The sequence below is a fragment of the Eschscholzia californica genome, unplaced genomic scaffold (assembly GCF_041429995.1).
Source record: "Eschscholzia californica isolate CP2 unplaced genomic scaffold, dmEscCali1.0.p SCAF_6, whole genome shotgun sequence".
Classification (NCBI taxonomy): Eukaryota; Viridiplantae; Streptophyta; class Magnoliopsida; order Ranunculales; family Papaveraceae; genus Eschscholzia; species Eschscholzia californica.
In genome coordinates, this window is record NW_028238483.1 from 29,027,004 (window position 1) to 29,098,912 (window position 71,909).

Genomic DNA, 71,909 nt, shown 5'->3' on the forward strand with positions numbered 1-71,909 from the left:
CCGACATCATTTTGAGTCCCTACAATAACCAATATATCCCTATAGCCAAAAAAAAATGCACCCCTTTGAACTCACATATTCAAAACCTATAAATGAGACCAAATGACCTTCAAATCTCATTTTGTTTTCTCCAGTGCATTCAACACTTAGGATTTTATATTCTTGTGTGTCTAGAATACCAGCTCTATTGAGAAGTTAGAAACATTCTCGTGTGTCTAGAACAACATCTCAATGGAAATGTCGGAAAGATTCCATCGAGACTCTCATTCTCTTCTGGACAAATTTAGCATTCCATGTGTGTGGAATATAAACCTTAATTAAGGGGGGATTGGGTGAAGGGTCCAAAAGGAGGCCCTTAATAGGATTCCCATCCTAGGTAGGCAAAAAATAAAAAGCAGGTCCAAAGCGTCAGGTTGGGAAAAAAAATGACGAAATGACCCTCGGAAAACAAAGTATTTACGGTTCATGCCATCGAAAATTACAAAATTGTCATCGAAAAATTACAAAATTGCCGTCGAAATTTCTCGGGAAACGATTTTTTTTTCTGAAAAAGAATCTGACAACCCGTCCATCAGAATCTGTACTGTTCAGAAATTTACGGAACTGCCACCGAAAAATTCCCGGGAAACGAAATTTTTTTCGGGAAATTATTTTATTTACTGGAAATTTTTTTCTGTACTAGACACTTTTGCTGGGCGGGAATTTGAAATTTCGTAAAAAAATTTGAAAATTTGAGCGGGAATTTGAAATTTCGTTTGAAAATTTCAAAATTTCGAAAAAAAAATTTTGTGACCGGGAAATTATTTTATTTACTGGAAATTTGGGTGGGAATTTGAAATTTCGTCCAAAAAATTTGAAATTTTAGACGGAAAATTGAAATTTCAAAAAAATTTGAAAATTGAAATTTTTTGTGTACGGGAAATTATTTTATTTACCGGGAAGAGATGGTTTGCTGGGCGGGAATATGAAATTTCGTTTGAAAATTTGAATTTTTCGTGTACTGGTAAATTATTTTATTTACCAGTCAGTTTTTTTTCAGGAAAACGTCAGCATGTCCCGTTCAAGGGCAAGAGGGGGATAAAAATAAAAAAACTGACATTTGGACCTGCAACTAATTTTTGGGCAAGAGTGGATTTTTTTTTTGTTTACCCCCCAGATTTTGGACCTTTGACTCAAAAATCCTTAATTAAGTAGATATAATAAAGAGCAAGGAATCGAAAGTATTGTAATATGTTTAAAATACAGAATCAAGAACATTATAATATATCTAAAATAAAGAATCTAGAACTTTCTAGTGTATCTAGAATCTGGAATCAATAGCATTCTATGGATTCTAGAACTGAGCATGAAATCAAAGTATTGTAGTTTTTGTTCAAAATACAGAATCAAGAACATTCTATTATATCTACAATAAAGAATCAAGAACTTTCTAGTGTATCCAGAATTTAGAATCAAGTCAATTCTATTGAATCTAGAACTTGGAGTCTGTAGCATCCTAGTGTATCCCGTTAACTTTGTTGTTTTGTCTCTCTAATTCTCTCTTACTCAATATTTCGATATTTCTATCCACTCAATTTCTTTCTACTCGCTCGTTCTTCCCTCCTCTCAATCAGCACTCTCTCACTGTCCATGCCTTCTGGGCCAAACTAAAGAGGAATTGGGTGTATGGTATGTAAAGCCCGCAGTGCCTATAAAACTTTTCTTATCCAAATTCAAATCTCATACTTTGGGTGTGATCGGCTTTTCAGTGACTACATCTAAAAGAAATTTTGTAGAGAGGCGTTCTATAGACCCCCCCCCCCCCCCCCCCCCCCCTCTTCTTGCTATATGCACTTCCTGCAACCAAAATTTGTGGGAGATTTTGGGCTGGAAATCCAGCCCGATACCTAGCCAGGAACGTCCGGGTCTGATGGTCAAACTTAGCAGCACTAAGCCCACTAAGGCCAAGTCATGTTGTGCCCACGTAGCCCATCTAGAGATAGTGAACGAGCATGGGCTTCACTGAACAAAAAACCACCCGAACCTCTGACCCGGTCTATGGGCCCGTGTATGCTACCTTTTCTATGGGTATGCACACTAGTAGAGCGCCTGTGCAGTAGGCCCGTAGGAAAGCCCAGAGAAAGCGCGCGTGTGAAACACGGGGGTCCAAGGATCAGTCTTCTCGGTGTGGCGCCTTTACTGCTAATGCTAGCCGTTTCATTTTTTTTTCCCCGCCTTAGAATTAAGGGCTAGATAACCAATGCTCTTTTGATTCTGGAATCTGGACATTAGATCTATGGTGGGATGTTAAATGGTTGCATTAAGTCTGTTTCATGCCAGCCTGAACTTCCTATTCGCGGCCTTCTCAGTCCTGCGCTTTCCACCATTGTCTTCCTCATTTTTCAACCTTTCTTTTACCCTAACTCTTTAGGGCCTACTCCCTTCTAGACCAACCCCCTAAATTCTTCAACCCATTTCTCAGATTTCAACAAAATGTGAGTACACTGGAGTCTCAACTGAATATTATAATTTGCTACTTTGCTTCATCTTTATTTTTAAGATACTTACATTAATAATTTAATATCTCTGTTATTTGTTATGTAATTTTTGATATAATTCGCAGGCCAAATAATTTCTATTATGTAATTTTTGTAGTTGATTTGTATCCTCAGATTTCATCTATGAGGACAACTTTCTTTAATTGTACTTTGTGCATGGATTTAGTGAAACTTGCTTAGCCCGACTTCGGCCGCAAGATGCCATGTTTTCTGTAAAGTCCTGACCGGGATGCCCGACTCAGAGCCCAATAAACCTATCATGTACCACCACCCGCGACGGTACTTCGTGCATGGATTTAGTGAAACTTGTTTTGCCCCACTCCGACCACAAGATTCGATTTTTCTACAAAGTCGTGACAGGAATGCCCGACCAAGAAACCAGAAAACCTGTCATGTTCCACCACCCACGAACGTACTTTGTGCATGGATTAGTGAAACTTGCTTGGCCCGAGTCCAATCACAAGATTTGATGTTTTCCATAGAGTCTTAACTGGAATGCCCGACCCGATTTATTGAAACTTGCTTGGCCCAAGCCCGACTACAAGATTCGGTGTGTCCTATAAAGTCCTGACTGGAATGCTCGACCCAGATCCCTTCACTAGGGAGGTTTATGTGTAAGTAGGTTGCCTTTACAATGACTGGGCGCCCATAGAATTCCCCTTCACTCAATTGGCAGGATTTAAACTTGTCTATAGACTACAGGTAACTCCGGAATTTGCCCAAGGAATAAGACAAGGAATGAACAGAAGGAAAATTCATCTATAATAGTTAGAAATCGTTTTCATCTAGTTTGAAATGGATTTTCTTGGTATAACGTTTATATGATATAGAAAACGACTTTTCGGAATAGAAAGGAAAGTGTGAAACTTCAAATATAAAGGAAAGAAAAAGAAAAGCTACCCCTTAAGATAGTTATTTTATGAGTAAAATACGTCACTATGGATAAGAATATAAGATAGAGACAATGAAACATAAAATAGTATTATTTAGACATGTTCATCCATTCTAAAGACGTGCTTGCTCCTTATTCTATGGCACAACGAATATGTCAACATTATCAACTCTTTCTAGTAATTAAACTACTGCGTGAAATGCGTGGGATATCCTCACCCTCCGATCATGGTGATCTCATATCGTTCTTGCTATGTTCTTCTATTTTTTTGAATAATAATTAGTGTATATTATATTAATTCTTTTTAAATAATTATAAGATTCCAATTTTAGTCACCTGTGAAAAGATACACATGTTACCACTTGTTCATTTCTTATATTATGAATTTCAAGTCAGCCACCCAACTTACTGCCAACATTCCTTTCAACAAAAAAAAAAAAAAAAAAAAAAAAAAAAAAACTTACTGCCAACATTGAAAACCATGCTGAAATTATTTAACTCCTTACATTGATTTGGGATTTTTGAGTCAACAGTCCAAAATATGGGGGGTAAACCCAAAAAAAATCCACTCTAGCCCAAAAATTAGTTGCAGGTCCAAATGTCAGTTTTTTTTTATTCCCCTCTTGCCCTTGGACGGAACATGCTGATGTTTTCCTGAAAAAAAAAATGTCTGGTAAATAAAATAATTTACCAGTACACGAAAAATTCAAAGTTTCAAAATTTTTTGAAAATTTGAAATTTTCAAACGAAATTTCAAATTCCCGCCCAGCAATCCATCTCTTCCCGGTAAATAAAATAATTTCCCTTTTTTTAAAAATTTCAAACGAAATCTTTTTTTTCGAAATTTTCAAGTTTTCAAATTTTCGAAATTTTCAAACGAAATTTCAAATTCCCGGCCAAATTTTCAAATTTTTTGAAAATTTTAAATTTTTTTTGAAAATTTTAAATTCCCGCCTAGCAAAAGTGTCTAGTACAGAAAAAAATTTCCAGTAAATAAAATAATTTCCCGGTCACAAATTTTTTTTTTCGAAGTTTTGAAATTTCAAATTCCCGCCCAAATTTTCAAATTTTTTTACGAAATTTCAAATTCCCGCCCAGCAAAAATGTCTAGTACAGAAAAAAATTTCCAGTAAATAAAATAATTTCCCGAAAAAAATTTCGTTTCCCGGAAATTTTTCGGTGGATGTTCCGTAATTTTGTGAACAGTACATATTCTGATGGACGGGTTGTCAAATTATTTTTCAGAAAAAAAAAATCGTTTCCCGAGAATTTTCGATGGCAATTTTGTAATTTTCGATGGCATGAACGGTAAATACTTTATTTTCTAAGGGCCCTTTACGTAATTTTGACCCCCAATCTGACACATTGGACCTCCCTTTCATTTTTAGGCAACTTTGGATGAAATTTTCATTTTGGCCCCCTTTTTGGACCAATGGCCCAACCCCTCATTGATTTGATGTAAATGAAATTTGAATACTTTCCAATAGTAAGTGTTTTTAAGTCTGAATGCAAAGAAACAACTTCCGTACGTTAAATATAACAATCAAACTAGTTTTGCACCTCACAAGGGGATATAATTAGGGTCGATCACCTGTTATTATTAATAAATGAAACAAAAAAATGTCACAAATTTCAATTGAGCAGATAAAAGAGAACCACCTAAATCTGAATGAAGAAATTACACTTGTATCTTTACAGTTATAATATAGAAAAGGTTGAGAAATTTTAGACACATTCATTTTGAAGTTAGGTTAGCAACTTTGGGGGGTGCCAGAGAGATATTTAACAAAAGTTAGACTTAGCTACTACCTTTACAAGAAATTGAGCCGAATACCCGATTTCAATGGTTTTAGTATATGTTCTATTTTGTATGATAAAAAAACACAAATTTGTATTTTGTTCGTTTAAAAATTTAATATTTATATTTTGTTTGGTTAAAAACCAAAATTCAATGCAAACCAATAGAGATATTTTTGCAACCCTTTTTGCAACCAGTCACAACTCTTTCGCAAACAAGTCGTATCCTTTTGCTACTAGTCACAAATCTTTTGCAACCAGTTACAAACCTTTTGCAACCAGTTGCAAATTACAGAAACACTTAAGACTAAAAAAAAACTAACTAATTCTTTTCCATTAACACAAAAAATATATAAGGAATTTTGACCAAATTTCTCATAAAAAGATAAATTTTCAAACAATCTCCAAAGTTTTAATAACCTTTCAATTTGGAACTCAATTTTATCAAATAAATCTTTTGGTCCAAACACATAAGATTGAGACCAAGTGAAAGAAGAAAGTGTTGATATTGAAAGAAAAAGGTAACAAAATTTTATTTTTTCTTTATCTAGAGAAAGAGAGATAAAATACAATAAGAGACAAAAGAAAGAAAAAGATTGCTAAGAGCTTTTCATGACTTGTAAAAAAGGGTTTTTTGAGCTTAACCCCTCAAAACTAATTGGTAATTGAGTTTATCCCCTTCAGTAATCGGTAATTGAGCTTACCCCTTCGTATTTAGAGTTTTTGTCAAAACTACTAAGGACATATTTGGCATGTGATGATAATAAATTAAATAATATATAAACAAAATCAATCTTTGCTAATCATATTTGCGACCAAATCAAACAATAAAGTAAGGTAGAATCTCTACTAGGAATCATATTGAAGAATAATTGATCTTGGTAGTCACAATTATTTCACGTAGATCACACAACCTTTTTATTTTTGTCGATAATAGTAAGTCTAAGAGGGTAAGCTCAATTTCTCATCATTGAGGGGGGTAAACTAAATTACCAATTAGGACGAGTGGGTAAGCTCAAAAAAAATCATGACAAAGATACGACAAGATATGCATCGACGACAGAGAGATGAATCATCTTTCTCGTTATTTTCACATAATAGTGAGGGAGACATTAGAGAAAATAATGACAAAATTAAAAACAGAAAATAAAGTTTAACACTTATGTACTCTCGGCCTATGTATACATGTAATAATGTAATTGCGAGTCATTGATGATAAATAAATAATATTGCCAATACATGGAAAAATGATTTCTTACCTGGTTAAAGAGAATTGAGTGCAAATAGCAACATTAAATTGAAATACCTAAAACTAAATATCTAATTTTTCTTTTGTTCTTCTTCTTCGTGTAATCATCTTCATTATTAGAATACAAGGATCCAGATGAGAAGATATAAACCGCCCTATCTATATGAAGATTTAGAATATTATTTTGTTTACTTGTTTAGTTATTTTGTATTTAACCTAGATAGAGTCCTAGGAAACTAAGATACTTATATTTTAAATCTACATATACCATGAGCGGTTGATATTTGATATTTTCGAATATCGATCCATTTCGATCCTTATATTCTGATATCCATCTTCACCAAAACAATACACTTTCAACCATATTATTTGTTTACTTGTTTAGTTATTTTGTATTTAGTCTAGATAGAGTCCTAGGAAACTAAGATACTTATATTTTAAATCTTCATATACATTGAGCGGTTGATATTTGATGTTTTCGAATATCGATCTATTTCGATCTTTATATTCTGATATCCATCTTCACCAAAACAACACACTTTCAACCATATTATTTGTTTACTTGTTTAGTTATTTTGTATTTAGTCTAGATAGAGTTCTAGAAAACTAAGATACTTATATTTTAAATCTTCATATATCTTGAGTGGTTGATATTTGATATTTTTGAATATCGATCCATTTCGATCCTTATATTGTGATATCCATTTCACCAAAACAACACGCTTTCAACCAAAACAGAACATATAGAGATGGTGTTGATAGATTGTTAAATGCTATATTGCTGTTGATTGGAAGGGTCAGCCCATTACAAGTGGAAAAGGTCTTAACAAAAAAAAATTACAAGTGGAAAAGGTCTTAACAAAAAAAAATTACAACTGGAAAAGGAACTAGATAGAGATAACTTCCTATCGAGGATACGATATCAAACGTATGCACGCAGCTTCCTTGATATGGAAGAAAAGACTAAAGAGTTAAACGGCACATGCGAAGAGAAGATCCTGGACAATGGGGTCCACTCATCTCGAAAACTACCAACCCCACGCAACACAAACAAAACGTGGCAATTATTGATTGGCAAAAAAAGTTGACTATTCAGTTTAACCTTCTCTTACTGAAACAGAACATGTTCAGTTTAGATTTCACCATGGTTAACTTGGTTGGTTACCATTAACCTTAGGATAATTGCTAAAAGGAGCTGCACTCTTACTTAGTCATACCTTTTACCGAACAAGTAGCCTTTGGTCGAAAAAGTACCTCCTTAATAAAAAGAAAAAGTTCTACATAAAATTGAAATTAGTCTAAAAAAGCAGTTGTGGGCCTAAAATATCAAGTTCGAGATGGTTAAAATTAAGTTAGAATGTAATAATGTCACATTTCAATAGGTAAAAACGTATTTACATGTACTACATATGCAGTTGTATCAGGTGCACTGAGCTATGTCGGGTGTACAATGGATTAAGTGAGTCGCACATGGGTAATTTCAGGAGAACAACATCATATTACATCAGATTATGTACACGACACTTCAAAATGCACGGTTGAAGGTTCTGCTAACGAAAACGTTCATCAATCATGATGTAAGTCTCTGAGGTCTCGGATCCGGCCAAGGGCGAAACCAGGGGGAGCTATCCTTGGTTTGCAGTCAGGGTTATAAAGGTAAGTAGTAGAAATACCTAAACAAAACATTATAGCCAGGTAGCTTAGTGGTCTTTTGCTCTATCTAACGCACAACCCATCATGAGTTCAAAACTCATCACCCTCATTTCCTTCTTTTAATCTCTAATTGTACCTTCTTTTAATTTCTAATTGTTAAAGTACTTATGTATTGCCCCGTATGCTATATTTATTATCAGTTTTAGTCCCCACTTATGTCCCCTATTTAGATCTAATTCCTTTTTTTACTTTTTTTTTTTCTTGTGCTAAGTCAAGTTTTACCCATTTCGTTAGTTCATTCAAGTTTGTTTTAGTTATTTCGTTATCCCCAAATTGCCAATGATCTCATACATTATAAACTGTGAAAGTTGTTTTTTCTTAAATTCTTTATGTTTGAACTATTAACGAAAATTTTCATATTTGACAAAAATTGTTCTTAAATTCTTTATGTTTGAACTATTAACGAAAATTTTCATATTTGACAAAAATTGTTTTTCAATACTTGTTAGTGCACATACGTTAGAAATCAATTTTTTTTCTCAACAATTTTAGGCTAGTCCGGGGTAACTTTAAATCCTGGCTCCGCCCTTGGATCCGGCGTTATATAGGTCAACAACCTTGTTTCTTCACTTGTACATGACTCTTATACTCGTGAAATGGAGCAAGATTTAGGGGAAGGTTTTGTACTATTGAAGGTCCAGTTAACGAAGATCTTCATCATAATGTTTCGGTCAAGCCAGATAACAACTTCATCCAAATCTCCAATTCTGCTTTTTTCTTGTGTGAAGAAGTTTTTATTGTAATTTTCTTTTCTCCTCGAAGTCGTGTAATTTCTTATGTAGTAAATATCTGCCTTTTCGTTAGTTGTTATTCTTCTGCTTGTAATTTCTTTTGTAATCGAACTCTAATTATTAATAAAATCTTCATTTATTGCATTCATTGTACTTTATTTTGTTCTGAGATCGGGATCCCTGACTCTAATATACTTTTGAGCTCTGATCTGACTTTTGAGCTCTGATATGACTCATGAGCACTGATAAGTCTCTTAACTTTAAAATTTAAGCTACACTTAAAACCTTTTTCTTTGTTCGTCATTATATTGCACAATCTAACGTCTGACTTTGCTGTTAAACTCTGGTCTAGACTTCTGGTTATGGATTCTACTATTGAGAAAATGCTCTATTTTTTTAGAAGATACTCTACTCTTCCACGGAAGGTCTGCATAACTCAAACACTAAGAAATGAATTATTAGACATTAGTGTAAAAGCAAATGTTAGCTTCTTCTTTCACGAAGCTTTCCGAGGTGTCCCTCAAAAAATTAAAACAAGTATAGTTTGACTGTGCTTGACTGAGCATAACTTTTTTTTTATTGCTTGTCGTTTATATCAGTTTGGGATTGAGGCTTGTTCTCAAAGGCTTTTTGGTGTCTAGCAGAACAGGATTTATTCGTATGTGGGATGACATGATTTTATTCGTGTTTGGTTATGGCCTGAAAGTTCCATTGCCAAACTAGGAGGACCTTTATTGTGGTATGGTCTTGGCATGACAACTGCATAGTCATACTAGCATGGCTTTATATTTCTGGTGCCTCGTTATGGCCCAACAGTTTCATCGCTAAACTATCAAGCATTTTTTTATTACTGGTAGCCTAATTATGACATGGTCGTTCCTCATCAGACTAACAGGGATTTGCTTTCCTGGCGGCCTTGTTACGATCTTGCAGTTCCATCGTCAAACTAACAGAGCTTCTCATTTGTCGGCTTCGTTTATTAATCCAACGACTGGAAATGGGTTCAACCCCTATAAATAGGGGTTGAAGTGTTGAACCCATTCTTTCATCTCCCACTCTCTTCATCTCTCTTGTTTCTCTCCATTTCATTTCTAGCTCTCTTTTAATTTCTTCCTCTCTTTCTTTCAAATTTTTTCTGTCTTTTCATTTGTTCTCCTATGGATCCATTAGGCATCAACAAATTCGACAACCAAAGTTATACGAAAATGTTGTCCCATAATTCTACTTACCCGTCGGCTCAATTAGGAGTTGATGATTATGAAGTATGTGAGGATTCTTCCGTGCAAGAAGGGACGACTTCAACAAAGATAACTAGACGAGAACCGTATAAGCCGAATGAAGATATTTTACTTGCTAATTGTTATTTGAAAATCACATTTGATGCGGTTGTTGAAAACAGTCAAAAATATAAAGTATTTTGGCAAAAAAATATCGGATGAATATAATGCGAGTGTAAAGTTTCAACGCACACTTAGAAGTTGTAAATCTCTTTTCAGTGAGATAAGCTCGGAATGTCAAAGTTTTATATCTACTTTGAGGATAATAAATAAAGTTCTAAAAAGCGGGGAAAACGATTATGACCGGGTAATTGTTTCAAACTTTTTAATTCATTTTTTCTATCTTTTCACTTCATAATATATACTTAATATATATTTTGTTTATTTCAGTTACAAAGAGCACTTGAAATGTATACAAAAATCACCAAGGAAAAGGCTTTAGGTTAAAACATATTTATAAATTTTTGATGACACACGACAAGTGGATGGCAGACATGCCAGGAGAGTCAACATCCGGCAAAAGAGATTCTAATACCAATCAATCACCAATTGACCGTAAACAAGCCAAAGCAAATGCAAGAGTTGGAGAACTATCCACACATTCTACAACTTCAAAAACTCAGAATGAAGGATATTGGGAAAAAAAAGATGAAGAATCGCAACAGAGAGCAACAACTTTGACGGAAGTTGTACGGGTTTAACAAGAGACCCTACGGGTTCAACAAAAGTATCTAGAAGCAGATAAGGAACACAAGAACCGACAATATGGGATAGACTTATTGAGGATTGATGTTAGGTCTCTCGACGAACATGGTGCACAAATGCTTATTGCAGCGCGAGAAGCTTGGTTCAACGGTCAACCACGAGACCCAAGAAACCCCTTTTAGTTATCTTTAATTTTTCTATCGTTGTTTAGTCGTATTTAAGTAGTTTTAAATTTTTAATCAATTATTAGTTGTAATCGATGTTTTTTTAATTGAATTTTATTAAGTAAATTGGGAAATTTCATTTTTAAATTTTCGGCCTCAAGAGAGGCTGAGGCTGGAGCTAAATTTTTGAGGCAGAGCTGAGGCAAAAAAATTTGAGTGAAAAAGTGATTTTTTCGGTCTAAGACATGCTGCCGTTGGACTTGCTCTAAGATCTGCCTTGTAATGATGTAATCTAGTAAAAATGTAACGCTATATAGTAACCTCCTATTTTAGTCACCAGTGTCGCACCAACAAATTGACCACTAAAATATCACAACTCCTAATTTTAGGGTCAGTTCTAAACCGACTAGTTTTCTCTCTCTCAAATCTCCATAACCAGCTTCTTCCTCGAACCTCAAACCGATTTAACCCATATGCGAAGAGTTTCAAAATTATTGGGTTGTCAACAGTTCAATTTCTTTTTCGTTTGATTCTCTATCTCTATCTAGTCCTTTTATTTTACCAAATTCAATTAGTATATATTTTTTATATTTAATATTATTTATACCCTTTCCAACTTTCTCTCTCTCTCTCTCTCTCTCTCTCTACTATTTTCTATATAAACAACCCCATACCCATCTCTTCTTCTTCAATTATCACTCTTCATGGCTTCCCTCAGATATTCTTCTTCTTCTTCTTCTGCCGGTCCAATGTCGGTAATGATTGTTACCCTTTTCTTATCTTCTTTAGTTTTATCATCTGCTTTAGATATGTCGATCATTAGTTACAATGAAAAACATGGTGACAAAACAAACCCTAATTTGAGAACTGAAAAGGAAGTTTCAGATCTTTATGAATCATGGCTTGTGAAACATGGGAAAGTTTATAATGCTTTAGGTGAGAAAGATAGAAGATTTGAGATATTTAAAGATAATCTCAAGTTTATTGATGAACATAACTCAGAAAATCATTCATATAAAGTTGGATTAAATAGTTTTGCTGATTTGACTAATGAAGAATATAGAAATTTGTATTTGGGTACTAAACCTAATTTGGAAGAAAGGGTTTCTTCTAGTAAGAGCAATCGTTATGCTTTTAATCTTGGTGATGAGCTCCCGGAATCTGTTGATTGGAGAGAGAAAGGTGCAGTTGTTGATGTCAAAAATCAAGGAAGCTGTGGTTAGTCTTCTCTTCCCCCTTCTCTTTTTTTTTCAATTTAATTTTAATTTTCTCTCAATTTTATTTAAAAACTGAAAATTAAAATAATTATGTAGTTTATTTGGTAATCCTGGTTAAGGGTAATTTTTAGTGACTAGGGTATAAAGGGTATGTTTATAATTTAGTTTTGGTGCTCTGACTGGTTCATCCATGATTCAAGGATATCATGAACTCATTTATTTTACTTCACAGATGACAGATCTAAATCTGTTTTTGCAGATCTAATTTTAAAAGATGATAATGGTGATGGAAAAAGAAATTTAGAATAGATATGTATAAGACACTAGGAGAAAGAAATAAGATTTTACTGGAGAAACAAATTTAGGGAAAAGGAATTTTGAAAAAATAAGCAAGCTTTACAAATTCTAGGCCCGATCGACCCGAGTCCGTTCCCGTTCGAGTTCGAGCAAACTACCGGGCTTGGATGGGTGTTGGATTTTCTCGCCTAGCCGTCCGGAGCTCTAAATAACTGTAGGCGACGGACTTCGCCTCTTTCCCACCTTAATGATATTCACTTCTATTTATTGATTTTATTTCAACTTGAAGAATTCTTTTTGGTTTACTTTTTTATCTATGATATGGTTAAAATGTTTAAGAAGTAAACGTATATGCTTAATTTTAAATTTTTTTATCAAGGACGAAAATTATATGTAATTTGGTTAACCTTTGAGTTAAAGATGGATCATGAATGGGCCAATTTCACCTTTTCTTTCATCTTACTAGAACTGTAAAAATGTTGCTAAATTGAGTGTTTGTTAAAATATTGAAGGGAGTTGCTGGGCATTCTCAACTGTTGCTGCTGTAGAAGGCATAAACAAACTCGTAACGGGCGAGTTGATCTCATTGTCTGAACAAGAATTGGTGGATTGTGATAAATCTTTTAACCAGGGTTGCAATGGAGGCCTTATGGACTACGCCTTCCAATTCATAATGAAGAATGGTGGCATTGACACTGAAACAGATTACCCTTACAAGGCTGCTGATCTCACATGTGATCAAAACAGGGTCAGTTTTCAATACTTAAAATCGATACTACTTTAGGTGGTTTCTTTTAGATCCTTACCGAAACTAATTTGTGATTGTTTGTTTCGTTTTGCAGAAAAACGCCAAGGTCGTGACAATTGATGGGTATGAGGATGTGCCTTTGAATGATGAGAAGGCTTTGCAAAAAGCTGTTGCTAACCAACCTATTAGTGTTGCCATTGAAGCTGGTGGCCGAGCTTTCCAACTTTACCAATCGGTATATATCTCCCTTTTATTTTCTACATTCCATTAGTTATTGCGTGAATAGATCACAAATTTTCTTTAAGAACGCGACGAATAGTAAATAGATCACAAATTTTAAACTTAGTCAATTTAGTAAATGTGTTAGTTTTGAGATCGGTTTTTTTTTGTTTGTGAGTCTGAATATAAGAGGCAAATGCTCTTCTAACCCAACAAGTTGCCCAATTAGATCACTAGATTGAAGTATTGCATATATTAGATAATTCTGATTTGAATGATTGAATTGTTTTCGTTATAGTTGAATGTGAAGTATCAAACGGAAGCCCACTCCCTTTACTTACCAAATGCCCATTATTTCTTTCTCTAGGGTGTATTCACAGGTACCTGTGGAACAGCATTGGACCACGGTGTAACTGCAGTTGGATATGGCACTGACGGCGGTAAAGATTACTGGATCGTACGAAACTCTTGGGGACCTAAATGGGGAGAAGAGGGTTACATCCGAATGGAACGAAATCTGGCCAAAACCAAGACAGGAAAGTGTGGAATTGCGATGAAAGCTTCCTATCCCACAAAGAAAGGCATGAACCCACCCAACCCCGGGCCATCCCCTCCTACCCCCGTGAAGCCTCCAAGTGTATGTGATAAACACTACTCCTGCCCTGCTAGCACTACTTGCTGTTGTATATACAAATACGGTCGATATTGCTTTGCTTGGGGATGCTGTGGCCTTGAGTCTGCCACATGCTGTGACGATCACAAGAGCTGCTGCCCTCATGAATACCCAGTTTGCAACATCAACGCTGGAACATGTCAAATGAGCAAGGACAACCCAATCGGAATTAAAGCTCTCAAGAGAACTCCTGCTAAGCCTCATGGAGGGATGAAACATATCAATGTTTGAGGTGTTTTGCTTGTCTTGATCCAGGGAGGAAGATTCATGGAGAATGGATTGGAAGATTTACTTGGTTTTTCTGAACCCTTGACAAATTTAAAACTTGGTTGATTGATCGTTTATTACCGTTTGACAATTTCGAAAGTGATTATTGTACAGAGAATTTAATATTTCCCCGTTTCAAAACGAGAGGTTATTCTCATTGTCTAATTTACTTTCCTTTGCTTTCAGTTGCCTCTGTAAATATGTTCTTTCTTTACTAGTTAGTTCAATGAAACTGATGCTCTGATCTAATTTACTCTATTTTACGACCACTTTCAGTAAGTTTTCTAGTTCATCCCGTTATTTGTTAGGTATTTTCTTCAAGCACTTTAAAATCAAGATCTTCGTTCCCTGTGATCTTTTGAAGCAGATAACAAAAGGAAATGGTCATAGTTTCTTTTTTCTTTCTTAAGTGAATTGTTTTCCGTTAAACAAACGAGTTAGGAAAACAACGAACAGTTCCATCTCCAATCTCGGCATAACAGAATGCCATTCTTTAGAGCATTTCAAACACCTGGTTTGCTTTCCAAGCTCATCGGCTTTGCAATTGGGTGATCTATGTACAAATTTACAAAATAAGATATCAAAAGATGACCGGAGAGTTTTAAATGTTGCCTCAATAATATCGTTAGAATCTCCTTCGAGGATTAGGCTCACAAAATTCAGGTCTCTGGCCATTGATAATGTGTGAAGAACAGCCGGAGCTCCCCCCTCATCTACAGTCCTGCATCGAATAATGGTGAATTTTCCTGCAATACATTTAGATAGTGAATCATGAAATACTATTCCGATTGTTGCATCTTCAGTAATTTTTGTGAAGGAAACATCAAATTTTGCATTTTATTATGTTTGGTGGAGGAGGAGTCCATTCTTTGTTGAAGATACGAGGATTTTCATTTTCCAAAATTATCCACAAAGATGTTGTAATGTAGATTAAGGAGTGTTGATATTCATCATCAAGTGACATTAGCTCTTTCTTGCCGTCTATAAAGTTGTCTTTCTTAATGCCTCAATTCTAAGAGTGATGGGGAAAGCAAAACACATAAACCATGAAAAAGGGCAATCAAAGAAGATATGTTTCCAACTATCCACCTGACCTTTTACATAACCCACAGTTACTAGAATCTTAAGTGAGAAACTTCTGATAATAATTCATAGGTTGGCAATGTAATTTTAGACAAATTCCATAGGAAAGTTGAATTCTAGGGACGCAATTGAGTTTCCATAACTATACCGAAATTCAGCCTCATTAAGTTCGAAGGTGATTCCTAACGAGAATATGTACATGGATTTGACATAGTAAATCCCTGACTTGGAGTGGCTCCATAGAGATTTGTTTGCAGAATTCATGTTAATGAGGATATAATGATTTTAGGGAGAATTACTGAAACCCCGCCTTTTGATAATGTCGTTTACTGAAACCCCCACCTTTTATTAGTAATTACTAAAACCCCCACTTTTCGTTAGATTTAACGGAATTCAGCCGTTAGTGGGAGAGAAATTACCTAAATCCCCATTTACTAAATCCGGAATCCATCTTTCCAACCATACATTGAAAGTGCGATATCGAGAGGTTCAGTTTCGGGAATCCATCTATCCAACCATACATTGATCCCCTGCTTTAGTGGGTATACTGTTTGTATAACATTATTAGAAATTGCGATATCGAGAGGCTCAGTTTCGGGAATCCATCTATCCAACCATACATTGATCCCCTGCTTTAGTGGGTAGGGATGGAATACTTGATCTTTTATGCCTGCTCTATGGGACCATGTTGTACCTAATTATCACTCAATATATGGATAAACAAGAATGACAGGAATGGTAGCTAAAGAGGTGAAGACCTCCCAAAGGGAAAATATCACCACCTTATGATAATAATAATGTGAGAGACATTATAATTGATGAGATATATAGGCTTTGGTCCACCATCATAATCACAATGAAAATGAAAAAATTCAACTTTTTTCAACATTTCTTATAGAAAGGAAAAGGACTCATGAAAATCCTACTTTCCTTACCATTCTCATTTTTTAGCTCGTGTTTGGTCGTATAATGATGAAAAGAAATATTAAATTACTTGTAAACATAAAAAGTAGTTCATAGACAATTAGATATTGCTTAAAGAAGTTGCAACTTCGAAATCAGTTTTTATCATACAAGGCTACAAGCACGTGCTTCTGAAGTTTAGAATAATAATAAGATTTATGTCAAGATAATCGGCATCTTTTAATTCATGTTCTTGATTTATCTAAGAAGATAATTGGCAAAGAATCATAGTTAGAATAGTTATGTCAAATCTGTATTTTTTTAGTTTTGTGAACTTATGCAATATTTGTTACAAGTCCACTAAGGAAAACCAAATAGTGGTTATTTTGATTACTTCAATTGTGATGTTAGGCAACAACTCCTTTTCTTATTTATCTAAAGAAAAAAAAAGAAATTCTTGTATTTTTCTTTAATAGGTAACAACCCCAATATAATGATTGTTGTATTTTAAAAAATTTAAACTAGTGAAATATAATTAAAAAAAAAACAAGTTACAATAAATAAATATCAAATGTGAACATGAGGGTTGTTTGAAGCATGACCCATATCTTTATGACTTGAACAAACTTGAATCTTACTAAACCAAGTTTGATTTGCTCTGGATAAACCCTAATAATATTGACAAAATAAGCTATTAACTCAATATTTAATTTCTCTAAAAATTATATAGAAAGTGAAGGCAATGAATAGACTCAACCAATAAAAGCCCATATGGGCTGCCAAAAGAATGTAACATCATTTTCCTCCTTCAATTACACTAGTCAACAACTTTCTACTAGAATTTTGTAGTAACAACAAACACCTTTTTGATCTTCTTTTGCTCAAGTTTTGAGAGAGATAAAGAGATTGGAATTGGATATCATTCTTTGAGAGTTTTGAGAGACATAGAAGGGAAAGTTGTTAATCAAAATGGTTGCTGTGTTTAACAAAGAACTATTGAGTTGGTACCTAATCACTTTGAAACTCAAAGAAACAGTAGAGGCAGGAAAGATACAACAATCTCCTACTGGTATTTCACAACTCAAACTACACCAAAAAATCCCAACAGATTCACTCAACATTTCAATCAAAGATGGTAATTCTACTCTTGAACAAGAATCAAGTTCACCTGATAATGAATGGGTTATCTCCATTAAAGATAAACTAGAACAAGCTCGACAAGACGAAGATGCTGGAGCTTGGGCTAAACTCTGTATTTATAGAATACCCAAGTGTCTAAGAAATGACGACGATAACAAAGCTTATGTACCTCAAATTGTTTCATTAGGTCCTTATCACCATGACAGAAAGAAACTTAAAGATATGAATAGACATAAATGGAGATCTCTTCATCAAGTTCTTAAACGTACCGGTCATGATATAAAGCTTTATTTGAATTCAATTAGAGATCTTGAAGAAAGAGCAAGATCTTGTTATGAAGGTTCATTCACTCTTATTAGTTCTAATGAATTTGTAGAAATGATGGTTCTTGATGGTATTTTCATTCTTGAGCTCTTCAGAGGAGTTGCAGAAGGATTCAGGCAACTCGGGTACTCGAGAAATGATCCTATTTTCGCTATGAGAAGTACTATGCACTCGATCCAACGTGACATGATAATGCTCGAAAATCAACTTCCTCTTTTCATCTTAGATAAACTTTTGGGTATTCAAATTGGTGATCCAAATCAAAAAGGGTTTGTAGCAAAGCTTATTATTCGGTTTTTCGATCCATTAACACCCACAGATGAACCCTTAAGGAAAAGTGATAGGTCTAAATTAGAGTCATCTCTTGGGCATCCTAATTCAAACATATTTGATCCATTAACAGAACATGGTGGTTTTCATTGTATCGATGTTTTTCGTCGAAGTTTATTAAGATCAAGTCCTCAACCCATACCAAGAATCTGGATAAAACGTCGGTCAAACCATCAAGTACCCGATAAACGTCGAATGGAGTTAATCCACTGTGTCACAGAGTTAAAAGAAGCTGGGGTGAAGTTTAAGAAGAGAAAAACGGATCGATTTTGGGACATTCAATACAAAGACGGAGTCCTTTGGATGCCTAGACTCTTAATCCATGACGGAACGAAATCATTGTTTCTTAACTTGATAGCTTTCGAACAATGTCAAATCGATTGCACTAATGATATAACAGCTTATATGGTTTTCATGGATAATTTGATCAATTCTGAAGAAGATGTGAGTTATCTTCATTATTGTGGGATTATTGAACACTGGCTTGGTAGTGATTCTGAAGTTTCCGATCTTTTTAATCGAATTTGCCAAGAGGTAGTTTTCGATATTAATAGTAGTTATCTAGCTCAACTATCAGATCAAGTAAACCGATATTACGATCATAAATGGAATGCTTGGGTTGCAAATTTAAGGCATAATTACTTCAATAATCCTTGGGCTATTATCTCAGTTTTTGCTGCTGTGATCTTGTTGTTTCTCACTTTGGCACAAACCTTCTATAGTGTTTATGGATATTATAGACCACCCAATTAACAAATGGGGGCAGTTTGAGGTACAGGATTTGTTCAGTATAAGACCCAAATCAATTGTGTCTGTATTTCTTTTTCAAGTCTGAGATCTGACTCAAGCTCTGCACTCTGAACTGACCTGAGTCAGATTTCAGACTGTTTGTTTTTCGTTTTTTGGAGTTGGACTACTCAAGTATTGGATTGAATTGATTAGAGTACTGTGATTTTTTTTTTTTTTTGGTTTTCAACAAGAAGTGGAAGTTTTAAACCATGATAATGAATAGATAATGTGTTTATGTTCTTGTTTTTCTTTATTACTATGAAATGTATTGCTAAATCTAACATTTTTTTCACCTCCCACTTGACACGGTTTTGTTCTAATGTCAATCAAATAATGCCAATCATTAGAGTCCTTCTCTTCTTCATAAGTTTATAATAACATGAAAGAATGTATTAAACATGTTATCTATTCGAACGAATCTTTCGAAAGGTTCAAGTTCGTAGATGGATCATCTATCTTGCTGGAAACCCGGTCAACTGGTCTTAAAAAAAGCAACCCTCGGTAGTCCGTTCCTCAACTGAAGCTGAGTATATAGATCTTAGCCATTCGGCTACCGAAATCATTTGGATATGCTATCTCTTGAAGGACTTACATTGTTTTCTTCCTCAACAACCTCTTCTACACTGTGACAATGTTTATGCCCTAGCATTTGCATCTAATATTCTTATCCTATACTTCGTACCAAAGTAAAGCATCTTGCTCTCGATTTCACTTCATTCGAGACTCGAGAGCTAGTAAGTTCCAACGGACTAAAACTTCAGTACATTGCCACTTAACAACAACCGGCTGATATTGCCACCAAGAGTTTTCCTGGTCCTCTTCTCCTATCTCAGATCGAAGTTGCAACTCTATCCCAAGGCAAATGATTCAACATCTTCTTCCAAGTCAAAGAGACCAAAATCAATTTTAGGTCCTTTGACTTGAAGGGGAGTAATAGAGTAAAAAATAAGTCCAATGCTTTATATAGGTTAGAAAGTTAGTTACACTTAAACAACTACCTAACAAACCCCTTTCAACAAAAAATAAACTATCTAACAAACCCTAAACAACCTTACAAGAGAATAATACAAGGTTACTCTCTGTTGATACAAAAGATTGGAGCTTTTACAATCTCCGGCTCTATTACATATAATAAAATAACTTTCCCAATACCGATTGAATTGTTTATACTTTCCTCAGTAATAGTAAGAGAAGGTTTGTAGCATAAATATCGTTTGCGTGGCCTCGTCTGAATCTCAAATTGCACACTATCTTGAAGAATAACGTGTGACTCTTATAAGTATACTCGCATATTGAAATCTTGTTAAAGAACCACATATATATTTGCTCTCAAATAAGGAGGTGTTTGTTTTTTTTCTAAATTCAAACATTACTAATCTGAATGGCCTTACTCGCGTAGGTTTCAAAATGTTTGCATTTTGTTTGCTCATGTGGTCTATTTTGAGTTCATTTGAGTCAGATATGAAGTAAAATTGAATTAAAGTTCAGAAAGATTTTTAAAATGAGTAAGACCCAATCAGCTATAGACGAGTCAGATACAAGGAAATCAGTTTTTATTTTTGCACACAAGTTGCAAATGTTGACCCAAAAGAATAGAAACTGTTTGTAAATGGCGCCACCACTGTTTATGGGGGCAAATCAAGCAAAGCAATCTCCCTTGAATACCGCCAAGCCATGATTGAACACCTTCTCATTCTCATCTATCTCAAACCCTAAAAGAAACTCCTGACTCTCCCGGGCTTTTCAGTCACTGTAAGTAAACACAATTTTTTTTTGCAGATCTGATCTCGTTGTGTGGATCCCTTTTCTCTTTAAATTTTGATGCATGCGTCATTTACTTTTATTTTTATCTCTCGTTTTGATATTTTTATCTCTCGTTTTGAATTTTTTTATCAGAAGATCAAAGATAATAGATAGAAGGAAAAAGAAAATTGAATAAGAGAAAGAACAAAACAATTATAAAAGAAATTAATCCTTTACAATAATTGGTAAAGGGGATTTGGATTAAATAGTAATAGGTTTTGTTTAACTGATATAGAATGGTTGATAAGAGCTGAGATTGTAGTGATGTTTTTGGCTTCTATTTTGTTTAACTTGAAGACATTATTTTTCATGGAGATGGTGATTTGTTTTCATTCTGGTAGCCTTTATTGTCTGTAAGTAGGTAGGTACTTTTTTGTTGCAAATACAAAAGATATTAATAAATAAGAGTATGATTACAAATATATTTGCAATAGAGACTGAGGAAAATTTTGCCAAATCTTATTACTGCTATGATTTCTGGCCCTTTAGCTAGATTATCTGCTTGAGAATTTCCTTATCTTGGAATGTGGTAGAATTTAACACTATGAAACTGAGGAATTAACTTCCTGATTTTCCGGATGTGTATCACTGACTGCCACTTAATAGTCTTCCTTGCATCTCGAAGATGGTTTACGTGAGATTGTCACTTCTATGTGGATGAACTTTTAATTACTACCTGCTGCACATTTGATGCTACTAAGAATAGCTTTAGCTTCACTTTCTTCGCATTTCTGGCTCTGAGTGTGGCGTTTTCGCTGTAATGAAATGTGCAAGATGATCACGAATAATACAACTAATACCGATATTCTCATTAATATTGTTAAAAGAAGCATTCGTATTTAGCTTGACATAAGGTGGATTTGGAGAAGACCATTTAAATCTATTGGTTAGGTTTATCTTGTGTATCTTTAAAAGTAGGAACAACCTTAATCTGAGGCTCTGAGCAAAGACTTGTTTTGGTGAGATGATAGTTTGCTGAAAGCATCTATCACATCTGGCTTTTCAAATGAACTACAGGATAGTAGCGTGTAGATTGATTTGTTGATTATTGTCTGCATCATATAATTTTTTCCATGATGAAATTCGATTCTGGATAGATTTAGTGTTAGTAGATAAGATATTGAAATAAATCCAAATGTTTTGGGCAAAGGAGCAATGAAGTAAAGCATGCTTCATTGTCTCAGGATAATGGCATGATGGGTAGTCCAAGATATTCCCTGTGTATTTTCCAATACGTTGTCTCAATGGGAGACTGCCAGAATTACATTTCTGAAGGAACAATGCTAATCGTGGTATAGTTTTAATCTTCCAGATGAAATTCCACTAGGTCTCAATTTGTTGATTGGGGCAGTGCTCTATAGCCAACTAATGGTCCATAGAACCAACAGAGAAATTGCCGGTTTTAGTGAGTGACTAATGCACAACATTCTGACTCTCAGCCTGGATATCTATTGCGCGAATAGAATTGCAAATGTCTGAATCAAAAGTTCTGTAAGGATATGCTCGTTCCAATGATTATTTAAGATAAGTTGCGAGACAGGTGTTAGATTGGAGTTGTTCGTGTTGTTCAAAGGAGGATGTGATTTGGAATCCAATAGTCATTCGAGATATTTATGTGAATCCCATTTTGTACTTCCTAATTGGGAAAGGCATTAATTTTAGCCATTTGTTTGCAAATGGATTTCCGTGTTCCGAATGGGTTTGTTATACAGGACCTAGGTTGTGAGTTTTGTGAAAATATTTTAGCTATTGTGTACTTATAATCATTTGCAAAAATTTTGGATGCCCTCCAAGACTTCACGACATCTTATTCTTTCACGCTGGCAAGGGTAGTTGACGACCGTTTAAAATTCAGATCTTCTTCCTCTCTTACCACCACCACCACCACTACCTCCAACCACCACCGTTATTTCTCTCTTGCTCTCTCTCTCCCTCTCTATCTCTCCCCTCCCTCTCATTGTTTTGGCGAAGGGAAGGGTTCCCTTCACCAGAATAATGGAAGGGAAGGACAAAGAGAGAAAAGAGAAAAGAAAAAGAGAGAGAGAGTGAAATTGTGGTCGGAGGCGGTTGTAGTCGGAGGTGGTGGTGGGAGGAGAGAAAGAAGATAAAAAAAACAATTAAAGGTCGCCGACTATGGCAGTCTTCCAGCGACCCTTGTCGGCGTGAAAGAAGAAGGGTGGTTGGAGGCATCCAAGATATCCCACCCAATTTTGGATGCCCTAGTGACTTTTTAGGATGCCCAAAGCCCCACCTTTTTGCATTCTTATTTTGGAAAAAAACACAAGGGAGAACAGGAAAACTATTCCAGTTGGCATAGCTGACTCTGAAAGTCTCGGGGCCAAGTGTTAGATAAATTATTAATTATTTATTACCTGGTAAGTTATGAGAAAATTTTAGTGGAGTTAATGTTAGTGGTTAATTAGTTGGTGGTGTTAATGTGTAAGTGCTAAGACTTAGTGGGTTTATGAATAAATCCAAATGTTTTTGGCAAAGGATCAATGAAGTAAAGCGTGCTCCATTTTCTCGGGATAATGGCATGATGGGCAGTCCAAGATATTCCTAATGTATTTTCCAATACGTTGTCTCAATGGAAGACTGCCAGAACAATTTTTGCGAAGGAACGACGCTAATTGCGGTATAGTTTTAATCTTCCAGATGAAGTTCCACTGGGTCTCAATTTGTTGATTGGGGTGGTGCTCTATAGCCAACTAATGGTACATAGAACCAACAGAGAATTTGCCGGTTTTAGTGAGTGACTAATGCACAACATCCTGATTCTCAGCCTGGATATCTATCGCGCGAATAGAATTGCAAATATCTGGATCAAAAGTTCTCGTAAGGATATGCTCATTCCGATGGTTATTTAAGATAAGTTGCGAGACTAGTGTTAGATTGGAGTTTTTATTGTTGTTCAAAGGAGGATGATGATTTGGAATCCAATAGTCATTCGAGATATTTATGTACTTCCCAAATGGTGAAGACATTAATTTTAGCCATTTGTTTGCAAATGGATTTCCGTGTTCACGAATAGGTTTGTTATACAGGACCTGGGTTGTGAGTTTTGTGAAAGTAATTTAGCTGAAGTGCACTTATAATCATTTGATAGAAGAAATTTTGGTTGGTCGCACATCCTTGAAAATCTCCGGGGCATCTAGAATTTTTTGCACCCAAAAAGTTTGAATGCCCTCCAAGACTTCACCACCTCTTATTCTTTCATGCTGGCAAGGGTCGTAGACGCCCCTTTAAAGTTCAGATCTTCTTCCTCTCTTACCACCACCACCTTTGACCACCACTATCCCCGACCACCACCGTTATTTCTCTCTTGCTCTCTCTCTCTCTCTCTCCCCTCTCTCTCATTGTTCCAGCAAAGGGTTCCCTTCACCAGAATAGTGGAAGGGAAAGACAGAGAGAGAAAGAGAAACGAAAAGACAAGGAGAGAGAGTGGAATTGTGGTCGAAGGGGGTGGTAGTCGGAGGTGGTGGTGGGAGGAGAAGAAGTAGATAAAAAAAAATTTAAAGGGTCGCCGACTATGGCAGTCTGCCAGCGACCCTTATCTGCGTGAAAGAAGAAGGGTGGTTGGGGGGATCCAAGATTTTCCCACCCAATTTTGGATGCCCTAGAGACTTTTTAGGATGCCCAAAACCCCCACCTTTTGCATTCTTATTTTGGACAAAAACACAAGGGAGAACGGGAAAACTATTCAGTTGGCATAGTTTACTCTGAAAGTGTCGGGGCCAAATGTCAGATAAATTATTATTTATTTATTACCTGTTAAGTTATGAAAAAATATTAGTGGTTAAAGAGTTGGTGGTTTTAGTGTGTGAGTGGTAAGACTTAGTCGGTTTATGGAAGATGTGGTTGGGTTAGTGGGTGTTAGTGGAGTTAATGGGTTCACTTTCTGTAAGTATGAAGGCCGTTTTAGTATCAATTTTGGATAAGCAAAACAAAAAACTTCTGCTACTTCCATCTATTGTTATCTAAATTTCTCTCTAGTATACTAATATATTTCTTATCAGTGGTATTCGAGCTAGATTATATATAAAAACAAAAAGGAGAAAAAGAAAGTGAGGTAGAATTTATCCAAAAAAAGTTGTACCTTTAAAAAAAAGTTTGTTCTCTTTCATGGCTTCCGAAAGCAATTTTGTGCAAGCAGCAATTCTAGGTTTTGATGGTCATTACGACCATTGGAGCATGTTAATGGAAAATTTCTACGGTAAAAGGAGTATTGGACGATTATTAAATATGAAGTTGGAATGTCAGTAGAAGGCAAGATTTTGACAGAAGCCCAAAAGGTGAGTTGGAAGCGAGAAAACTAAAAGTTTGAAAGGCGAAAATTATCTCTTTGGGATTCCGTGATGAAAGAATATCATCTGGCAGAGTTAAGCGTGCACATCTTCAAGCTTTGAGGAGAGATTTTGAGAGCCTTCAGATGAATGATGGAGAATTTGTCACTAGTTATTGTGCCAGAACTATGGAGATAAGAAACAAGATGCTATTTCATGGAGAGAAGATGGGAGATGTCATTATTGTAGAGAAAATATTGCGCTATCTCTCGGTTTGATTGTGTTTCTGTTCAATTGAAGAATCTAGTGATATAGTATTCTCTTTCTTGGTAAATTATAGAGTTCTTTGATGGTCCATGAACAATAAATGAAAAGAAGTTCAGTAGTAGAGGAGCAAGCTTTGAAGCCTTCTATGCCTCCAATTCTAGAGGGTAAGGAGCAGGGGTAGAGAGGAAGAGGAGATAGAGGCAACAAAGAAGATAATAAAAATTTCAAAACCAATGATGATCTGCTTCCAGATAGAGACAAGAGACGGGATTTCCATAAATCCAAGGTAAAGTCCTTCAGATGTCATAAATTTGGTCATGACATATCAGACTGTTATACTAGGTTGCCTAATGACTAGGGGGGTGAATTTTTGCTGAAAGCAATGAAGGTGAAATCCTATTGATGATGATTAATGCTGAAAAGGAACCATAGACGGATGTCTGGTATGTGGATACAGGTTGCAGTAACCACATGAGTGGAAGTTAGTCTTCTTTCTCTAATTTTAATGAAGCATTTTGTTCTATCAGTTTTGGGGATTATTCGACAGTAAATGTTGTGGGAAAAGCAAATGTTAAAACACGAACCAAAAATGGTTTAAGTGAAACAATTTCTGATGTGATATATGTTCCTGCCTTTGAAAGCAATTTGTTAAGCATTGGCCAATTGCAGGAAAAGGGTCTTGTTATCACTATACAGAAGGGTTCTTGTGAAATTTATGATCCTATTAGAGGAGCTATTGCTAATATGCAGATGACTCCAAACAGGTTGTTTTCATTGAAGGTTGAGAATATGCAGTCTTGTTTGATTGCTGAAGTGAAAACTCCTTCATAATTGTGGCGTTATCGATACGACCACTTGAATTTTGGTGGATTAAAGGTCCTCCAACAGAAGATATGGTAATTGGTCTCTCTCAAAATTCAGTTCCCTCTCAAGTTTGTGAAGAATGTGATGTTGGCAAACAACCTCGTTCTCAATTTCCAAAAGGAAAGTCATAGAGGCAAACGAAGTACTGGAGTTGGCTCATACAGATATTTGTGGGCCAATAGCACCAAGTTCTAATGGAGGTAAAAATTGTGTAATTACCTTCATTGACAATTTTTGGAGGAGAACTTGAATTTACTTTTTACAGGAAAAATCAGAGGCTTTTAGTGCATAAAAGCTTCAAGGCTCATGTTGAAAAGAGTCCGCAAATTTTTTTGAAGACGAATTGATCACGGTGGGGAATATTGCTCCATAATATTTAAAGAGTCTTCTGGGACTCATGTAATTCGTAGAGAGCTCACAACTGCTTATACACCACAAAGAAATGGTGTATTGGAGAGGAAAAATAAAACCATCCTCAATAAGGTGCGGAGCTTGCTGGCAAAAGGGAAGGTACCAATAACGTTATGGCCTGAAGCAATCAATTGGATCATTCATATCCTGAGCACTTCAAGATTTTTGGTTGCATCACATATGCACATATCCCGAATGAAAAGAGAAGAAGAACTTGATGATAGAGGCGAAAAGTGTGTCTTTCTGGTGTTAGTGAAATATCGGAGGCATACAAATTGTTCAATCCAATAACAGAGAGGATAATAACCAGCAGAGACGTAGTTTTTTATGAAGAAAATACTTGGAATTGGGATAAGCAGTATCCTGATCATGTTTCATGTGATAATGAGGTTGAAGAACTAGCCCCAATGATCGAACATTCAACAGATGCTGACATTTTGCCAATAACAGAATAAGCTAGTGAAACAAGAGCTGAATCTCTTCCTCGTGTTCGAAAAAGGCCCATATGGAGGCACGATTACGAGATAACTGGAATTGATACTGAAGACGCAATCACTCACTTTGCATTGTTTGCATATTGTGACCCTACAAGATTTGACAATGCTGGCAAAGAAACAAAACGGCAGAAGGCAATGGATGCCAAGATTGAAACTATTGAGAGGAATGATACCTGGGAGTTTTGTGATCTTCCGAGAGGGCACAAAAGTACTAAACCATTAGTGTAAAATGCGCCATCAAAACAAAGCTGAAGGAAAATGGTGAAGTACTGAAGTTGAAAAGTATGAGGGTCGGTTAGTGGCAAAGGGGTTTAAGCAAGAATATGGTGTTGATTGTAAGCATTCTTTTGCTCTAGTTGCAAGGCATGACCCAATCGGATTGGTGATTGCATTGGCAACACATAATTCATGGCCTATATTGCAATTGGAAGTCAAATCGGCATTTTGGCATGGAAACCTGGAGGAAGAGGTATTTATTGAACAACCCTCTGGTTATAGTAAAAATGGGAATGAGCATAAAGTTTATAAATTGAAGAAGCCCTTTATGGACTAAAACAAGCTCCACGAGCTTGGTATAGTCGCATAGAGGCTTATTTTTTGAAATCAGGTTTTCAGAAGTGCCCTTATGAGCATACTTTATTTTTTAAAATTGAAGATAAAGGGAAAATGCTCATTGTTGGTTTCTATGTGGCTGATCTCATATTTTTGGAAATTGAGATGACATGTTTAAAGAAGTCAAGAAATCTATGATGAATGAGTTTGATATGTCTGAACTTGGTAAAGTGCATTATTCTTGGCATAGAAATAGCACAATCTGATGATGAGGTTGTCAGTTCTCAAAGGAAGTATGTACGAGAGAGATATTGGACAGGTTTTGAATGAAGGATTGCGACCCCGTGAACACTTTGACTGAATTAGGCTTAAAGCTAAATAAAGATCATGAAGGGAAAAAGGTGGACAGAAGAGTGTACAAGCAAATTATAGGCAGTTTGATGTATCTAACTGATACAAGACCAGATATTATGTAAGTCTCATAAGTAGATACATGGAGAGTCCAACTTAGATGCATATGTTAGCTGCCCAAAGACTCCTTTTTTACTTGCACGAAGGATTTTAGGTTATCTTGTAGAAAGGGTGAAAAATCAGATTTGCTTGCTTTTACCGGCAGTGATTATGCAGGTGATCAAGATGATAGAAAAAGACTTCTGGTTATGTTTTTTATGTTAGCCACAGGGGCTGTTTTTCATGGTCTTCTAAGAAGCAGCCTATTGTCACTTTGTCAAGTAGAAGCTGAAAATGTTGCTGCTACAGCTTGAGCTTGTCAAGCTATTTGGATGAGAAAAACTTCTGGAGGAGCTCCAGTTCAAACAAAAAGGAGCTACTACAATTTTTGGCGATAACAACTCAGTTATCAAGCTATTAAAAGAATCTGGTGTTACATGGATGGAGTTAGCACAGTGATGTGAAGTATTATTTTGTGACAGATCTGAGATCTTAGTAGTGCTGCAATAATCGAACTGAAGTATGGCAGAAGTGAAGATCAACTTGCTGATATATTTAGTTATTTACTAAAGCTCTTTGTTTGCTTCCTTAGTTCCTTTCAAAAAACTGAGAAGGTTGATGGACATTTGCACTACGGAAAATCAAAGTTGTATGAACTGAAACTTGAAAGTTTTCAATTTAAGGGAGGGGTTGTTAGATAAATTGTTATTTATTTAATTATTTATTACCTTTTAAGTTGTGAGAAAATATTAGTGGAGTTAATGTGATAGTGTTTAATTAGTTTGTGGTGTTAATGTGTTCGTGGTAAGACGTGGTGGGTTTATGGAAAATGGTTGAGTTAGTCGGTGTTAGTGGAGTTAATGGGTTCAGTTTTGGTAAGACTATATAAAGGCCTTTTCAGTATCAATTTTGAATAAGCAGAACAGAAAACTTCTACTACTTCCATCTCTTGTTATCTGAATTTCTCTTTAGTAGTCAGTATTCTAATATATTTCTTAGCACCAAAGTCGAATTTGCATTGATTATAAGACTTCCATGAGAGTAAATAAATATAGTTTTGCTTATACTACTTTTTGTAAACAGTGCTTGTAGCCTTGTACTCATGATGATGATGACTCCAACTTGCAGCTTCAGGTCCAAAGAAAAAATAGTCATTATCGCACATATTAAACAGTTGGAGTTCGACCTGTCTTTGTTGTCTACCCTGGTGATATTCTGGGAAGAATGGATTCAGAATCTCCCGATGTGTCATCATCACCCGCTAAAGCCTCAGTTACTGAAACTCCTAACATTTCAGCTTTTTCACGCATTACCGGTGGGTTTGGACTGTCTTCAAAAGATTCTGTGCCAGATGAAAGTCCTCAGGGCACCACAACCACCACAGAATCCGGTGTGTTTGGGTCCTTGACAAAAGGGTTAGTGGACTCATCTAGAAACGCGGTGAAAGCTATGCAAGTCAAGGCCCGCCACATTGTATCACAAAACAAACGAAGATACCAGGTTACTCACTAGAGTCAGTCTATTTATTTTTATATATTTCTTTGTACTGTAATCTTCTAGGCAAGTAAACATTCACTTGTATCCTCTGATGTTGTGGGGATGTCAGGTGAACTCTATTTAGTGTGTCAGGCTTTGCATGTGTAAAAGAATACTTCTCCGACCTGTTTCACCCTAGAGATTCTAGCATGTGCACGTGCTCAAAATTTTCATCCCCTCTTTTTGGTTGTTTTTTATTCTTAAAGAGAGTAGTAGTGATCTAGTAGCTCTTTTAGTTGTGTTAACTAGTAAATCCTATATTTTGATATAATTTGTGAGTGTTTTGGCACATCTTTGTTTTATTTAACTGTGGTTTTATATTCCTAATCCAGGAAGGAGGGTTTGATTTGGATATGACATATATCACTGAGAATATAATTGCCATGGGGTTCCCTGCAGGTGATATGAGCTCTGGATTTTTCGGATATGTAGAGGTAAATTGCGAAAGTTTAATAGTTCACAGATGGTAAGTATTTGCATTTAGAATGCTAAAAAATGTTATGCAGGGATTCTACCGCAATCATATGGAAGAAGTGATCAAGTTCTTCGAAACACATCACAAGGTAGCAAGTTCATTACAGCTTACTTTCAAAACCAAGGTTCAATGTGATGAATTAATGATGATAAATGTGATTAATTGATGATGATGACACTTTTCAAAAATAAATAAATTATGATGACAAAATACTTTGACCCTACTTGGTATTTGAGTGGTTCATTCTCCAAAGACAACCTAGCTACATCGGAACTCTTAATTGTTATTTTTAGGCCATGACTTTTTAATATTTAACATGAAGGTGTTGGAATGCTATTTTAGCACATGATATTGGCACTCAGTATTGCTTGGGAGTTCTCTTATATTTGCAAAACTTGCTATAAATTCCACTTGCTGTATGTATATACTGTGGTGTTCGGCGCTGAATTACTTACTGAACAAATATTGTGGAGTCATCTAACTAGTCTCGCATTTGCAGGGGAAATACAAAGTATATAATCTTTGCTCAGAAAGGTTGTACGATGCATCTCTATTTGAAGGAAAGGTGCAGTCTAATTATTATTCTCGTGGCTTGATAACGTAATCAAATCAATTAAATCTCACTTTTTTCTAACTTCATGTTTGATATTTTCTTACTACTCGAGTACTGGTAGTCTGGTAGAGTGTGCCTTAGTTAGCAGTGTGTGGTTGATGCGGTTTGTATCCGTACACTACCGTCAGACTCTTAGAAGTATGACCGTTTGGTTTTATTGAGGATGTACTTGATCAAATAATGAAAATACCATTTTATTTAGCATCTTTTCTTATGATTTTTTTCTTTTGATATTTTCTATTTATTTCCAGGTTGCGTGCTTCCCATTTGATGACCATAATTGCCCTCCAATCCAACTTATACCATCATTTTGTCGAAGTGCTTACTCTTGGTTGAAGGAGGATATTGAGAATGTAGTCGTCGTGCACTGTAAAGCTGGCATGGCAAGGACAGGGCTAATGATTTCTAGTCTTCTTCTATTCTTGAAGGTGAAAGTCTCGCCATGATTAATCCTGTATAGAAGATTGGCGTTATAGATACTTACTGTTCTTCCTTTGGATCTCTGTGCAGTTCTTCCCTACAGCTGATGAGTCCATTGAATATTTTAACCAAAAACGATGCTTGGATGGGAAGGGGCTTGTTCTTCCAAGTCAGATTGTAAGTCTATTGCTGCTGTGAAGTAATGGTAACTTTTGAGGGATCATATATTTGCCGTGTCTGATTAGTATTTCTCTTTGTTTATTTAGAGGTATGTCAAATATTTTGAGCGCATCCTGAAACACTTCAATGGTGAAAATCAGCCTGGGCGAAGGTATGTAGCTCTTGGCATTCTTACTTCATAAGATTTCAACTTTTACTGTTATTTCCTAATGGCATCTTGGTTATATCATTTAAGCTGTGTAAGTTTTGTTTTCTCTAGGTGCATGCTTCGGGGATTTCGACTTCATAGTTGTCCCCACTGGATTAGGCCCGCTATTACGATATCTGATCATAACGGTATAATGCTAAGATCTCTTGCCTTACCGATCACTATCCAAATTCTTAAAAATACTTCATGCCATTACAAAAGATTATCTGTTACTCTTCCTGAAGCACTAAATGGTGTCCTGTCATCTTTAACAACAACTTGGCATATATTTGTTGTTAGCTGATGGTGTATTTTAGTTTCTTTATACTAAAGATTGGAATTTAACCAAGAATTATTGTATATACACAGGAGTTCTGTTCTCTACAAAAACACATACAAGAACTAAGGATCTAATGGTAACTCTCAATTTGTTTTATTTTATTTTCGAATGTTATATTGCCCCATAGTTTAGTCAATCATTTCAAAAACATGCTTCCAGTAGTGGACTTTTAGTGGCAGCTCATTAGAGGACCTGCGCTTCGGGTTTTGTTCACCTTAGAAAAGCATTACGGATAGTATGTGCTATGGTTGGGTAGTTTACCGACTACATTCTGGAGAGCAGTAAGATGAATGAAGTGATATAGCCTGATGTTGAAGAACGTCAACTCCTTTAAAAAATACCAGCTGATGTTTCTATATATGCTGTCGATAAAATGGCAAATTTGGGGCAACATTTTTCCGTGAAGTCTTTCGAGTACAGAATGTTTGAGTAATTATTGCAGATAATCTTTCAGTTGTCTCCCAACAAATGCATGGTTATTTGTCTTTCACTGGGGATGTGTTTGTTAGTGGAGACATTGGGGTTGTGCTATCTGTTTACTCTGCTATTCATGTTCCCACATTTCTTATGCAGCCAGAAGTTTTTTGGGTGAGTACTCCAAAGAAAGGGATCATGGTGTTTGCATTGCCAAGAGAGCCTGGTCTAACAGAGTTATATGGCGATTTCAAAATTCATTTTCATGAGCGCCAAGGAGATTTCTACTGGTACAAAAATAAGTTATCTGTGTTATTCGTTCAGTCAATATCGCTTTAAGATGTATAATGTATGATATATCTTCTCTGCCTTCCTTAAGAATCGCACCTTCAATAAGTACGGACTACAAAAGTGCAGTTAGTATATCCCTGTCGACTGATCAATGAAGCACGTGATGCTGTGATTACTTTGTTGACTACAATATTCCTTCTTGAGTTTCTACTAATATGCAAATCTCAACTCTTGTAGTTGGTTTAATACGACGATGATGGAAAACAGAGTAATTCTAACCACATCAGAGCTTGATGGTTTTGACAAGGTATACCCATCTACTTTTCCGTGGTTTTGTCGGAACTTTATTCTCAGTTCTTTGTATTTGTGTCTCAAATGTCTGTGTTATACAGAGAAAACTACCTTCCCCTGGATTTCAAGTTGAGATTGTGATGATAGACTATGATGGTACAGTTCCAACGAAGATGAAAACCGAAGCTGCAACTACAAAATTAGATGGTAGTTCTGGAACTGGTCCAGGAGATCTGAGTACACCCACTTCCAAGACTGCTATAGACTCTGAAAGTCGGGAAAAGGATGATGTGTTCTCAGACGAAGAAACAGAAGAAAGTGGGTCTTCGAAAGGGAAACAGAGTCGAATAGCTTCCTCCTCGGATCCCAAAACCAGCATCAAGTCCGAGGAAATGGCAGCTGTAACTCGTCAGAGCGAGAAACTTTCGCTGACAAATGATGAATTGATACGAAGTGAAGCGAAACTTGACAAGAGCAGTGCTGGGACATCAGGACTTGAGGTCCCTAAGCCGAATTCGACGGGATCAAGTGATTTCAAGGCGATTGCTGCAGATGCTTCAGTTTTTACTTTTGGTGATGATGAAGATTATGAAAGTGAATGAGTCAAGACCCGAGAATGGCCGACTCTAATTGTAAAATAATTCTAGTAAGATACAAATGAATCTCCTTTCTACAAAAAATGGTTCTTGATTGATGTCTCGTTTCTCTTTCAAAATGGTTTTGTTTTCCTGCAACTTTGAATTATGTACACATTTGCTTGCATGCTCCGGATGAGTATCGCTTAATAAAATAAATTTATAATTTTCAGGTAATGGGATATCTCTGAAAAGCACTTTTACTTGTCACTTCTGCTGCATCAAATTTTAGTTCAAGTTGTGCTTTGTGGTAGCCTAGAGTTATCAGAGTCGATTGCTACTTTATTTTTTTGTTGAGGAGTCAATTGCTACTTGCAACTTATATCTGCTTATAAATTGTAATTTACAAATGTTTTTAGTATCAGGACTCGGGTGGAAATGTCGGAAAACATCCTTGTTCATTTGGTCCTCGTATCACTTCCTGCTCAATATAACACACTTAAGATCTCCTTTAATACTCAAAAGGAGAAACGGATGTTAAATGAGCTCATTGCACAATGTGTTCAAGAAGATGGGATATTAACCGAGAATAGACAAAAAGTTGTCATCTCGCATCAACTTTAGGAATAAAAAGGTTGAATGAGCGGAAGAAGGACAAAGGTAGGGCAAATACAATAGCTTCCAAGCCAACAACAAAGGAATGTTGGACTCAAGACATTCCTGGTTCTTTTGCAAAATGATTGGTCGTGTGAAGCAAATGTGTTACGAATACGCCGCTTGGCATGCTAAAGAATGTCTGCCTCCCCAATTGAAAGTCAAGTGATGGTGAAAGATACATCTTTGTAGTTTGTAGAACGAGATTATCGTGGAAGCTTTGTGAGAAACGTTTTCTCATACTAACTATTGAAGCACCTTTAAAAGAAACAGAGAAAATAGCTAGGGAGACAACGGTTGACAACAACAACCTTTAATTAAGGAACCACTTAAGGGATGCACTAAAGAAAGAGAAAGACAATCTTAGATAATTTTATTGTCCATCTCAGTGAGCATGATTTTGACTGGGTTGGACAATAATTCAACTTATCTTAGTGATATTAAAACTAGCTCAAAATTTCATAAGTGGATCAAGGTCATGAAAAAAGAGTTGAAATCTACAGATGACAACGACATTTGGGATCTCTAGTTACCTACAGGAACGAGTCTGCCTGGTTGGAAATGAAATTACAAAACCAATGACGAGCTCAAAAGGTAACATCGTAGGTAAAACGTCTAGTTGCCAATGACTTCGTTCATAAGGAAAGAATAAACTTCAAAAATATATTCTTGTCCGACTCTACGAAGAATCCTCTAAGGCTAATTATGGTGTTGGAGCTCATTAGGACTTAGAACTTCATAAAATAGACGTAAGGACTATGAAGGTCCATTTACGGCTTAAAGCAAGTGTCACATCAACGGTACAAATTTTGTAAAGAAAACATCATTGACCATTGCTTATATCTCAAGTCTCAAGATCATTGGGTACAAATTTATCACCCTAGTGTTGTATGTGGATGATATTCTACTAGCAAGTAGTGCTATAGCTTTGCTGCATGAAACCGAGGTCTTTCTGTTAAGTAAATAAATTTGAAATGAAAGATCTTGTAAATGCTTCTTTTATATTGGGTAGCCAGATAGTCTGAGATTTCTCTATAGACACCTCGATGTTTTTCTCCCAAAAGTCTGTATAGATAAAATTCTCAACTGCTATTGCATAATAATTGTTCACCGGGAAATACGTCCATTGGAAGAGGCCATAAGTTTGGTTTGTTCCATTATCTGAAGTTGAATCTTGAGAATAAAAAAATGAAGATGATCCCGTACTCCTCAGCAGTTAGGAGTCTCGTGTCTACACAGGTCTGCACGCGTCCACTGATTCAGATCTAGTGTTTATTGTAGGAATTTTGGGCAAATATCTTAGTCACCCAGACCTAAACCATCATAAGGTCAACAAACGGGGTAAAATAATTATAGAGAACAAAAATGTTGCATGTTCGCTTTGAGGAGAACTGATCACATAGAAACTATGGATTACTCCAATTCAAATTTGCTGGATATCTTGACTGTAGGAAATCCACATCAAGATACACATTTATAAAGGTTAGAGGGATTATTTCTTCGAAAGCGTAAACCAATCTCTTATAACCCTTTCGACTATAAAAGCAGAATTCTTTACTATGCTTTTGAGCAAGGAATGAAACTTCTCGAAATTTCACCGAAATTTCCTAAAAGAGCGAATTGGACCAACTTTCAACATTTTTTTGGGCAATTCCAAAGAGTGGACAAATACATAGAACAATCAATGAGGATATAACGTGGCAATTAGGCAGCTAAGTTGTACTTAAAAGACAACAGAAGTTATTCGAAGTCGAATTATATTGTCACTAAGTACCTCGGGGTAAAGTTCAAAATCTCATAATGTCCATTGACACAAGCTCCAATATGGTGGACCAGCTAACTAAATGTTTTCCGCCTAAAGTGTTCCGTGAGCATGTGATTTACATAAGGATTCTAGAAGTCAAGGACTAGTGGAGCTTGTTGTCTTATTTTATTTTTATTTTTTTTGTTGAAGAATGTTGTCTTATGTTGTTGGATCTTACATTGTTTCACTTATAACAAATTATGTATTTTCTTCGTGCTCTAAACATCAGTATATCAACTTTCTACTGATGACACCATTAGGAGAAAGTTGGACCCTGTAGAGTCACTAGAGATTTTGGATTATTTTCATTACTTATATCATTCATGAGTTGTTTCTGGCTTTCTGCACAAGTAACAAATATTCATCATCAGATGTCTATTGGGCAAAGATGAACACTGAAGCTGCAACTGAACACTGAAGCTGCAACCAGAAAGCTACCATGGAACCGGGATCCAACAAAGATCAATACTGAAGCTGCTAGTACAGGGTAGCAGTTCCGGAACTGGTCCACGATATCAGAGCGCACACACTTCCAATAGTGAAAACTCAGAATGTTACAAAAAGGATAATGTATTCTTAGACGAAAAAACACTGAAACAGAAGAAAGTGGATCCTCTAAAGCCAAACAGTCTTTGGCTTCCGCCCCTCATCTTAGAACAGGTCAAAACAGAGGAAATGGCAGCCATAACTCATCAGTGGACTAAGAACGAAAGGGTGATGGATCAATACAAAGAGGAGCCAAATGTGACAAGGAATGAGTTGGAACATCAGGAATTGAGGTCCCAGTGTTGAAAAGAAAGAATACACATTTATAATTATCACTTCTGCTAGTTCGGTTATACAACAAAATCAAAATATAAAAGTTAAACAGATTATCCAATATCAATCTTGGGATGCTTTCATTTCATTGTAAGAATTTTTCATTATGTGATCTTATCCTTTGATTCTTCTATTGTACTTATCGGATCCCTATATAGTTATGTGCTTCCTGTGATCCTGTATGTAAACTAGTATGGCACGCGCAGTCCGCCAGGGAACAGCTGCCCATACACATCTGATCCTCGATAAGATTTCTCTCTTCCACCTCTTTCTCTCTCCTCCATCGATTGTCTTTTTCTTGACATCTCACAAAACTGACCTACTAATAATAAAAACATTATTGGTCGATGACAAAACAGATAAGACCATTCATATAATATGATAACATGACTCACACAATAATAAATGTTATCTTATAAAAAAAACTCATTCTTTTAAAATGGATAAAGATATGAAATTTTTAAAGAACTAACTACTTTGCACTCTGATTGCCCACCAAACGTGGATGCATTGGATATTATTCTGCTAATTACAAAAGATATAGAGATTAGTTACTCCACAAAGGAGACCAAGGTTCGTATCTTACTGTTAAAAAAATGTGTGTTTAAGACAATACGACAAAAGTTAGGACAGGTGGACAAGAGGAGTCTGAGTCAAATCGATATGGATGTTTTGATACTTCTTGAATTTTGACCAGAGAATCTTAGAAAAACTATTGTGCTATTACATTGTTATAATACTAAGAATGAATGACTTGCTTTTGATAATGGGTCCTAAAGTAGTGGGTTAATGATAACGACTCATTGGGACTTAACAATCAACTCCACCTTTGACAATCCGTTCAGAACAAAAACACCCAATATCAAATGGTGGAATCTTCTTCGCCCCATGTTAACTGTGACTCTTTCTAGTTTATACTTCATCCACCAAACCCTTGATTTTTCATAGTGGAAGAAAAACTTACCTTTTTGACCTTTTTGACATCCATGAAGCCTCCCTGACATTTTCATTCTAATCGTCTTTCACAGTTTCCACCGTGCAATCTACACTGACCCATCTTGTCGTAATAGTACACCTGTACCATTAAAAGTCCAAGCCGTCTCCATTAACTCATACTTGGTCCCCAAAAATAAAGTTATGACGAAAAAACGATTATGACAGTTAGAATTGAATGGTTCAGTATATTTGACGTTTGAAAACAAAGCAGTCAAACCGACTGAATATAAGACCATTTTCGGTCCGCCGTATATTTCAGCTACTAGGGTTTGAAGTTTCCATTAGGCTGAATTGACCAAAGAAAAAAAGAAGAGTTGAGAAAAGGTTATGACAGTGAAGATGCATCAGTTAACAATCTTCAGTTGAGCACAACCTCAAGAATAATTTTCTTGGCAACAAATTTAGCATCACTTACCAAATACCAAGTAATTGCTACAATAGTTCAACTTCAAGAACAAACTTACAAAATCGCTGCTACTTTTTCTCCAAGTCCATTCTTCATTTCTATGTAGCTGTGAATAAATATGAAGCTTTGACACCGGCAATGTGCACGCTCCAGAAGGAGATCAGAGTTCAAGAATCAAATTTTACTTCAAAAAGCAAGTTCATCGCTACCACAGAAGGAAAGCTCATCTGAAAAACAGGACCTGAAAGAATGGTTTCAGTCACAAAACACATATCAACAACCAAATCCTAACATTGCTTGCCGTAAAATTTGGTTTGCGTGACCTGGTTCATTTTGGGGTATAAATCAAAATTCCTCTTATTCAAAGGTAATAAATGTAAAATGGAACCCAATCAACTCCAGTATCAAATAACAGTCATTGACATGGTAGAGAAAGTCCCCAACGTACATGATACATCAGACAAATAGAAAATCCCAAAAATTTATTTCCCACACTTGGCTTGATCTTGCCAACACAACTTCGATAAGATCATACGTAAACCATGCACCGAACTATGCTGCTCAAATAGATATCTATTCACTGGCACAAGGTGAATATGTCATCCTATGAGCTGCCTATCAAAGTCATAACGGAAGTAATTTCACTGCTTTGGCTACTCAAAAGGAATTACTTGGCTACAAGTCGAACAGGATAATAGATAATTAAGCTTTTCGTTATATGACAATAATGAATAATCATTCAAAGAGTAGTTACAACTTACAACCATATCATCCCACATCCATTTCATCTTGAATTAACTCGATCATTCAGGATCGTTGACCTGCACATGTTTTATCAGACCTTATATGATTTACTAGTGTCCTTCAAAATAGTAGAGAAAGTAAGTACTTAGTTTACCTTATCTGCGCTCACGACAAGCTGCGGATGCCACAGATTGATATGGAAACGGAATAAGACCTCTTGTTGCAGAAGATACATATGCAGTAACCTGAATAACTTATTGATCTACTTAGCTGAAAACAGCAAATCTAATCTGATTTTAAATATGTCAAAACTATTTTGTAACAGACCAAAGTAATATGGATCACAAAACTGAGCATCAAACTTGTCATTTCAAAGAAGAGTTCCATTTAAAGGCAATAAGCAACACCCATACAATAAGCAAGCAAGTGGAAGGAAATACATCACAAAATAATTTAAAGACAAACATGATTTTCTTTCTTTTGGTTCATTGGCCAAGCTTTCTTTCAATTGATCTAACTATTTTGAGAACCATCGTTACTGGTTGACCACCTACCAAATGTGCAGGCAACAAAATTTCTTCCGGCGAAAATGCCTAACCTGGCCTTGGGCAAGGCGATCCGACCATTACTGCTCGACGGAACATCAGCAGCAGCAGCTGTGTTCTCACTAAATATAGTAAGAGGAAATCCTCCAATCTGTTCCTGGACACCACCATTACTTGTACTTGCATTCAAAGCAATTGAAGCAACATCTAAATCGATATCGACTGATCCTCGATTTGCCCTCAACCAATCTGCACCTTGAGAAGTAATACCTCTGCACTTCTTGATCTTCACCTTGACCAAATTAGGGCAACCACCAGCAAGTGCTTCCATTCCTTGATCAGAAACAGGGCAACCCTTGATACATAGTTTTCTCAAAGCTACAAATTTTGAAGCAATACAAGAGATTTCAGGATCACCAATTGACCCACTTCCACATAAAGCTAATCTTTCCAATTTCAAACAATTCTCTCCTAGAAGACCTAAACTGGAAATGGTTGGATTTATACCAATCAAAACCAGTTCCTGAAGATTATAACATGATTTAGCTATGGCAATCAATCCTTCATCTCCTATCATATTAGTCTTCCATCCATCAACGTGAAGTTTCCTCAAGAGCTTACAACGATCAGCTATCGATACTAGGGCTGAATTCGTGCATTCTGGAGTTTTAACTAGGTGCAAAATCTCCAGATTTGGGGATTTTGAAATCGCAGCAAGGCCGCGATCAGTTACCTGAAGCCTCTCAAGGCGAACTTCAACCAATCCAGTAGAACATTCAGCTCTTGCTTCAAGAAGCTTATCCCAGTCCCCTGAACACCTAAAAATTTTTAGGGTTTTCAGGTTCTTAGCTCCGATAATTAGTGGTCCGAAGCACTGGCCATTATAGAGCTCCTTCAAGCAGATAGTTTTGAGAGAAGATGCACCGACACCAGGTCCAATCTGATCAGCGGCGGTTCCGTCAGTAATTCCCCGGAGCCGCTTCACTGAGAGCTCTTCAAGATCGGAGCAATGATCAAGAATAGCGTTCATTCCTTTAACTCCAAAGGCACAGGAACCACACGAGAACTTCTTCAATTTCTTACAGTTCGTAGCAAACCCTAACATTCCAGCATCAGTGACTTCCCGACAAGCACGAAGCTTGAGCCGTGTAAGATTCCGGCAACGAAATGAAATAAGAATCAAAGCATCATCATTAATACTAATAGATCGACGATCACACTTCAAAGCAAGCTTAGTAACTGAATCATAACGAGTAAAAAGAGAAGGAATTGAAGTTAAAAGATCAGATCTAGCGTCTAAAGAAAGACGGTGACGACTTTGACCTTCAATCTGAAACCACCGACGAGAAACTAAAGAACAACGCTTTCTATCACCAGATCCAAGTGATTGAAAAACACAAGCTAAACATTCATCAGGTAGATCAGAGATATAATCGTAATCGTTATCAACAAGAAAGTTTTGATCTTTGGATTGTAAAACAACAACATCTTCAGCATCACCATCAAGAACAGAATCATCATCATCATCACAATCTTCAGATTCAATAGTAGAGATAAAATCTGTTAACTTCATGTTCATACGATTTCTGGTGGAGTAGAAATCTCGTTGTTGGTTTAATAAAGTTGTACCTAATGGGGGGATATCAGAAGAAGAAGAAGAAGAAACTGACTGGCCCATAGACATACACTTTTAGAGAGAGAGAGAGAAAGAGAGAGAGAAGAAAATACTACTCACTAATAGCAACAACACCTACCGGGACCAACTTCTTCTTTCCCCACTCTTTCTCTCTCTAGATTTTGATGGTTTCTTTCTTTCTTTACCTTGTTGGGGAGGGTTTTCATCCCTTTTCTGGCTATGAAGACAAAATGTTAATGTTGTCAACAAAAAAAAAAAAATTGTCAACAAAAAAAAAAAAAAGACAAAATGTTAATGACTGTCATTTTGAGTGTCGTGCATTTGTTTCTCTGTAAATAAATAAGACGAGACTTGGAAGAAGAAGAATTGGCTCCTCCCCTATAAACGACTTGTGTTGTTTTCTCTCTCTACCATTCACGTGTCAAATGTGTCCTATGCCGTGGATGACTCGCATGACCTTCATGATTAGAATCTCGTTGAGGCAGAACCATGAGAAAAAAAAAAAAATTGGTTAAAACTTCTTTTAAAAAAAAATTCGAAATGTATTTATTTTTAGATCAAAAAATTAGTTGATTGAACTTTACTCTCTAATCTTCATCTTCTCATCCACCAGGACCACCACCATATTTTTTGACCACTGCCACTATTTTGGAATTGGAGCACCACCATTCCGACCACCAACCACCACCGCAACCTCTTCTTTCCCAGCACTTTTTTTTTTCTCCTTTTTTTATCTCTCTTACCCATTATCTGTTTCCTTGTATCTATTTCACTATTATTTCTCTTCAGATCGCCTTCACTCACTGCAGAGACGTGGCTGAGAATTTGAGGACCCGGATGCTAACTTGATCGGAGACCCTCTAGTACGTTAACATAAAGTTGAAAGTGTATTTAACATATCAATAAATAAATATTCAAAATTATTCAATAATATAGATGACATTAAACTGTTCACGAGACCATGAAATAAGAGAGATATCTATGCTCACGGAGTCTAATTTTATTTGCACTAGTATAAAAAACAAGGTTGAGTTGTCCATAAAACCATGAAACCCTAGAATATTTGAAACCTCATTAAATACAATAAGAACTTGCAGAATTCTTAAGGGTGCCAACGACAATAAGTAAGGGCGCATAAAGAACCACCCTAACAAAAAAATAGTGTTCTTCATTAGAGTCGAACCCATGACTATTCACGCACGGGACAACCTATTATCCGCTAAGCCGCACACATTACAAGTATGTCATCTTAGTGTTAATAATATTTAATACACGAAAGTTGAGATTGGGCCCATGTTTGGTGGGGGGCCTAGGGCGGACGCCCTGCCCGCCCCCGCCCCCCCCCCCCCCCCCCTCAAACACGACTCTGACTCACTGTTACTTTCTCTCTCACCATCTCTTTCCTTCATCGTCGTTCACTCTCTCCATATCTTCCTCTTTCACTGTTAATCCCTCTCTCAGTTTCTCATAGTTCCGACGAAGGAAAAAACTTCCCTTTACCAAAACTCCTTCGTCTCAAACGAAGGGGAGCTCGAGGAAGAGAAGACCTCCTTGAGGGTTTCGTGGTTGGTCAGCCACAAGAAAATTTCGTACCTGACTAGCCACGAAATGTTTCTTAGCTAACCAACGAAATTCTGGTATGGCTGGTCGACCAGGAAAAGTTTCGTAGCCGACCAACCACGAAACCCTCGAGGAGCACTTTGCCAGAAATTTTCCTCGCGGTTTTGTTCCGGCGGGAATACTTCCCTTCGTCAAAACTATGTATGTGAGAAAAAGAGAGAGAGATAGATTGTGTGGGAGTGCGAGAGAGAGGGAAAGAAAAAGATAGAAACATGATAAAAACTTCTCAATTAATTCTATTTCTTTTTCTTGTCAGACTTTTTCCTTTTTCGGTAGACGATTGATTTCTATTTAAGTTAGGAGTACGTCTACTTTTTCATTTAATTCAGGTCTTCCAAGTCTTATTTGTTTAGATCTAACTTATCTCTACGTTGAAGATTGTTTTGGTTATGGCTACTATAGTCGTTTCAAGTTATTTTAGACAATGAACTATATATTGTGTGTTAAATTCAAATTGTATGGAAGTCATCCTTATTTGGCTAGTTAGATGTGCAAGATAGATAAAAAGATACAATGAAATTTGATTGGGGCTCATTTTTCTCCCAAATCATAAAAATAGGCATACATTCTAAAACTTATAAAGTTAGAATATTATGTAGAGTGGCTACAATGTTGTGAACCCCTGAATTACATGTGGACCTCTTACCATTTGTGCTTAATTCGTGGGCCTACAATAATTTTTACCTCGGATTAGGATTTTCAACTGGGCCAAGGGGGGTCCTTTAGTTGCACTCATATATTAAGTGTAGTACATAAAGAATCCTAGATATCTTAAATAAATCAAGTAATTTCCTAAATTTGAAGTATTTATATACTATAAAATCTTGAATATATTTTGGGGTATAAGATTTTAATACTAAATTTGAAGTATTAAGATTTTAATGCCTAGTGAAAAAATAGATTTCCATAGTGAAGATTTAAGAAAATAACAATATTGTAACCAGTAGATTATTTCTTTCATAGTAAAAATTCAATAAAAATCTCTTTGCCTCAAAAAAAATTAAAATTCAATTTTTCTCTTTCATTTTTATAAATCTATTTTCTACTATTTAGTGGTCAAAACGCGGGAGCACAAAAGACAAACTCATCAAATATTGAAAAGGCGAGAACACAACAGACAAACCCGTCAAATATTTAAGAGCTAAATAGACCCAAACTACAACATGGATATTTAGGTATACAAATAATGTCATAAAATAGTCTCGAAATTACTACTTAAACAAAAAGAAAGGGCTTGAGAAAGTAGACTTTAATGGTCCAGTAGGAGTAAGACCCCATCATCCACGGCACTACCAAGTAAAGTAAGAGGTAATTTCGAGATTTTCAGTCAGCCTACTCACATGTCATATGCATCATATACTATTGCCTTGTGAGTGTAAAGTGAGATTTCTTATTTCTACTCAAGTTGTGTTATGACTAAAGAGAAAGTTCTTGGACTATCTCCCTCTTTTCAATCAAACAGATTACCTTCCTCCTTAACAAAAAAAAATAGATTACCTTCCTTTAATATTTTCTAGAAGGCTAATGCTTATAAAGCTTTTAAATTTTAATCTCAAATTTCATTCTTGTTTTTTGTTTTATAAGTTGGGTCAATATATTAGCCTAGACGAGGGTAGTATTGAGAAAGAAACAAATTGCTCAAATTTAGCCTAATTTACTTTATCAAACAAATAAACGAGAAAAGAAGAGAAAACATAATAAGATATAACTTTTGCAACATAATGTAATATTGTAGTCAATCGAGAGTTGTAAGATTTGTGTTTCATTATTTTTAAAGTATATCCAAGTCTAATAAAAAAATGAGAATGAAAAAAATAAACAATCAACCATTTACATCATTTTGTTATCCTTGTATTGAAATTGTTGGAATCGGTACTTAGCTCAAAAGGAGCTGGACCGGTTTTTCCTTAATTTGAGGTACCTATATTCATCGGAATCTCGATCAAGACGTCTAGTTGGATTCGTCTCGGCGAGCTCTTGAATTTAGACTCAAATTTTGTCCAAATCCGATTCCGTATGAGTGAGTTATTACAAAATTCGTTTGGTATGGGTACCATTAACTCAAAACCGGGATTTTGAGTTAGTACCACATTTATGAAGGAGGAAACATTTTAGGGAAATGATAGAGTGACTTAGAAATTGGTACTTAGAGGGTGACATATTTCCTCATTTAGAAACAAAAGCGGTCCCCACCGTAGTCAAACTTTGAAAAAACCTTGTCTTTTAGTGATTCCACATCAGTTGGGCATTAAAATGCCCAAAAAATTGGGCACTCTAGCATCTCCCAACATTTTATTTCCTTATATAGAACCTTCCATATATTTATGGTATGTTCTGTAGAATAGAAAGGTGACTCACGTGGTTTGCACCACGCAAACCACGCACGCGCACGCGCGGCGTGGGCGAATGGGCGTTTAGGGCGCATTGGGCGCTTTTGAGGCTCCGCACGCACTTCGCACGTACGCATCGTCGCGAGGAGCGATTGGAGCCTTGGATTTTACGATCATAGATATGATCTGACGGTCAGGATATTTGGCGCTCTTTAAGATAGATCCGTTGATGATCTAACGGTGGTCGTTCAATGCGCGAGATCTTAATAGATCCGTTAAGATCTGACGGTCAACATGGCACCCGAAAACCAACAGACAAATATGACTGTTGGGAAGCATCCATTCTTTTCTAAGGCACCTGTCTGAAGTGTCACCAATACTTCTATAAATACCAAACAGAATCCAGCAAACAAAATACGAAATTTTTTAGCATTCAAAGTTAAGAGCATTTAGAGTTTAAGAAGTCAATTCATCTGTCGTTCTTACTGCTTGTTCTAAGTTCGCACGCTTTCAGAGAAACGAAGTACTCTCGTCGTCATACTGAAAGGTACAGCCGTTGTATCCTGGGAGACAAACATCTCACTGGTTTTAGTACTAATACCAGGGTGTTCACTGTCTTAAGGAAAGAGACAACTCGACTCGGCTTTTCTCTCTCTAACCTTTTTTTTTATTAATCTTTGTTTGATTATACTGGTTTTACTTTTTTAAGTTTTAGACATAAAAGTTATCTCTGAATTTATTTCAGAAAGACACAGGAAGGTATATCCTTGTTTTTATTAAAACAGGACGACATAACCCTGGTTTTTCATAATACCAGAGAAACAACAGAAATTATGTTGGAATCGACACTTCAGCAGGAGCGTTTTTTTGCTTTTTGACAAGGTTTCGATTGTGGAAACAACAAAGAATGTACCGTTGCGTTCGTCTCGTAGAGAGCTTGAATTTCAAGCTTTAGTTTGATCAAAACCGATTCCATATGAACAAGATATTAATTTTCGAAGATTAGGTTTGAATATGGAAAGATGTGAAATATTTAAGAAAAGTCCTGTATCGGGTAATTTAAAGGAATGTGAAGGGTTATAATAAAGTTGTTCTCTCATACTATAGTATGAATAAAACAATGGTCCAGGACTTTGTGCGCACGCGCGTGGGCGAATGGGTGTTTAGGGTGCTTTAGAGGCGCCTGCACGCACTTTGCACGTGCGCATTCTTTCTAGAAGCATAGGAGTCTTTGTTTTTATTTTTATACCAAAGGCAATCCAACAGACAAGATTAAATCTAGATCCGATGGACCAGATTAAACCCGTGGATCAGTATCTCCTGTTTTTAAAAAGGTTGTGACTGTTCTCTCCAAATGTGACTGTTTGTTAACAGTCACCTCTCACCTTTAAATAAACCATAAACCAGGCTTCAAGACTCACTTTGAATCAAGAGAGTTTAAGGGATTCAAGAGTTCTTTAATACTTACTGGCGTTCGAAAGATTTTCAGATCCAAGTACCTCTGATCCGAAAAGGTAATCCGTTATATCCTCAGAGACAGATCGCCTACACTATTGATACATTAAACAAGGCGAATAATTGTCTTAAGAAAAGAGATCCCTCACATCGGCTCTAATTAAGCCATTTTCTGTTTGCTACCCTCTTTTCTTATTTTATCATTTAAAATACAATTCTTATATGAAATTTAAAAAATATAGTAAGAACAATCTATTTTTACATAAAGAATTTTATATCTATCTATCCTTGAATTGGTTCAGAAGGAAATCATCGTTGTTTAAAATAGAACTATAAATCAGTATACACTTAAAATAACAAATTACTCGAGTAAACTATTTTAAACTCCACTCCAGTAAGAAAAATGAGGGCCCACCTGTGTTATTTATAGCAGTGGAGTGTACTCCAGAAGAGTTAGTTACAGCTAGAGGAATATACAGTTATAACTTAACTACCTTTTTCAAAAAAAAAAAAAAAAACTTAAGTACGAAACAAAAAATACAATTATATGTATTAAACTTTGGTAACACCTCACCTCATACTCCCGGCACATTCTTTTCCAATTACCATATTTTTCAGATGATTGTAGGGAAGTTTGTTGAGGTCAGAGCCACACAAATCAAATTTGATTTCGGTCCTTTTTTTTTTATGAAACGAGGCCAATGCCTAAATTTATTAGCAACTTGAGCGAGAAATTATATTGGTTACATCTGCCGCCAACTGGCTTACAAGATAAGGAGAATCATATATCTCCAATGTTTGCTCTAAATTGGAATTAAAATATTGTTTCGCCAATAAGTGAGCTACAGAATTTGCACTCCTAATACAGTGGTTGAACTTTATGTCCTGAAGTTTTTCCTTTCCCTTATGTATTTCTCTCATAGTAGTTCGAATTCGCCAAGGAATTTCTTCTAAATTCTTCGAACACGCAATTATGACCGTTTGTGAGTCTCCTTCAACTATACACACATACTCCGGTAACCTGTTTGCTGTCTCAATGGCCAATTTAACTGCTTCAGCTTCAGCTTCAACTGCTGAAGAGCCATCTGAATCTTCGCTAAGGAGCCATCTGTATCTTCCTTTGGAGCATCTCCAACGATTGCTCCAAACAAAAAAATATACAAGATTTAGAGGAGCACTCCAACCGTGTTCCAAATCTCTATAAGTTTGGAGCACGGTGAATAGTGTTCCTCATTTGAAGGTAAACTATTCACTTCAAATTTGGAGGACTGTTTTTTTTAAGTGGTAATTATTGTATTATTTATGAAACAAGAACATTACAACACTGAAAGAACAGATTCTGACATGATGAGACAAATATAACATTTATAATTAAAACGATTTTCTTCATTCTGTGTCTTTGGTTGAAATCTTTCTCCGCAATAGTAAGTGGAAAAGAGAAGTAGTCCAAAGACTATCATAAAGGACCATAACCAATGACGCTCAACCATCTCCCACCAAGAAGGCCAGATTGAGACACCCTCGAACCATGACCACCACTTCAGAACCAGATGTAGCTCAAAACACACCCGAAGAACCAGATGGAAAAAGAAATTCATAGCTTCTAAAAAGCCATGCAATTTCTTCAAGGCGAAATCAAAAGATTCCAAAATTACCCCCTAGTATTCTCTCGATAGAGAAATCATGTCCCACCACAATCCGAATAGATCACGATAGGGTCGCTGACGAAGTTTGAGTCGAAAGACTCCACGAAGTCCACAAATTCATGCAGACAAGCTACAAAGGGTGAGTGGTGAAGTAGAAAGCCATAACTGGTGAGGAAAATGATCATAACTGAGACCACCGTAACAATGCTAACCGAGATAGGAGGAGCCCGAGACAATCCCGGAAAAGTTAAAATGTTCTTACCAGGGTCAAAATGACGACCCAAATGAAACAGGTGCGAAGACCCCCTGAACTCTCCTCGGTCGAAATGAGTGCCTATCAGATAACGCGACCCAACCCTACCATCTAAAACAGGAATGGAAAACATGTCTCTCAAAGATAAGTGGCCATCTGGATAAGGAAGGGGACACGTGACATCGAAACCCAAAGGGGGTTCAAACCCGAGGACAAATGTATTGGAAAGTGGGAAAGCTTTAAACAAACACGTGTCCGTTATTTGGTTTACCGAGGCTAAGGGCAGACGTGGTTGAACGGGCAAGCAACAACAACCACCAAAAATTTTCCCCGACAACCGAGAACTCTTCGGAGATGAGATGGGGATGAAATCAGAAAGATGAGTTTCTCTTGAACTTTGCTCCACACCAAAAGAAAGGATCAGGTGTACAAACTTATCTAAGCATATATAGCAATCTTACCGAAGAAACTTATCTAACAAACCAGGGATAAACCCCCAAAAAAGTAAAGAAACTACCGGAAAATAGTATAGATCTAAGGACACCAGACAACTAAGAGTGAGATATCAATAGATCTTAAGAGAAGGAGATGTGGATGAATTAAAATATAAAGACAGCAAAACAAAAGATCTCAGGCAACACCAAACACTTAAAAAACTTCAAACATCTTCATCCTTTTTGTCGATTAACCTCTTACGGTTATGATCCTTTATGGATTTACTAGGCAAGATTGTTACTCCCTGCAGATTGAGTTCAGGGGTACCCTTATTTCCGACTGTTTCAAGCCAAGATCTTGATGTCTGGTTATGGTTGCAAACTACTAGATTATTCTAACTCGGAGGACTGTCCTACCTTTAGACCTTTTTGCCTTTTGAATTTTATTTGAGTCTTAGCAAATTTATTTTAACCTTCATTTGAATTCTAAATTCTTATAATTTGTAGTTCCTAGTATAGTTTTTTAGCTAATTTAATGCCATTAATTTTTACTTGTGGCATATTATATAATTAGATTAATTTAGTTCACCATCTTGGGACCTAGTTAATTCTATCAGATTTGGACGTAAATTGAATTTATTCTTTTCTCCTTGATTTCTTTTATCGTAGATGATGCATGTTCTTGGATGATTCTAATGTTAAATATAGTTCTTTTCTATATAGAACTTTTGATGAAGAGTTACTTAATGTCAATCAACGAGAAGATAAAACACATTGCCCATAATCTCACGGTTACGAAAAACCTAGGCAAAACCATGATTTTATTGTCCTTAGCTCATAATGTTCACCACTTTATCGATTCAATTTTTTCAAAACCTAGCCAAGGCCCAACAGGTTTAATCTTTTTCTTTTTTATGTTGCAAAGAACAAGTTTATTCTTTGAGTTGCGGAAACTCAGTACAGTTTATTCTTTTTTGTTCTCTCCCTATTCTAATCCAATTGAACTATTACTAATTTAAACAAAAGTTATATTTTTATTTTGTTCTTTGTGTTGAAGTTTTAATAATTTTGATTTATTTTTTTTATTCATTAGGTTTAAATAACCCTAGTTATGCAAAAGATTAATTAAGAATATTACTATTTTTTCATGTCATTGCGTGTCAATTTTTCTGTTGATTTGGAAGATATTGTCATAGCGACTTGAACTCATCTACAGTCAGGGACGGTGCTGTGTGACACATTCTCAGTTCTCACTGTCGAGTCAACAAGGAGAAGCAATTTTAGGGGTCATACATGTATTGCCCCCCACCTTCCCCTCACACATCCAACAAATTAAACCACCACTAAAGTAATTCAAGAATACAAAATTCAAGTTCAAAGAATACCCGAAACATTTATAAGGCCCTAAACGCAGTGTGTAAATTGTCCTTTTTACTTGATATTTGATTATTTTAATTATTTATTGAAAACTTTATTTAATTTTGACCTAAGCTGAACAAATCTCACATCTAACACGGCGCACATCAGATGTAAATGGTTGTAACAAATGTTGTTGGAAGCGTAATAAAACTTTTGCAATTAATATTTCATCGTAATTCCTCTAGATTGTTTTGAAATTTTTCCACCACTCCTCAGGATTTATGATGAAATTTTATATTGTCCTTTCATTTGTTCTTCTTTGCATCATTAAGTGTCATTTGTTTACTTATGTTTAAGAAAGTTATGGTAGTCTCTCTTATTTGTTTCAAAGTTATGGTAGTCTCTTGCATTAGAATATGTTAGAACTATAAGTTTCATATTGAAAAAAATAGTTACAAGTTTCATATAAAAAAAATAGTCCATAAGCCTCTAAATGGGAATAGTCGGCACCACAGAAATTAAGTTCACCTTCAGTAGTAGAACAAATAATGAACCCAACCGACAAGCTAGCAAATTGGGCAAAGAAAAAGAAGTCTAGTAGATTTTGAAATATATTTCTGGTTTTATTTCTCATAATTATTGTGATCGTACTCTTATTCGGTAGTTATATATGAAGTTTTCAACAACATAAAAAGAGATCTTTCAATTTTATATGCTCAACAAGTTTGCACCATTGAAGCATGCAAGGAGATTTTAAAGGCCCCTCACAATCCTTAGTCTTGTAAGACTCTAAAATGAAAATACTCTATAGGCGCCACATAAATTACTGGAGTGCCAAAATTTTCAACTCTTGGGGTGCATATATAATTTACCAAGTAAATATATGATTGAAACTTTTTCAATGGGTAATGTGTAAATTTATTTGACACTATAGATGGACCAGAACCCTATATTTTGATTGTTTGATTATCCCTCTAACATAGACAATTCATAGTAGTTCTACACGACATTTGCGAGTAGATGGACCAATACCAGTACCCATGTGCTCCGCGAGAAAACCTAGTCAAAGTTAGCATAAAATACATTATCTACATTCTCCTAAAACAAAGCTTATTAGAATATCACAAAATGTACCAAGATTAAATAATGTCATGTTTGCGGATTTGATTAATGAGATAGTACATAAATCCAAGGTTGACCACCAGCTTTTTGAATCTCGATAACTGAAGCTACTATTTTTACTAACGTATTATTTGTACTTCCACGTATAAACATATGTTGCTCCCTAGCCATCATTTGATCATATAAAATTCTAAATACAGTTCTTCAACTATTTTTGCATTGAGATCTCAACACTCTATATCTAAGCCTAAAAGCTTAGTTGTTTTATTATTAGAGATTAGGCAGAGTATTAATTATGGATTAACTGTCATGAAAACCTAGCATGTTAAACCTACTGATCTTGGGTCGGCTATAACTTGGCTCCCTTCTTAAAAGAACCAAATGAAAGGATCCAATGGAAAATAAATTAACTTGAGTTTAGGTTTTTCTGGTCATTCTTTCTCGAAACAATATCACACAAATACTTGAAATTTTAATAGTCTAATAGTCAATTGTATTGTGTCAGTTTCTTTTATTCTCTACTGACTATCATCATTCAGATTCTAACTTTTCAATTTTGAGCAAATGAGATATAATATTTTAGAAGCAAAATGGTTCCAGTTTCCCCATGTGTTTATTCTTGGGTTAATTTCATTTTGGCCCCCAAAAGATGACCAACTCATCAAAATGGCCCTCTAAAGATGATCAGCTTCCAACTTAGCCCCATTTTCTTATTATTTCCGTCATTTCCTCCGTTATGTGTTAGTGATCTGCTTTTCATGCCTAAAATACCCCTGCACCATCTCTTTGCAGCCACACTATTTTGGATTCCCAAAACTCATCATGACATGTCACATCAATCCTTACTTTTTTTCAATTTTCAAAATTTTTTTCAACAATGTGGGTATTATTCATCGTTCTTCATCATCTCAATGTTGGTATTAATTTACTTTTAAGATCTCAACTCTCTCTCTCTCTAACCACCCGTCCATCTCATCCCACACTAAATCCATCAAAAATTTGTTATTCAATTAAAGCTCAAACTTAGGTCTTCTTTTTCTTCAACAAACTAATCAAAGCTTCAGGCTGCAAGTCAAAACCCAAAAGAGGAGGGGAAGAGATCTGACAGAGACCAGATCAAAGCTTATAATAAACTTATAAGATTAGATCTCTTCAATTTCTCATTTCTGATCAGTGGGTTTGATAGCAAGATCTATGCATTTTCATGGGTATGAGATCTTAAATAAGTCTATGAAGTCGAGCAACATGATTTTTTTGTGGCAGAATGAGATCCAACATAAATTGTTTACCCTTCTTTTACACTGGAAGATGCAAGATTCTCTGAAGAGATAGATTTCTTACTATAAACCCGATATATCCATCCTAATATCGTCTGAAAAGCCTTTTCTACATGTAAGCTTCACGTGCACAAGATTTACCTGGTGTTGTTTTCCTCTGTCCTTACAAGCTACACACCAAAAGAGATAGCAATAGAAGTATTGTTCTTATTTTTCATTTTTGTATGGTTTCAAATAAAATCATGTGATTGAAGAATTTCAAGGATTTTTCTCTGATTGTAATCTCACTTCTTCATTCAAATCCACTGGTGAAAAATCTCCAAAATCTCCAACGATTTCGAGTAGAAACGATTCAGGATTAGGAGGCTTGATTAGAAAATTAAAGTGAGATTATTACTAGTTCCGACGGCTGTAAAAGTAGGAAGAAGCTATAAAACTCGCGCCGCCGGCCCGCCGCTTCGAAGATCAAAGTGTCACCACCTCCGACGAGAAATAGTTCAACCCTTCATGATCTTAACCGCCTTGCTCCATATGATCTAGTTACGGTACTTGATGTTAGTGGAAGTATGACCGCAAAAACACTTCAAATGCTAAAATGAGTGATTTGTTAGTAATTTCGTCTTTTGGATCTCTTGATCGTCTTAGGAACGAGGAGAGTGAAAGTGAGTGAAAGAAGATATATGAGAGGGAATAACACAGAGAGGTGTAGACGGTAAAATGTCTACGGGTCGGAAAGTCTGACAGTCAACAGGTCGACGGTCAAAAGTCTTGTCGGGTCGGGTCGGATGCTTCGGGGACCGGCTACGTGTCGAAAAGAACCTGCACACAAAAAGAGAGAAGAGATCGTGAAGCCTCTGGGACACCGGGATGGTGCCGACCTAAGGGGGCTCCGACGGTCAAGTCAGATACTCGATCAAATATAAATAAGAAAGTCAAAGTGGACAATAGAAGGGTAACCGTCGTCGGAGTGCTTAGGTGTCGCGGCTCGTGAAGTTGTCGGAACAGATCTCCACGGTAGTGATTTACTTACGGTAATTAAGAGGGTGATGGTAATGAAGTATTGTCGTTAACTCGCTGGTCGTAAAGGAGACTTGCAATAAGGTGCTGGTCGTAAAGGGATCCGCAACAGGGTGCTGGCCGTAAGAGGAATGGACGGTGAGGATCGTTGGTTGGATGATGACGATACGCCTAGCGTCTTATCGCTAGATGAATGATGCGGTAAGGAGGTGGCGGTATTAGGAAGGTGATACGGCCAGCTAGTTACTGCTGGATGGGTGTTCCCTTCAGCTTGTTACTGTTGGATGAGAGATCTATCAGACCAGAGAGCTCTTTGATAGGCTTATCGGAGTGAATGCTTAAGAAGAGGGATAGGATTACTTGAGTGCTCTTGTTGAATATTGGATGCCTTGGTCTGGTTATAGCCTCTTGTATTTATAGTGGTAGAGGAGGGTCGTCTTGATGACGGTCAGCTCGTAACCGACGTAATTATTCTGTGACATTACTCATGGAAGTACGTTAAGAGATAGGGGATCTGACGTATCGACCTCAAATGAGTATTCGAATCTCTTGGGGGACGGTCAGGATGTTACCGCGTGTGCGATAAGCTACTGGCCGGTAACGTCCGTCTTCAAGTGGAAGATACAGAATATTCACCATTAGTGCGGTTATGGATTGCGCGATAACCTTCTAGCCGTCAGATAGCTTAGTACTAGGAGGTGGTTATCATGCGACACGTGTTAGATACGCTTAGTGTTAAGCGGGTATGGATCTGGTGATCATGCTAGCGTCTTGGGCCGTTACCGGGCCTCCTTATCAAGCTTCGCGGATTTTATCCTTACGAAGCGGTTGTTCATAAATTCTACGGGCACCTCGTGGGGCGGATATTTGCCCATACAATTTGCCCCCCACTCTCTAAGTCCGGATGCGGAGTTAGAGAGTAGTGAGGTATGACCGTGTCAGCGGAGGAGTGCGCGTCTCGATCATATTTTACTAGTGGGAGTGTCACTTTGCATCGTAGCGATGGCTGTATCGAGGTTGAGTGTCCCGCTCGTATTATTGAGGTGCCGGTAGGTTTCAGATACTTGGTCTGACAGAATCGCGGGAAGATTCGTTTGACGGAAAATTGGTCGCGAAGAGGGGGTGCCACGTGAAAAAATGAGATATTTCGGACGCTGGCGGTACGTTTTTGGGCGCCGGGCGCAATGGGGGCGCGCGGCGCCCGGAGCGCGACCAGGGCGCTCCTGCGCGGGCGCACAGGAGCGGGCCACGTGGCGCGCGCTGGGGGTTTGGAATACGCCCAGAGCTCTCCTGCGCGCTCGCACAAGAGCGCGCCACGTGGCGCACGCTGGGCGTTGGGGAGACGCCCAGCGCGCTCCTGAGCGCTTGGCCAGGAGCGCGCCACGTGGGCGCGCGCTGGCCGTTCAACGGCCAGCGCTCACCTGCGCTCGTGCTGGTCGTTGAACGGCCAGCGCTCTCCTGCGCTCGTGCTGGTCGTTGAACGGCCAGCGCTCTCCTGCGCGCGTGCTGGCCGTTGATCGGCCAGCGCTCTCTTGCGCTTTCGCTGGCCGTCTGGACGGCCAGCTACTTCTTGCGCGCCGACCGTCCGGACGGCCAGCTCCTTCCGGCGCGCTGGCCAGTCAGACGACCGGCTCTTTCTTGCGCGTTTGCCGTTCGGACGATTAGCTCTCTCCGCTTCGTTTTGTCCGGGTGTCTGGGTGTCCGGGTGTCGTCCACTCGGTTCCCGCGTATGCCTCAGACATGTCTTGGGTCCTTGGGACGCCTATGTTCTTCACGTATCAGTGTTCAAATGTACTTGCGCGAAAGACTACCTTGCGGGAAGGAGGTGGGGGGTACCCCTTGGGTTGGACCCTATAAAAAGAGGTGTAAGGCCATTGTTTCACTTGCCATTTGGAGCTTGGAGAGAGATTCTTGGGATTCTTCACCTTGATAAGGCATTTTTCTCTTTCCTACTTGATTTTGTTGAGTTCTTTGATTGAATTTTAGTGTTCTTGATTCGTTCTTGAATGTTTATAGCGTTTGATCTTCAAAGTTACTTTCCTTATTTGTTGGCATGTGTTTTTGAGATTCATACCTTGAGTTAGTTATTGCTAGATTAGATACTTTGACCGAGTTGTTGCTATGTTCGATACTTTGACTGAGTTAGTGCTAGGCTTGATACCTTGAGTGAGTTACTGCTAGGTTTGATACCTTGAGTGTGTTACTGCTAGGTTTGATACCTGGAGTGGGTTATCACTAAGCTCGATTAACTGACTGCACACACCAAGCTAACTATTGCTCACTTCCTTAGCCTCACTTAGTCGTTGTAGGATCTGAAACCTTGTCTATTTTCCATACAGACTTTGCCTTCTGAGATGAGTCACCGTCAGCACGGTAGTTCCTCTGATCCGACTCATGCGCCAGAACCTTCTGAATTTAGACGGATGTTGGCGCAAAAACGCGCATCCTTGAAGCGCTTATCTGAAAACCCGGCCTCCACTATTACGGAGGAGGGACTTCAGAATGTAAGATTCATGTATAACATTCCCGACTCTATAGAGCTCAGGCTTCCTCAACCCGACGAGCTAATTGACGAAGATCATGGCGGCTGGACCGCGCTGTACACGACTCCTTTCTCCATGGGATTTAGATTCCCCATCCCCCGCTTGGTTCACGGGGTCTTAGATCATTACGAGATAGCTCCTTCACAGCTCATGTCTGGCGCGTGGAGGCTTTTGTTGTATTTGGAAGTGTTGGCCTACCTACAAAGCGTAGATCTTTCAGCGAGCGATGTCCTCCGCTTCTACCACTTGGCGAGTCATTCTAGGGACAAGGGTCGGTATGGCATCAAGCCGCAAAAACCTGGTGTTCTTTTGAACACTGGTTTGCCGGATACCGATCGAAAGTAGAAAACCAATTATTTTCTTGCACGTGGTGACTTGGTGTTCGGTGACCGGGGGATAGGTCAGATTCCTTCCCGTTGGCAAGACGCCCGTAAGTATGTTACCATTTATTTTGAGTACGCCATGTATGTTGTTGCCTAATGTTGTATCATCTTCTTGACAGATTGTACGTTCAATAATCAGAACGTTGCGAAGCTTCGTGGCTGGAAAGAGAGGATCTCCCAACTGCTCGAACGTCGTGACCCCGAGAGAAGTAGCGCTTTCCTTCTGTCTCATTCTCTTATTTCAAGTACTCCTCTGTGGGATTTAGTCCCTAGTAGAACTTTGATTGGTCAAGTTCCTCCTCCTGCTGCGGCTGTCGAGATACAGAGTGCGCTTCGTCATTCCCAAGAGGTGTTTAGTGCGCCGATCTTATTCTCACCTCCCGCAGCGAGTACAGAGTCTTTTTCGTCGTCAGAAATGGTGGGTTCCGGCTACATCTCTGGTGCTTATGCGGACATCCGGAAGGGTGTCCAGAGGAAGAGGTCCAAGGCAGGTACCGGTTCGAGTTCTCTTCCGCATTCTTCTTCGTCTGCTCCTATTACCGAGGAGGTCCCAGCTACGGAGCCGGTTTACTCGGCGATACCCTTATCGGAGTCTTCTGGTGAGGTTTCTATGTGGAGGCATCATCCTTCTGCTTCTCCCTTTGATGGTTCCACTTTTTTGTCTACTGGAGGGGACCAGCTGCTCTCTTCTGAGGATCATCAGAAGTTCCTTGCTTATGGTCCCTGCGGGGGTGCAGACTATGGTGTTTCGCACCAATATCAGGTATTTGCCTCTTATTCAAGTTGCAACTATTTCTTGTTATATTTACATGCTCATCTTTGTTTTGGGTCTTGGTAGGCTCTCATGGCATCGATCTCCTCCCGTCGTCAGTTGAGCGAAAGTGTTGACCGAGTTGCGGAGTTGACGGGATCATTCTCCAGGTTGCAGACTCGTTACGACAGCCAGGTGGTTTCCTTTTAGGAGCAGGGTGACAGGATGCGTGCCCGGGAGAGAGAGTTGGAGGATCTTCGGGGGCGGTACACTGTGTTGGAGCGAGAAGCGGCGTACAACCAACAACTAGTTGATGAATTCCCCCGTGAGAGGGATCAGATTGCGACTGACGCGGCGTTACGAACTCGTGCAGACTTGTTCGTCGAGTACCGCGAGAATGGGCCCGATGGATGGGATATGGATGATAACATAGAGGCCTGGCGGGTTCGTCACGAGGAGCTCTTGGCGGAGCAGCGGGCGGGAGAGATGACGATAGATATGGACGAGGTGATGAGGGGCGATGATGCAACTGGAGGTGGTTCGCCTCATTAGTGCTTTCCTTTGTCTTGACTTGTTTAGAATATTATGTGTGTTGTTGATTTCTTTTCCTTAGTGACGAACTATATGTAGTCGTCGTCGTGTGTCGTTAGGCGCTCAGCCCTTTTGTTCGGACGACACGCGTCGGATATATGTTGTTTGTAGAGTTGACTTCTGGTTTAACTAGGCTTCTGGATTTGTATTTTAATGGTTCAAGTGAACCCACTGGATTTCTTTGAGACTCTTCCTTCAAGGATACATTTGCTATTGTTGTTTTTCTTTTTAGTTGAGTGGTTATGCTTATGTAGGGAAGACGACTAGCGCCTTATTGCGTTTAGGCGTCGGCCAACAACTTATTGTCTCATCTTGGATGGATTACCAATCCTAATTTATATAAGTGATACGGTCAGCACCTTACTGTGTTCAGGTGACGGCTAGCAGCTTGTTGTCCCAACTTGAATGGATTATGAATCCTAAGTTATACACGGGATACGGCCAGCACCTTACTGTGTTCAGGTGACGGCTAGCAGCTTGTTGTCCCCACTTGAATGGATTATAAATCTTAAGTTATATACGGGATACGACCAGCACCTTACTGTGTTCAGGTGACGGCTAGCAGCTTGTCGTCCCAACTTGAATGGATTATGAATCCTAAATTATTCACGGAATACGGCCAGCACCTTACTGTGTTCAGGTGACGACCAGCTGCTTGTTGTCCCAACTTGAATGAATTATAAATCCTAATTTACATATGGGATACGGCCAGCACCTTACTGTGTTCAAGTGACGGCTAGCTGCTTGTTGTCCCGTCTTGGATGGGTTACCAATCTTCACTTATAAAAGTGGTACGACCGACACTTTATTGTGTTTTGGGATCGTCTAGCGACCTACTGTTCCTCTCCAGACAAGTAATTAGATGCCCTTGTAGTGAAATGACATCGATATTGATAAAGTTTAAACACAAGTAATTACTGGATAAATACTTGAGATTTTATTTCTCTAGATTTTTGTTTACATTGAAAGCGATATCTTAGATTTAAAGAACATTACATTGAACTTGAGGAATAAGTGCGGGACTTTGTTCCTTCTAAATTAATTTTGATGAATAGTACGTTGAACTCGTTGTTGTCAAATGAAGAAGTGTTCGTCATTCAACTTAGGTGCCTGAAACTCGTTGTTGTCAAATGAAGAAGCGTTCGTCATTCAACTTAGGTGCCTGGTGATTTTAGTTGCCTGTTGGACAGGTGAGGGTTGCTTAACCCGTATTGTTCTTGAGTTTTTTCATAGTCTTCTTATAGCATCCTCATGCCCCCCAGTCGAAGTGCGAAACTCTTCTGGTGGTTTGGACTTCGACTCTGACGTCCGGCCTCTTATTGTTTTTGCTACTTTGTTGTGTCTTGGAGACAGTTCCTGTCATCACACGTAGATAGTGAGGGGTGGTTGTTGGCGTAGCCAACAACCCTCCGACGCCCAAGTCAGTAGGTGATCTTTTGGAAAAAAAGGCAAAATAGGAGAAGTGTCAAGGTTAGAAGTAGTACCTTCGTAAGTGAATGACATTCCAGCTATTGTCTATGTTGAGGCCATCTTTTGATTGAAGTTTGTAAGCTCCTTGTCCCACTACCTTGGTAATGAGGTATGGGCCCTCCCAAGTAGGGGCTAACTTGCCAGCTCCTGTTTCTTTAGTATTTTGAAATACTTTTCTCAGAACCCAGTCGTCAACTTTGAATGTACGAACCCTGACGTTCTTGTTGTAATGTTTGGCTGCTTTCTGTTGATATGCGGCATTCCTGATTGCCGCCAAGTCTCTTACCTCGTCTACCGTATCCAGGTTATGGTTAAGTAGCTCCCAATTGCTCTCTTCTGTGGTCCACTGGTATCGGGCAGAGGGAACTCCTGTTTCAGCTGGTATTACCGCCTCACAACCGTATGCAAGGGAAAATGGGGTTTCCCCAGTTGGGGTCTTTGAAGTGGTTCTGTATGACCACAACACTCCTGGTAGTTCATCTGCCCATGCCTCTTTAGCTTTCTTGAGTCGTTTTTTCAGTGAATTCATTATCGTTTTGTTTGACGATTCTGCTTGCCCATTGGATTGAGGGTATCTAGGAGTCGAAAAACTTAGTTTGATTCCCCACTTCTTGCAGAAGTCTTGGAAATCAAAACTGATAAACTGTGAACCATTGTCTGTGACAATCTCCTTGGGAACTCCAAACCTGCAAATGACATGTTTCCAAACAAAACTTTTTACCTCGCGGTCTCTGATTTGGTGGTAGGCTTCGGCTTCCACCCACTTGGTGAAGTAGTCTGTGACAGCAAGCATGTAGACTCTCTGGCCTGGGGCCGTTGGTAGTTTGCCTACTATATCCATCCCCCATTTCATGAAAGGCCATGGGGATAGAATTGAACTTAACTTCTCTAGAGGGAGGTGGGAAGTTTGGGCGAACCTCTGGCAGCTGTCGCAACGTCTAGCATAGTCAGTAGAGTCTGCTCTCATAGTCGGCCAGTAGTAACCTGCAGTCAGTGCTCTGTTGGCCAGGCTGCGACCGCCAGAGTGGTTACCGCATTCCCCCTCATGTAATTCCTTGAGGACATACTTGGATTCCTCTTGGGTGATGCATTTCAAGTAAGGCCCAGAGTATGATCTCTTAAGGAGCTGGCCGTCCATGATGCAAAACTTGCAGCTTTGACTTTGAGTCTTCTAGCTTCATTTCGGTCCTGTGGCAACTCATCGTTAGTTAAGTACCTGATTATTGGTGTCATCCAGGTCTCTTCTGCATCTGTAACCGCTACCTCTGAAAGCTTTGTTTTTCATACTGCCGGCCACTGAAGTAGCGTTAGGGGGATTGTTTGTGCATCCTTGGTTGGAATTGATGACCCTAAATTGGCCAAGGCATCAGCGTGCCCATTCTCGAGCCTGGGTACCTGTTCAAAACTAACCTCGGTGAACTGACTTTGTACTTCTTTTACATGCGACACATAGGCTGCCATCTTCACGTCTTTGGCCTGGTAGGTTCCTTGTAGCTGGTTAACTACGAGTTGGGAGTCTGATTTTATCGCAAGTTTCTGGACTCCCATCTCCTTTGCCAGGTTCATTCCTGCGATTAGGGCCTCGTACTCTGTTTCATCGTTGGTGGCTTTGAACCCACATCTTATTGCTTGTTGGATTAGGTCACCTTCTGGGGAAGTGAGAACAACACCAAGTCCTACTCCATTCATGTTGCTGGAACCATCTACTGATAAGGTCCATTTGAGTTGGCTATGTTCCTGTAGATGGAGCAATTCTCCTTTTGCCTGCACTAAGGTGTTAGGTGTAAAGTCAGCAATAAAATCAGCTAGTACCTGAGATTTGATTGATGTCCTAGGCTGGTAGCTAATGTCATGTTCGCTTAACTCCACTGCCCATTTGGTCAACCTCCCAGACAGCTCTGGTTTGTGAAGAATATTCTTCATCGGGAAAGTTGTAACCACTACAATTGGGTGACATTGAAAGTAAGGCCTTAGCTTCCTGGCTGCAGTAACAAGGGCAAGCTTCTCCAGCTGACTGTATCGGGTTTCAGCATCTAGCAATGACTTGCTTGTGTAGTAAACGGGCAGCTGCTTACTGTCTTCTTCACGAACAAGTACTGCACTTACTGCTGTCTCTGCAACAGCAAGGTATATGAACAACTTTTCTCCGTCTTTTGGTTTGGAGAGCAGTGGTGGGGATGTAAGGTATCTCTTCAGCTGTTGTAGAGCTTCTTCACATGCGGGTGACCACTCGAAATTTTCCCCTTTCGCAGAGTGGTGAAGAACAGATAGCATCTCTCGGAATATTTAGAAATGAATCGGCTAAGTACCGCCACTCTACCTGCAAGCTTCTGGACGTCCTTGATGCATTTCGGGGAAGGAATACCCAACACCGAATTGATCTGATCTGGGTTAGCTTCGATCCCCCTTTGAGTCACCATATACCCTAAAAATTTTCCAGAGGACACACCAAAAGAACACTTAGCAGGGTTTAGTTTCATATTATACCTCCTGAGTACCTCAAATGCTAGTTTGAGGTGTTCCAAGTGTTGTTCTGCTACTAAGGACTTGACCAACATATCATCGATGTAGACCTCCATAGTGTCGCCTAGCATGTTGGCGAACATTTTGTTTACGAGCCTCTGGTAGGTGGCACCTGCATTTTTTAGTCCAAAAGGCATGACTTTGTAACAGAATATACCTCTCTCCGTGACGAAGGCGGTTTTCTCCTGGTCGTTTGGATGCATAAGGATCTGATTGTGGCCCGAGAATGCATCCATGAAGCTCAAGAGTTCATGTCCGGCTGTGGCGTCTACTAGAATGTCGATGTGAGGTAGTGGGAAGGAATCCTTCGGGCATGCTTTGTTCAAGTCCGTAAAGTCAATACATACCCGCCACTTATCATTCTTCTTTTTAACGACCACCACATTAGCGAGCCAATCCGGATAGTGTACTTCTCTTACAGATCCGATATCAAGTAGCTTCTGGATCTCCTCGTTGATTACCTTGTTGCGTTCTGGTGCGAATTTCCTTCTTTTCTGTCTGACCGGGGTATGGGAAGGGTCTACCTGTAATTCATGAACTATTATAGAGGGATCTATCCCTGTCATATCTGCATGAGACCAAGCAAAACAATCAGAGTTATCGGTTAGGAATTCAATGAGTTTTTCTCTGAGAGTAGGAGCTAGCTGTGCTCCAATTTGAACTTTGTGCTCTGGGATGTTGGGGTTAATTTGGACTTCGTCTAACTCCTCCATGTTCGGTTGGTTAAGGTTCGAGTTAAGGGGCACTTTGTTCTGTAATTGCTACAAGGGTTTCTTGGGAGCCTTCATCGTGTTCTTATAGCAGTTCCTGGAAGCTCCTTGGTCTCCTTTGATTTCCCGTACGCCCCAAGGTGTTGGAAACCTCAAAACTTGGTGGTATGTCGATGGTACTGCCCTCATCTCATGGATCCAAGGTCTTCCAAGGATCATATTATAAGCTGATGGGCAGTCCAGTACCACAAAAGTGGTGCTAAGGTTAATTCCTCCTGCATATACCGGCAATACGATTTCTCCCAAGGTATACTTCTGTTCACCACTAAATCCTATAAGGACAGTAGAACGTCGGCAGATGCTCGATTCTTCTAGTCCCATTCCTAGCAAGGCATGAAGAAACAAGACATTAGTGGAGGATCCGTTATCAATAAGTATACGTTTAACTAACACATTCGCAATAGTGAGAGAGAGGACGAGAGCGTCATGATGAGGGTTGACGAGCCCTGAGACTTCGTTGTCAACGAAGCTGATGGTTTGGTTGGTGAAAGTTAGGGTTGACGCCTCTGTCGAGTGGGCAGTTGGATTTGCTACGATTCGTGCACTTCTTTTGGTTGCTGAGTGGCTTACTCCACTCACTTCTGAGCCACCTGTGATCATGTTGCAAGTCAATGTTGGAATCGGCTCCTCTGGCTCTTTGGGTCGGGCATCTCCTTGGGACATGGTTTTCTTGCCTTTATCTATCAGTAAGTCGGTGAGGTGACCCCTCTTTAAGAGCTCAGCAACTTCGAGCCTGAGGGCAATGCAATCTGCAGTAGTGTGCCCATGGTCCGAGTGGAATTCACACCACTTGGAAGTATCCCTCTTGTCGCTTGGCGTCTTTGTTTTCCCTGGCCACCTTACCGTATTACCCATCCCCTTCATTACAGCAATCACCTCACTTGGTTCAATGTTGAGGTTGTATTCTGGAATCTTGGTACGGATGGGTCCTTGCGGTTTCTCGTTTTGACGATTAGGTGGAGGGTTGAATGGCCTCCTGTTCTCCCTTGGAATTGGTCGTCTGGTTGGGTACGGATCATTGCTCCTGGCTTCTGACCGTCGTTCGTATCTTCTGGAGTGACGGTCTCTTGACCTATCTTCTTGTGAATAGTATCTGTTCCTGTGGGCTTCGTCTTCTTCCCACCTAATTTCAACCCAAGCTCTGGAAAGAACATCCTCCATCGTTGTGCAATTGAACTTGGTGAGTTCTTTGTACAGCTCCCCATCTGGCAGTAAACCTTTCCTGAATGCATCAACTGCTGTCTCCTGGTTGCAGTAAGGAATTGACACCTTCTCCCGATTGAATCTTCCCACATACTCTCTGAGTGGTTCACCTCTTCGTTGTTGGATTCGGTAGAGATCACCAGAGAGTTTCTCCAGCTTCTTACTGCTTGCAAATTGCTCGACAAAGGTGTCTGTGAGCTGGGCAAATGAAGCGATTGAGTTATGGGGGAGGTTAGTGTACCATTGCAGAGCTGGGCCAATCAGACTAGACCCAAAACTCTTGCACATACACGCTTCCCGCGAGTCTCTTGGAATCGCGGCAGTAAACATCCTCTGTTTGTAAGAGGCTATGTGATCGTCCGGGTCAGAGGTGCCGTCATACATCTTCATGTTGGGAAAAGTGAACTTTCTGGGCATCTCTACCAGAGCAATTGCATTGACGAACGGAGAATCGGCATAGCTTTGAGGAAGACTCTTCTTGAAGGGGGTCGGGACTCCTGGAATTCTAGTGATCAGAGCCTCCATTTCAGCCAGCCTCTTTGCTAAAGCTTGCTCTAAAGGGGTACCTGTATGTGAAAATAATAAGGGATTAGAAGCCATGGTGGGTTGAGTAGGCAAAGGGAAGATAGTAGGCATAGCAATAGTAGAAAAAGAGTAAAGAGGAGCAGCCATGGTCTGCTGTGGAGTGAGAGTTTGCTGAAAGGTATGTGTTGGAGCTATGAATGGAGAACTTGCGGATCCTGTCCCTACTTGGCTGGTGGTGAAGCCTGCAGTAGTGTTGTGAGGGGGTGTTGGGCGATTAGATGGTCCTCCTACTTCAGAACCGTTGGGAGGTGGTCGATTGTCCCCTAAACTTTGTCTTCTTGGAACCACCAACTCAGTAATTCTTTCTTGCAGTAGCATGTTCTCTGCCCGGACAGTAGAGTTCTCCTCCTCCAAAGCTCTCAATCTTTCGGCGTTTTCTTGCATCTGGGCAGTGAGTGCAGCAAGTTGTGATGAGAAATCCACAAAAGCGTTGGACATATCTCCTTCCATGGTACTTGTCTTTTCGGTCTTGGGCAAATATCCGCCCCACGAGGTGCCCGTAGAATTTATGAACAACCGCTTCGTAAGGATAAAATCCGCGAAGCTTGATAAGGAGGCCCGGTAACGGCCCAAGACGCTAGCATGATCACCAGATCCATACCCGCTTAACACTAAGCGTATCTAACACGTGTCGCATGATAACCACCTCCTAGTACTAAGCTATCTGATGGCTAGAAGGTTATCGCGCAATCCATAACCGCACTAATGGTGAATATTCTGTATCTTCCACTTGAAGACGGACGTTACCGGCCAGTAGCTTATCGCACACGCGGTAACATCCTGACCGTCCCCCAAGAGATTCGAATACTCATTTGAGGTCGATACGTCAGATCCCCTATCTCTTAACGTACTTCCATGAGTAATGTCACAGAATAATTACGTCGGTTACGAGCTGACCATCATCAAGACGACCCTCCTCTACCACTATAAATACAAGAGGCTATAACCAGACCAAGGCATCCAATATTCAACAAGAGCACTCAAGTAATCCTATCCCTCTTCTTAAGCATTCACTCCGATAAGCCTATCAAAGAGCTCTCTGGTCTGATAGATCTCTCATCCAACAGTAACAAGCTGACGGGAACACCCATCCAGCAGTAACTAGCTGGCCGTATCACCTTCCTAATACCGCCACCTCCTTACCGCATCATTCATCTAGCGATAAGACGCTAGGCGTATCGTCATCATCCAACCAACGATCCTCACCATCCATTCCTCTTACGGCCAGCACCCTGTTGCGGATCCCTTTACGACCAGCACCTTATTGCAAGTCTCCTTTACGACCAGCGAGTTAACGACAATACTTCATTACCATCACCCTCTTAATTACCGTAAGTAAATCACTACCGTGGAGATCTGTTCCGACAACTTCACGAGCCGCGACACCTAAGCACTCCGACGACGGTTACCCTTCTATTGTCCACTTTGACTTTCTTATTTATATTTGATCGAGTATCTGACTTGACCGTCGGAGCCCCCTTAGGTCGGCACCATCCCGGTGTCCCAGAGGCTTCACGATCTCTTCTCTCTTTTTGTGTGCAGGTTCTTTTCGACACGTAGCCGGTCCCCGAAGCATCCGACCCGACCCGACATTTTACCGTCTACAAGAGGGCACTAAGATTGAAGGCAAACCAAAATTAACAACAAAAAAGACAAAATAATAGCCAATGCAAGATGTGAAGTACTACTCCAAAGCTCTTGGTGGTTTGAATGGAGGCTTTGGAGTTTTAATGAAAGTGGTTGAAGTGAAGAGAGATAAAGGTTTGATAAAAATTTAAAAAGTTGATGTGAAGGGAGAGAAAGAGAAAAAAAAGTTAAAAATTAAAAAAAATAAATTGACTTGACATGTTATAATGAGTATTGAGACTCCAAATATTTCGGGTTGACAAGAAGATACGGGTCTGGGTGTTTATGATAAGAAAATACCACCTCACTAACGTCAAGCAAACTAAAGGACGGAAAAATATAAAAGGGGGTCAAATTAGAAGTTTGTCAACTTTAGGAGCCCATTTTGACGAGTTGGTCATCTTTAAGGGGCCAAAATGGAATTAGCCCTTTATTCTTTCAACTAGGGGTCAGCTTGGTTGGCGTGAAAATATATGCATGTAAAAATTCTTTTTTCTAACGAAAAGGAAAACAGATTACTTAATATTGAATTTAACTGTTTGTGCTTGGATAAAGTTCAGGGAGAGAAAAGACAGAGTGGCAGAGAAATATAGCACGTGACAACAAAAAGGCAAGTCCAGCATGATATCAAAGAGACAAATATTAGGCTTTAAACCAATTTCGTGAGAGAGGGATCTGTGGGAGAATGGTTATAGGGATGAGATCACAGAGAATTGAAAATTAGGGTAGAATAAGATTTTGTGAAGATTTTTCTTTCTCTCTAAGGTTAATATAGTATATGAATTTTGCTAAAAATATGTAGTAATGAGAAAAAGATCTCGCTTGGCAGAATCAAACCACAATGGTAATAGTTTTTCCTTGTAGCAATTAATTCTGTGCGAGAAAAAGAGTGAGAGAGAATTAGGGAGAGTGTGAGAGAGAGGATGAGAAAAAATGTAAAGAGTGAGAGAGGGTGGGTGAGAAATACGTTTATCCATTCAATAGGTCGTAAACTTTGAGATAATTTTCACACTTTTTTCTACAAGAAATAAAATTTCATTTTTTTCCAACAAACCTGTGGAAAATTGAGTTTCCTACTAAAAACAAATTTCCCACCCAATTATTACATGTAACAAACGGACCTAACAGTTCTATCCCATGCTTAAGCAAAAGTGTTCAATACTTCTATCAAATGTTTAAAAGGTTGCTTTGGCAGTTTAGGTTTAAAATGGGCCTTTTAATGTTTGTCTTTTTTTTCCGAAATTGATTACGAGAGTAGTTACAACTTACAAGGCATTGATACGTCAAAATGTGATAAACAAGATAACTGTCAAATTTTAAATTTTAAATTTTACAAGACCGGACTTAAAACCCAACTGAATTACGACCTAAAGCCAACTAAACTTCTTTATTTATACCTTTAATAACCTAAATTAAATAGACCATATATTTCACTTCCTCTGAGAATTGAACCTGGAAACATAGGATTTCGGAGTTTATGTCAACATTATTAACCACTTAGACAACCAAATGTTGACATGTGTTTGCCTTTTTTGTTGTTTCAAAAATAACTCTTTTACTATGTCACTAATATAACATTATTTATGTTGCAACTATTTTTCGATTTTCAATTCTTAGTGTTTCAATTGCTTTTTACCCTTTATCATTTCTTTAACAATATTATGTTTTTAATAGAAAAACAGAATGATTGTGGAGGATTTGGACCCTTTGATAAGTTCCATGAAGGGGTGGGGACTTACACCAAAAGTTCAATAATGTATTTGAAATATTTAAAAAAAAAAAATCCAAAGTCCGAGATGGGTTGTGCCCGCCTTACCGGCTAAGTTGGGCTACCCATGGACAACACATATTCTTTTAACAAAAAAAAAATAGACAACACATATTGACTTACCTAATTTTATTGCTTGAGCATATGATTTGTCTAATAGACCATGGTGATTAGAACTATTAGATTACATTTTAGATATATTATTTTCCAAATTAGAGTGGTCTTTGTGTAAATATATTTTTAATCTTGATATATTGGAGTCTGAAACCCGAATGTCTTACGGGCACCCATGGCCATGGGTACCCTAGCCTGACCCCAGGCCCCAGTTCCGTGGCAATACCACCAACACTTTGGAACCTTTAACTTTTTTTCTAAACTTTCTACTTTTCTGTATTTTCATCCTGTGATGATGGATTTGAGTTGGATAACACCACCAATATCCAATATAACAAATTCTTCTTTTTAACTTTCTCTCTATAGAATGATATATTTACTCTGCCTTCACGTTCACTCAAAGGACTTGACTTCTCTTCATCCTACAACAAAATATGGTAAACTAAACCCTCGTAAAATTCGAAAAGTTAAAGAAAAATGTAGCATGCCTAAAAATGTGTCATGCTTCATCCACTCAGTATGACATAATCACATAAAGATGTGGCATCTTGTGAAATGTAGATCCAAATCATTGATAGTCGGTAACATTGAACAATTAATATGTTGTTGATCAGAAAATATATCATAACTTTTTTTCTATTCAAACGGTATACTGAGGAAATACTCAGACCCAACTAAAGTAAAAAAATAATTGAGAAAATTGTGTAATTCTTAAGTACAGTTTCCCTTCCTTATTCCCGTCGATAATGTGTCGATAATGTTCTTCAACTCTTCTTTGAAGCATGTTGGGTGGATTTTTTATATTGAGATGTCGTGTTCCAATCCAATCAAGATTTTTTTTCAGATGGAGACAAGTGAAGGGTGTTGGGCAATTTGAATCCTACCTCAATGCCTTAGAGCACATTTTATGTAATAGTTGTAGAAGTTGTTATCCCTAGTGCCGGACTTACAAAATTGCCTTGTTCATAACCAATGATAACATCATATCCACCTGTGTATGTACGAAGAGAGCCATCAACTTCGGTAAGATGTTGTCTTATAGTATAGGTCTTATATATAGATAGGTAGTATAAAATGACCATAGAGTAAATCACTTGAGAAATGAACATCTAGAAAAACATATGCTATGAAAAAGTGATTCATATATACTGTATCTACTAAAAAATTGATACATTTATTTTCATAAAGAACAAAAGAACCTAAGTTGGTAGGAAATTGATTGCTACCAAACCCTAGTAAATAATTTGACACAGACAATTAAAAGATTGGAATTGTACAAAGAAATTTAACATAGATTGTAGACAGGCCCTGTGTTTTATGATGAGCAGTGACTAATCTAGATTCGGAAGATGCCCACCCAATTCTCTCTCTCGCCATCTTAATTGGTAGGTGTAAAAAATTCAAACTCTGGACTATTGTTATTGGGCCTGGACCTACCTAGGGAGATTCGGACCCCACTGATCATGAACCCGTTTCCTTTGCTTCATTTCCTTTCACGGGTTTCAGATTGTTTAGACGAATTGTTTTTGTCGACTGATGGGATTCATCCAAGCTTCCTTAAGGACGGACGGACCCACTGCAAAATTCGTTACGTCGGTGCACAGCGTTCGACTTGGGACATTATACTTTTGGTCAATCTACTTTGACCCTAATCGACTGTAAAACAATCTTCTATTAAGTTTCAACCACCTCTCATCACTACCACTCATATGTAGTAGCCTTGCAAAATTCAGGGCTACTACATATGACCACTGTTACCATCCGTCACAACTCACAAGTCACAACCACCTCTCATCACTACCACTTATTCACTCTCTTCGTTCCAACAAAGGGAAAGTTCTTTCCGCAGGAGTCCAGGAGAGAGAGGTCAGGTCAAGTAATTGACCCAAGTCTAGATGCCTCCAATAAAAATTGCATGCCTCTAGAAAACCCGTTGTTCATTAACCCACTTATATTTCTAAAACCCGTTTGATACATGTGTAGAATTTTTATGGGAAAACTGTTTTTTCTGATCGGGAAGAAAACAAAATTTTCTCGTATCAAATTTTATACTATTACACATTGTAGTGTTGTTTGTATTTCACAAACTCTCATATCAAATCTTATTCTAAATTGCAATCACTAAAATGTCATTTTAAAATATTTGTTTTATGTCTACAAAATTCCTGATTTGTTCAAGTGACCATCAAGTCAGACTTGAATATAGACTCACCTGGGTTAGACATAAAATTCTTGCAAAAAAAAGAGTTAGGTGCTGTTTGTTTTTTTATGTATGTCTGAATCTGAAATGACTGAATCTGAATAAGCTGAACTGAATTGGCTGAATCTGAATTGGCTGAATTATTATACTAATAAGATGTTTGTTTTCTAAATCTGAATTATGAAGTCTGAATAAGAGTTTGACATTTATACCCCTAGCTAATAAATTTGACTACAATAAAACCTAATTTTTCTTGTCTTTCTCTTGGCATAATAAAAATCTTAGATTAGGGTTTTATCTCTTTTATCCTCTCAGACCAGCAGCCTCCTTCATCTCTCTTTCTCCAGGCGATGGGGGATCCGACCGGATGTATCACTCTCTCTAAACGGCACCGGATCTCTCTCTCACTCTAAACGTCGTCGGATCTCTCATTAAACGCGTCTGATCCCTCTCTCTATCTAACCGAAGTTAGTATCTTCGAATCTCTCTGTCTCTCTCACTAATCGGGGATACAACTCTCTTCGAATCTCTCCCTCTCTCTTTCTAATCTGGGTTACAACTCTCTTTGGATCTCTCGTTCTCTCTCCCTAACAGAAGCTTGGGAAATCCAAAACCTCGCCAGATTCGTTGTGGTGGTCTTGTTGTTGTGTTGGTGGTCAGGTTTTCGATAATGGTGTGGTTTGGTGGTGGTTGTTAGTCGTGTTATGGTCTGATGTTTTTGGTTTAGTAGGTGGTGCTGGTGACAGTGAAGATTTTTCCAGTGGTGATGGAGGTTTTTCCGGTGGTGGTGATGGTGGTTTTGCCGGAGGTGAAATTTTGGATATGGGACAAAAGATTAAATCACAGGGGTAGAAAGGTCTTTTGACAAATTTCAGACATTTGACTTGTATTTCAGACTTGTTTTGAAGTCTGAAATATGTGGGCTCTTTTTCAGCCCATTCAGACACAACCCAATTCAGATAAATTTTCAGATTTCCTTAAATTTAAAAACAAACATCTCAAATCTGAATTGGGGTTCCAATTCAGATTTCAGATCTGAAAAAATAGAAAAACAAACAGCACCTTAGACGTAAAACCATCTGTAATCAAGAGTCATGTATCTAAAATGACCCGAATCACTGTTGTATCCCTAATGAAATAAGTCTCCAAACAAAATTAAAAATTAAAAAACAAATACCACCAACCATGTAATTTCATTTATCATATTAGAGTATCTCCAATGGGACACTCAATCTCTAACACTTAGAGTGCCACATAGACTTTTTGGATTTTTTGTTAAAAAATCATCTCCAATGGAACACTTTATTAGACACTCTAATATGAGGTGGACACATTTATTATAGAGAGTCTAGAAAGAGAAACTCTAAAATGAGAGTGTCTACTTGAGACACTCTAAGTGTTACTTTTAAATTTCAACCAATAAAAAATCTTGTTTTTCAACTACTTTTTATCTACTAAATAATCAAGGAACGATCCGAAAGAAGTCGGAAGTCCAAAACTATGAAATCACGTTTTTGCTTATCGTCATTTTTCAGGTGGCGGTGTGGCATACATGTTCTCTCCGTCTCTCAAAGCATGTGATAAGCACGATACTGCCAAATTTAACAAGAACATGTCTAAAGTCTAATTACATTGTTTATACCCCTGATAATCTCAAATTTAATAACCTAAAGATTCCACCTCTTTTGAGAATCGAACTCGGGACCTCCAGGGACTTTGGGAGTATATGTCAACCCTTTAAACCACTTTGGCAACCAAGTG

At 38.0% G+C, this 71,909-nt stretch overlaps 3 protein-coding genes, 1 long non-coding RNA gene and 1 pseudogene across 7 annotated transcripts; 3 read left to right on the top strand and 2 right to left on the bottom strand.

Annotated features, from left to right (window-relative positions):
• The first annotated feature begins 11,345 nt into the window (after nucleotides 1-11,345).
• Nucleotides 11,346-14,744, top strand: LOC147533261 (cysteine proteinase mucunain-like). The gene is made up of 4 exons (XM_086645247.1): nucleotides 11,346-12,283; nucleotides 13,092-13,327; nucleotides 13,422-13,562; nucleotides 13,914-14,744. Exons 1-4 carry the CDS (start codon nucleotides 11,770-11,772, stop codon nucleotides 14,448-14,450), a joined length of 1,428 nt encoding a protein of 475 aa, XP_086501373.1. The 5' UTR covers nucleotides 11,346-11,769; the 3' UTR covers nucleotides 14,451-14,744.
• A 2,523-nt stretch (nucleotides 14,745-17,267) lies between these two features.
• LOC147533262 (UPF0481 protein At3g47200-like) lies at nucleotides 17,268-19,296 on the top strand. The gene has a single exon (XM_086645246.1). It carries the CDS (start codon nucleotides 17,442-17,444, stop codon nucleotides 19,017-19,019), a length of 1,578 nt encoding a protein of 525 aa, XP_086501372.1. The 5' UTR covers nucleotides 17,268-17,441; the 3' UTR covers nucleotides 19,020-19,296.
• Nucleotides 19,297-20,357: 1,061 nt separating this feature from the next.
• LOC147533263 (phosphatidylinositol 3,4,5-trisphosphate 3-phosphatase and protein-tyrosine-phosphatase PTEN2A-like) lies at nucleotides 20,358-33,741 on the top strand. 3 transcript variants are annotated; one of them, XM_086645245.1, is made up of 15 exons: nucleotides 20,621-20,807; nucleotides 22,043-22,150; nucleotides 23,352-23,422; nucleotides 29,311-29,682; nucleotides 30,051-30,152; nucleotides 30,225-30,281; nucleotides 30,693-30,758; nucleotides 31,058-31,234; nucleotides 31,317-31,403; nucleotides 31,493-31,557; nucleotides 31,666-31,742; nucleotides 31,963-32,009; nucleotides 32,507-32,637; nucleotides 32,876-32,945; nucleotides 33,031-33,741. In XM_086645245.1, the coding sequence occupies exons 4-15, from the start codon at nucleotides 29,407-29,409 to the stop codon at nucleotides 33,529-33,531; spliced, it is 1,656 nt and encodes a 551-aa protein (XP_086501371.1). In that variant the 5' UTR covers nucleotides 20,621-20,807; nucleotides 22,043-22,150; nucleotides 23,352-23,422; nucleotides 29,311-29,406; the 3' UTR covers nucleotides 33,532-33,741. The 3 variants fall into 3 exon arrangements, with proteins under 3 accessions (XP_086501369.1, XP_086501370.1, XP_086501371.1); XM_086645244.1 differs by lacking the exon at nucleotides 23,352-23,422 and having other exon boundaries at nucleotides 20,391-20,807; XM_086645243.1 differs by lacking the exons at nucleotides 22,043-22,150; nucleotides 23,352-23,422 and having other exon boundaries at nucleotides 20,358-20,807.
• Nucleotides 33,742-37,719: 3,978 nt separating this feature from the next.
• Nucleotides 37,720-38,355, bottom strand: LOC147533264 (uncharacterized). The gene is made up of 2 exons (XR_015227190.1): nucleotides 38,242-38,355; nucleotides 37,720-37,856 (listed from the first exon to the last, which is right to left on the bottom strand). It is a non-coding gene; the product is annotated as an uncharacterized LOC147533264 (long non-coding RNA).
• A 922-nt stretch (nucleotides 38,356-39,277) lies between these two features.
• LOC147533265 (F-box protein At1g47056 pseudogene) lies at nucleotides 39,278-41,341 on the bottom strand (annotated as a pseudogene). Its single transcript, XR_015227189.1, has one exon. The product of XR_015227189.1 is annotated as an F-box protein At1g47056 pseudogene (transcript).
• Between the last annotated feature and the right edge of the window lie 30,568 nt (nucleotides 41,342-71,909).

Coding starts and splice junctions, on each gene's coding strand:
- LOC147533261 (XM_086645247.1), top strand. CDS start 11,770: ATGGCTTCCCTCAGATATTCTTCTTCTTCTTCTTCTGCCGGTCCAATG. Junction 12,284..13,091: donor CAAAAATCAAGGAAGCTGTG/GTTAGTCTTCTC, acceptor AAAATATTGAAG/GGAGTTGCTGGGCATTCTCA. Junction 13,563..13,913: donor CTTTCCAACTTTACCAATCG/GTATATATCTCC, acceptor TTCTTTCTCTAG/GGTGTATTCACAGGTACCTG.
- LOC147533262 (XM_086645246.1), top strand. CDS start 17,442: ATGGTTGCTGTGTTTAACAAAGAACTATTGAGTTGGTACCTAATCACT.
- LOC147533263 (XM_086645243.1), top strand. CDS start 29,407: ATGGATTCAGAATCTCCCGATGTGTCATCATCACCCGCTAAAGCCTCA. Junction 30,153..30,224: donor GATTTTTCGGATATGTAGAG/GTAAATTGCGAA, acceptor AATGTTATGCAG/GGATTCTACCGCAATCATAT. Junction 30,759..31,057: donor CATCTCTATTTGAAGGAAAG/GTGCAGTCTAAT, acceptor ATTTATTTCCAG/GTTGCGTGCTTCCCATTTGA.